Source organism: Ciona robusta, chromosome 6 (genome assembly GCF_009617815.1).
Source record: "Ciona robusta chromosome 6, ASM961781v2".
Lineage (NCBI taxonomy): Eukaryota > Metazoa > Chordata > Ascidiacea > Phlebobranchia > Cionidae > Ciona > Ciona robusta.
In genome coordinates, this window is record NC_143240.1 from 2,157,755 (window position 1) to 2,227,172 (window position 69,418).

Sequence of the window (69,418 nt, forward strand, 5' to 3'; positions counted from 1 at the left end):
TACCATGTGCCTACCGTTTTTCTTAGTGTGATGAAGGCAATTTACCATGTGCCTTCCGTTTTTCTTAGTGTGATGAAGGCAATTTACCATGTGCCTTCCGTTTTTTTTCGTGTGATAAAGGCAATTTACCATGTGCCTGCCGTTTTTCTTAGATAGGATGAAGGCAATTTACCATGTGCCTTCCGTTTTTTTTTAGTGTGATGAAGGCAATTTACCATGTGCCTTCCGTTTTTTTTTGTGTGATGAAAGCAATTTACCATGTGCCTACCGTTTTGTTCGTGTGATGAAGGCAATTTACCATGTGCCTGCCGTTTTTTTTGTGTGATGAAAGCAATTTACCATGTGCCTACCGTTTTGTTCGTGTGATGAAGGCAATTTACCATGTGCCTTCCGTTTTTTTTGTGTGATGAAAGCAATTTACCATGTGCCTGCCGTTTTTTTGTGTGATGAAGGCAATTTACCATGTGCCTTCCGTTTTTTTTGTGTGATGAAAGCAATTTACCATGTGCCTACCGTTTTGTTCGTGTGATGAAGGCAATTTACCATGTGCCTGCCGTTTTTTTTGTGTGATGAAAGCAATTTACCATGTGCCTGCCGTTTTTTTGTGTGATGAAGGCAATTTACCATGTGCCTTCCGTTTTTTGTGTGTGATGAAAGCAATTTACCATGTGCCTACCGTTTTGTTCGTGTGATGAAGGCAATTTACCATGTGCCTGCCGTTTTTTTTCGTGTGATAAAGGCAATTTACCATGTGCCTACCGTTTTTCTTAGTGTGATGAAGGCAATTTACCATGTGCCTTCCGTTTTTTTTCGTGTGATGAAGGCAATTTACCATGTGCCTGCCGTTTTTTTTCGTGTGATAAAGGCAATTTACCATGTGCCTGCCGTTTTTTTTTCGTGTGATAAAGGCAATTTACCATGTGCCTACCGTTTTTCTTAGTGTGATGAAGGCAATTTACCATGTGCCTTCCGTTTTTTTTTCGTGTGATGAAGGCAATTTACCATGTGCCTTCCGTTTTTCTTAGTGTGATGAAGGCAATTTACCATGTGCCTGCCGTTTTTTTTCGTGTGATAAAGGCAATTTACCATGTGCCTGCCGTTTTTTTTTCGTGTGATAAAGGCAATTTACCATGTGCCTACCGTTTTTCTTAGTGTGATGAAGGCAATTTACCATGTGCCTTCCGTTTTTTTGTGTGATGAAAGCAATTTACCATGTGCCTACCGTTTTTTTCGTGTGATGAAGGCAATTTACCATGTGCCTACCGTTTTTTTCGTGTGATGAAGGCAACTTACCATGTGCCTACCGTTTTTTTCGTGTGATGAAGGCAATTTACCATGTGCCTGCCGTTTTTTTTCGTGTGATACAGGCAATTTACCATGTGCCTACCGTTTTTCTTAGTGTGATGAAGGCAATTTACCATGTGCCTACCGTTTTTCTTAGTGTGATGAAGGCAATTTACCATGTGCCTACCGTTTTTCTTAGTGTGATGAAGGCAATTTACCATGTGCCTTCCGTTTTTTTGTGTGATGAAGGCAATTTACAATGTGCCTACCGTTTTTCTTAGTGTGATGAAGGCAATTTACCATGTGCCTTCCGTTTTTTTGTGTGATGAAGGCAATTTACAATGTGCCTACCGTTTTTCTTAGTGTGATGAAGGCAATTTACCATGTGCCTACCGTTTTTTTCGTGTGATGAAGGCAATTTACCATGTGCCTGCCGTTTTTTTTCGTGTGATACAGGCAATTTACAATGTGCCTACCGTTTTTCTTAGTGTGATGAAGGCAATTTACCATGTGCCTTCCGTTTTTTTGTGTGATGAAGGCAATTTACAATGTGCCTACCGTTTTTCTTAGTGTGATGAAGGCAATTTACCATGTGCCTACCGTTTTTCTTAGTGTGATGAAGGCAATTTACCATGTGCCTGCCGTTTTTTTTCGTGTGATAAAGGCAATTTACCATGTGCCTACCGTTTTGTTCGTGTGATGAAGGCAATTTACCATGTGCCTGCCGTTTTTTTTCGTGTGATAAAGGCAATTTACCATGTGCCTACCGTTTTTCTTAGTGTGATGAAGGCAATTTACCATGTGCCTTCCGTTTTTTTTCGTGTGATGAAGGCAATTTACCATGTGCCTGCCGTTTTTTTTTCGTGTGATAAAGGCAATTTACCATGTGCCTACCGTTTTTCTTAGTGTGATGAAGGCAATTTACCATGTGCCTTCCGTTTTTTTTCGTGTGATAAAGGCAATTTACCATGTGCCTGCCGTTTTTTTTCATGTGATAAAGGCAATTTACCATGTGCCTACCGTTTTTCTTAGTGTGATGAAGGCAATTTACCATGTGCCTTCCGTTTTTTTTCGTGTGATAAAGGCAATTTACCATGTGCCTGCCGTTTTTTTTCATGTGATAAAGGCAATTTACCATGTGCCTACCGTTTTTCTTAGTGTGATGAAGGCAATTTACCATGTGCCTACCGTTTTTCTTAGTGTGATGAATGCAATTTACCATGTGCCTACCGTTTTTCTTAGTGTGATGAAGGCAATTTACCATGTGCCTTCCGTTTTTTTGTGTGATGAAAGCAATTTACCATGTGCCTACCGTTTTTTTCGTGTGATGAAGGCAATTTACCATGTGCCTGCCGTTTTTTTTTTCGTGTGATAAAGGCAATTTACCATGTGCCTGCCGTTTTTTTTTCGTGTGATAAAGACAATTTACCATGTGCCTACCGTTTTTCTTAGTGTGATGAAGGCAATTTACCATGTGCCTACCGTTTTTTTTCCTGTGATAAAGGCAATTTACCATGTGCCTACCGTTTTTCTTAGTGTGATGAAGGCAATTTACCATGTGCCTACCGTTTTTCTTAGTGTGATGAAGGCAATTTACCATGTGCCTACCGTTTTTCTTAGTGTGATGAAGGCAATTTACCATGTGCCTTCCGTTTTTTTGTGTGATGAAGGCAATTTACCATGTGCCTACCGTTTTTTTCGTGTGATGAAGGCAATTTACCATGTGCCTGCCGTTTTTTTTTCGTGTGATAAAGGCAATTTACCATGTGCCTGCCGTTTTTTTTCGTGTGATAAAGGCAATTTACCATGTGCCTACCGTTTTTCTTAGTGTGATGAAGGCAATTTACCATGTGCCTGCCGTTTTTTTTCGTGTGATGAAGGCAATTTACCATGTGCCTACCGTTTTTCTTAGTGTGATGAAGGCAATTTACCATGTGCCTACCGTTTTTCTTAGTGTGATGAAGGCAATTTACCATGTGCCTACCGTTTTTCTTAGTGTGATGAAGGCAATTTACCATGTGCCTTCCGTTTTTTTTGTGTGATGAAAGCAATTTACCATGTGCCTACCGTTTTTTTCGTGTGATGAAGGCAATTTACCATGTGCCTGCCGTTTTTTTTCGTGTGATAAAGGCAATTTACCATGTGCCTGCCGTTTTTTTTCGTGTGATGAAGGCAATTTACCATGTGCCTACCGTTTTTCTTAGTGTGATGAAGGCAATTTACCATGTGCCTGCCGTTTTTCTTAGTGTGATGAAGGCAATTTACCATGTGCCAACCGTTTTTTCTTAGTGTGATGAAGGCAATTACCATGTGCCTACCGTTTTTCTTAGTGTGATGAAGGCAATTTAACATGTGCCTACCGTTTTTCTTAGTGTGATGAAGGCAATTTACCATGTGCCTACCGTTTTTTCTTAGTGTTATGAAGGCAATTTACCATGTGCCTTCCGTTTTTTTGTGTGATGAAAGCAATTTACCATGTGCCTACCGTTTTTTTTCGTGTGATGAAGGCAATTTACCATGTGCCTACCGTTTTTTTTTCGTGTGATAAAGGCAATTTACCATGTGCCTGCCGTTTTTTTTTGTGTGATGAAGGCAATTTACCATGTGCCTACCGTTTTTAGTGTGATGAAGGCAATTTACCATGTGCCTGCCGTTTTTTTTCGTGTGATAAAGGCAATTTACCATGTGCCTGCCGTTTTTTTTTCGTGTGATAAAGGCAATTTACCATGTGCCTACCGTTTTTCTTAGTGTGATGAAGGCAATTTACCATGTGCCTACCGTTTTTCTTAGTGTGATGAAGGCAATTTACCATGTGCCTTCCGTTTTTCTTAGTGTGATGAAGGCAATTTACCATGTGCCTACCGTTTTTTTCGTGTAATAAAAGCAATTTACCATGTGCCTTCCGTTTTTCTTAGTGTGATGAAGGCAATTTACCATGTGCCTACCGTTTTCTTAGCGTGATGAAGGCAATTTACCATGTGCCTTCCGTTTTTCTTAGTGTGATGAAGGCAATTTACCATGTGCCTACCGTTTTTTTTCGTGTAATAAAAGCAATTTACCATGTGCCTACCGTTTTTTTCGTGTGATGAAGGCAATTTACCATGTGCCTGCCGTTTTTTTTTTCGTGTGATAAAGGCAATTTACCATGTGCCTGCCGTTTTTTTTCGTGTGATAAAGGCAATTTACCATGTGCCTACCGTTTTTCTTAGTGTGATGAAGGCAATTTACCATGTGCCTGCCGTTTTTTTTCGTGTGATGAAGGCAATTTACCATGTGCCTACCGTTTTTCTTAGTGTGATGAAGGCAATTTACCATGTGCCTACCGTTTTTCTTAGTGTGATGAAGGCAATTTACCATGTGCCTACCGTTTTTCTTAGTGTGATGAAGGCAATTTACCATGTGCCTTCCGTTTTTTTTGTGTGATGAAAGCAATTTACCATGTGCCTACCGTTTTTTTCGTGTGATGACGGCAATTTACCATGTGCCTACCGTTTTTCTTAGTGTGATGAAGGCAATTTACCATGTGCCTTCCGTTTTTCTTAGTGTGATGAAGGCAATTTACCATGTGCCTACCGTTTTTTTTCGTGTAATAAAAGCAATTTACCATGTGCCTTCCGTTTTTCTTAGTGTGATGAAGGCAATTTACCATGTGCCTACCGTTTTTCTTAGCGTGATGAAGGCAATTTACCATGTGCCTTCCGTTTTTTCTTAGTGTGATGAAGGCAATTTACCATGTGCCTACCGTTTTTTTCGTGTAATAAAAGCAATTTACCATGTGCCTACCGTTTTTCTTAGTGTGATGAAGGAAATTTACCATGTGCCTACCGTTTTTTTCGTGTAATAAAAGCAATTTACCATGTGCCTTCCGTTTTTCTTAATGTGATGAAGGCAATTTACCATGTGCCTACCGTTTTTCTTAGTGTGATGAAGGCAATTTACCATGTGCCTTCCGTTTTTCTTAGTGTGATGAAGGCAATTTACCATGTGCCTACCGTTTTTTTCGCGTGATGAAGGCAATTTACCATGTGCCTACCGTTTTTTTCGTGTAATAAAAGCAATTTACCATGTGCCTTCCGTTTTTCTTAGTGTGATGAAGGTAATTTACCATGTGCCTACCGTTTTTCTTAGTGTGATGAAGGCAATTTACCATGTGCCTTCCGTTTTCTTAGTGTGATGAAGGCAATTTACCATGTGCCTTCCGTTTTTTTTTCGTGTGATCAAGGCAATTTACCATGTGCCTACCGTTTTTCTTAGTGTGATGAAGGCAATTTACCATTGATGTGATGAAGGCAATTTACCACGTGCCTACCGTTTTTTCGTTCGGTGGAGGCAATTTTCTGAGTTTCTTGTGTTTTTAATCGGTTTATCGCTTAGTGGTAATTGGTGGTTGATGGTAATTGGTATTAATTAGTGGTTGGTCGTAATTGGTGGTAATTAATGGTTGGTCGTAATTAGTGGTTGGTGGTAATTAGTGGTTGGTGGTAATTGGTGGTTGGTCGTAATTGGTGGTAATTAATGGTTGGTCGTAATTAGTGGTTGGTGGTAATTAGAGGCTGGTCGTAATTGGTGGTAATTAGTGGTTGGTAGTAATTAGTGGTTGGTGGAAATTAGTGGTTGGTAGTAATTGGTGGTAATTAGTGGTTGGTGGTAATTAGTGGTTGGTGGTAATTAGTGGTTGGTGGTAATTAGTGGTTGGTGGTAATTAGTGGTTGGTGGTATTTAGTGGTTGGTGGTAATTGGTGGTAATTAGTGGTTGGTGGTATTTAGTGGTTGGTGGTAATTGGTGGTAATTAGTGGTTGGTGGTATTTAGTGGTTGGTGATAATTGGTGGTAATTAGTGGTTGGTGGTAATTTGTGGTAATTGGTTGTAATTAGTGGTTGGTGGTAATAAGTTGGTGATATTTTCACTTACAGGTTTTACCATTATATTGTTAAAAGTTTAGTTTTTATTACACAGATTTTGGGTAATGTTAAAAATTGATGTTTATCATAGGATGTTAAATCACAAATTATGTTTTAAATACGATTAATGATAATCAGGTAGGAGAGTAGTGGTTTCGACCCTATTAAAATAGTAATAGCAAAATTTATTTCAGGCATCAATCGTGGTGTAGATTTCTCATCTCAGTTGCATTTCTGCTTCGAACTCCTAGAGAGCATAAGAGCTGATTCTCTTGTAGCAGTGGAAACGGTGGAGCAACTTACTTGATTGGGCACAGACTACAATCTAGTACGATGCTCGCCAGCGAACAGTTGTATTGTATTTGCGAAACACCAATTTTACTATGTGTACACATGCAATTACAAAGTGCTGCATTTTAAAAATGAATAAAAACGAAATGTTTAATTTATTGTCCCATCCAGGATCGTGTTGAATTGTTTCTTTATTCGCAGTGCTGACTTTCACGCTGACTTTCATCTAATATATAAAAAATATTTACTAATAAAATTATAACATTGTACATATATTATGTATATCTTATGGTAAGTAGAAGTAGTTGTATATGCAAAAAACCTACTATATTGGATCATATATATAAAAAAACTTACTATATTAGATCATATATATGTAAAAAACCTACTATATTGGAACAAATATATAAAAAAGCTTACTATATTCGATCATATATATGCAAAAACCTACTATATTAGATCATATATATAAAAAAACTTACTATATTAGATCATATATATGTAAAAAACCTACTATATTGGAACAAATATATAAAAAAGCTTACTATATTCGATCATATATATGCAAAAACCTACTATATTAGATCATATATATGCAAAAAACCTACTTTATTAGAACAAATATATGAAAAAACCTACTATATTAGATGATATATATGCAAAAAATCTACTATATTAGATCATATATATGCAAAAAACCTACTTTATTAGAACAAATATATGAAAAAACCTACTATATTAGATCATATATATGCGAAAAACCTACTTTATTAGAACAAATATATGAAAAAAACCTACTATATTAGATGATATATATGCAAAAAATCTACTATATTGGAACAAATATATAAAAAAAACTTACTATATTAGATCATATATATGCAAAAAACCTACTATATTAGAACAAATATATGAAAAAACCTACTATATTAGATGATATATATGCAAAAAATCTACTATATTAGATGATATATATGCAAAAAAACTACTATATTAGAAAAAATATACAAAAAAACTTACCATATTAGATCATATATATGCGAAAAATCTACTATATTAGATGATATATATGCAAAAAAACTACTATATTAGAAAAAATATACAAAAAAACCTACCATATTAGAACATATATATGCGAAAAATCTACTATATTGGAACAAATATATAAAAAAACTTACTATATTAGATCATATATATGCGAAAAATCTACTATATTAGATCATATATATGCAAAAAAACTACTATATCAGAAAAAAATATACAAAAAAACTTACCATATTAGATCATATATATGCGAAAAATCTACTATATTGGAACAAATATATAAAAAAACTTACTATATTAGATCATATATATGCGAAAAACCTACTATATTGGAACATATATACAAAAAAACTTACTATATTAGATCATACATATGCGAAAAACCTACTATATTAGAACATACATATGCGAAAAATATACTATATTAGATCATATATATGCAAAAAACCTACTATATTAGATGATATATATGCAAAAAATCTACTATATTGGAGCAAATATATAAAAAAAACTTACTATATTAGATCATATATATGCAAAAAAACTACTATATTAGAAAAAATATACAAAAAAACTTACTATATTAGATCATATATATGCGAAAAACCTACTATATTAGAACATACATATGCGAAAAATATACTATATTAGATCATATATATGCAAAAAATCTACTATATTAGATGATATATATGCAAAAAATCTACTATATTGGAACAAATATATAAAAAAAACTTACTATATTAGATCATATATATGCAAAAAATCTACTATATTAGAAAAAATATACAAAAAAGCTTACTATATTAGATCATATATATGCGAAAAACCTACTATATTAGATGATATATATGCAAAAAATCTACTATATTGGAACAAATATATAAAAAAACTTACTATATTAGATCATATATATGCGATAAACCTACTATATTAGATCATATATATGCGAAAATTCGAAAAATCTACTATATTGGAACAAATAAATAAAAAAACTTACTATATTTGATCATATATATGCAAAAAACCTACTATATTAGATCATATATATGCAAAAAACCTACTATATTAGAACAAATATATGCGAAAAATCTACTATATTAGAACAAATATACAAAAAAAATTACTATATTAGATCATATATATGCAAAAAACCTACTATATTAGAACAAATATACAAAAAAACTTACTATATTAGAACAAATATACAAAAAAACCTACTATATTAGATCATATATATGCGAAAAACCTACTATATTAGAACATACATATGCGAAAAATATACTATATTAGATCAAATATATGCGAAAAATCTACTATATTAGATCATATATATGCAAAAAACCTACTATATTAGAACAAATATACAAAAAAACTTACTATATTAGAACAAATATACAAAAAAACTTACTATATTAGATGATATATATGCAAAAAACCTACTATATTAGAACAAATATACAAAAAACCTACTATATTAGAACAAATAAATAAAAAAACTTACTATATTAGATCATATATATGCGAAAAACCTACTATATTGGAACAAATAAATAAAAAATCTACTATATTAGAATAAATATACAAAAAAACGTACTATATTAGATCATATATATGCGAAAAACCTACTATATTAGAACAAATATACAAAAAAACGTACTATATTAGATCATATATATGCGAAAAACCTACTATATTGGAACAAATAAATAAAAAATCTACTATATTAGAATAAATATACAAAAAAACGTACTATATTAGATCATATATATGCGAAAAACCTACTATATTAGAACAAATATACAAAAAAACTTACTATATTAGAACATATATATGCGAAAAATCTACTATATTGGAACAAATATATAAAAAAAACTTACTATATTAGATCATATATATGCGAAAAATCTACTATATTAGATCATATATATGCAAAAAACCTACTATATTAGAACAAATATATGCGAAAAATCTACTATATTAGAACAAATATACAAAAAAAATTACTATATTTGATCATATATATGCGAAAAACCTACCATATTAGATCAAATATATGCGAAAAACCTACTATATTAGATCATATATATGCAAAAAACCTACTATATTAGATCATATATATGCGAAAAATCTACTATATTAGATCATATATATGAAAAAACCTACTATATTAGAACAAATATACAAAAAACCTACTATATTAGAACAAATATACAAAAAAACTTACTATATTAGATCATATATATGCGAAAAATCTACTATATTGGAACAAATATATAAAAAAAACTTACTATATTAGATCATATATATGCGAAAAATCTACTATATTAGATCATATATATGCGAAAAATCTACTATATTAGAACAAATATACAAAAAAACTTACTATATTAGATCATATATATGCGAAAAACCTACTATATTAGATCAAATATATGCGAAAAACCTACTATATTAGATCATATATATGCGAAAAACCTACTATATTAGATCAAATATATGCGAAAAACCTACTATATTAGATCATATATATGCAAAAAACCTACTATATTAGATCATATATATGCGAAAAATCTACTATATTAGATCAAATATATGAAAAAACCTACTATATTAGATCATATATATGCAAAAAACCTACTATATTAGATCATATATATGCAAAAAACCTACTATATTAGATCATATATATGCAAAAAACCTACTATATTAGAACAAATATACAAAAAAACTTACTATATTAGATCATATATATGCAAAAAACCAACTATATTAGAACAAATATACAAAAAACCTACTATATTAGATCAAATATATGCAAAAAACCTACTATATTAGAACAAATAAATAAAAAAACTTACTATATTAGATCATATATATGCAAAAAACCAACTATATTAGAACAAATATACAAAAAACCTACTATATTAGATCATATATATGCGAAAAACCTACTATATTAGAACAAATATACAAAAAAACTTACTATATTAGATCATATATATGCAAAAAACCTACTATATTAGATCATATATATGCAAAAAACCTACTATATTAGAACAAATATACAAAAAAACTTACTATATTAGATCATATATATGCAAAAAACTTACTATATTTGATCATATATATGCAAAAAACCTACTATATTAGAACATATATATGCAAAAAACCTACTATATTAGAACAAATATACAAAAAAACTTACTATATTTGATCATATATATGCAAAAAATCTACTATATTAGAACAAATATACAAAAAAAACTTACTATATTAGATCATATATATGCAAAAAATCTACTATATTAGAACAAATATACAAAAAAACTTACTATATTAGATCATATATATGCAAAAAACCTGCTATATTAGATCATTTATATGCAAAAAACCTACTATATTAGAACATATATATGCGAAAAACCTACTTTATTAGAACAAATATATGAAAAAACTTACTATATTTGATCATATGTATGTGAAAAACCGTCAATATTGGATCATATAAATAAAAAAACTTACTATATTAGATCATATATATGCAAAAAACCTACTATATTAGATCATATATATGCAAAAAACCTACTATATTAGATCATATATATACAAAAAACCTACTATATTAGAACAAATATATAAAAAAAACTTACTATATTTGATCATATATATGCAAAAAACCTACTATATTAGATCATATATATGCAAAAAACCTACTATATAAGAACAAATATACAAAAAAACTTACTATATTAGATCATATATATGCAAAAAACCTACTATATTAGATCATATATATGCAAAAAACCTACTATATTAGAACAAATATATAAAAAAAACCTACTATATTAGATCATATATATGCAAAAAACCTACTATATTAGAACAAATATACAAAAAAAACTTACTATATTTGATCATTTATATGCAAAAAACTTACTATATTAGATCATATATATGCGAAAAACCTACTATATTAGAAAAAATATACAAAAAAGCTTACTATATTAGATCTTATATATGCGAAAAACCTACTATATTAGATCATATATATGCGAAAAACCTACTATTTTACAACAAATATATGAAAAAAACTACTATATTAGAACATATATATGCGAAAAACCTACTTTATTAGAACAAATATATGAAAAAACTTACTATATTTGATCATATGTATGTGAAAAACCCTCTATATTTGATCATATAAATAAAAAAACTTACTATATTAGATCATATATATGCAAAAAACCTACTATATTAGATCATATATATGCGAAAAATGTACTATATTAGAAAAAATATACAAAAAAACCTACTATATTAGATCATATATATGCGAAAAACCTACTATATTAGATCATATATATGCAAAAAACCTACTATATTAGAAAAAATATACAAAAAAAATTACTATATTAGATCATATATATGCGAAAAACCTACTATATTAGAAAAAATATACAAAAAAACTTACTATATTAGATCATATATATGCAAAAATCCTACTATATTAGAAAAAATATACAAAAAAAACTACTATATTAGATCATATATATGCGAAAAACCTACTATATTAGAAAAAATATACAAAAAAGCTTACTATATTAGATCTTATATATGCGAAAAACCTACTATATTAGATCATATATATGCGAAAAACCTACTATATTACAACATATATATGAAAAAACCTACTATATTAGATCATATATATGCGAAAAACCTACTATATTAGAACAAACATATGAAAAAACTTACTATATTAGATCATATATATCCAAAAAACCTACTTTATTAGAAAAAAAATATAAAAAACCTACTATATTAGATCATATATATGCGAAAAACCTACTATATTAGAACATATATATGCGAAAAATCTACTATATTGGAACAAATATATAAAAAAACTTATCATATAAGATCACATATATGCAAAAACCTACTATATTAGATCATATATATGCGAAAAACCTACTATATTAGATCATATATATGCGAAAAATCTACTATATTAGATCATATATACGAAAAAACCTACTATATTAGAACAAATATACAAAAAACCTACTATATTAGAACAAATATACAAAAAAACTTACTATATTAGATCATATATATGCGAAAAATCTACTATATTGGAACAAATATATAAAAAAAACTTACTATATTTGATCATATATATGCGAAAAATCTACTATATTAGATCATATATATGCGAAAAATCTACTATATTAGAACAAATATACAAAAAAACTTACTATATTAGATCATATATATGCGAAAAACCTACTATATTAGATCAAATATATGCGAAAAACCTACTATATTAGATCAAATATATGCGAAAAACCTACTATATTAGATCATATATATGCGAAAAACCTACTATATTAGATCAAATATATGCGAAAAATCTACTATATTAGATCATATATATGCGAAAAATCTACTATATTAGATCATATATATGCAAAAAACCTACTATATTAGAACAAATATATGCGAAAAATCTACTATATTAGAACAATAATACAAAAAAAATTACTATATTAGATCATATATATGCAAAAAACCTACTATATTAGAACAAATATACAAAAAAACTTACTATATTAGAACAAATATACAAAAAAACCTACTATATTAGATCATATATATGCGAAAAACCTACTATATTAGAACAAATATACAAAAAAACCTACTATATTAGATCATATATATGCGAAAAACCTACTATATTAGAAAAAATATACAAAAAAACCTACTATATTAGAACATATATATGCGAAAAACCTACTATATTAGAACAAATATACAAAAAAACTTACTATATTAGATCATATATATGCGAAAAATCTACTATATTAGATCATATATATGCGAAAAACCTACTATATTAGAACAAATATACAAAAAAAATTACTATATTAGATCATATATATGCAAAAAACCTACTATATTAGAACAAATATACAAAAAACCTACTATATTAGAACAAATAAATAAAAAAACTTACTATATTAGATCATATATATGCAAAAAACCTACTACATTAGATCATATATATGCGAAAAACCTACTATATTAGAACAAATATACAAAAAAACTTACTATATTAGATCATATATATGCGAAAAATCTACTATATTAGATCATATATATGCGAAAAACTTACTATATTAGAACAAATATACAAAAAAACCTACTATATTAGATCATATATATGCGAAAAACCTACTATATTAGAACAAATATACAAAAAAACCTACTATATTAGATCATATATATGCGAAAAACCTACTATATTAGAATAAATATACAAAAAAACTTACTATATTAGATCATATATATGCGAAAAACCTACTATATTAGAACAAATATACAAAAAAACTTACTATATTAGATCATATATATGCGAAAAATCTACTATATTGGAACAAATATATAAAAAAAACTTACTATATTAGATCATATATATGCGAAAAATCTACTATATTAGATCATATATATGCAAAAAACCTACTATATTAGAACAAATATATGCGAAAAATCTACTATATTAGAACAAATATACAAAAAAAATCTACTATATTAGATCATATATATGAAAAAACCTACTATATTAGAACAAACATACAAAAAACCTACTATATTAGAACAAATATACAAAAAAACTTACTATATTAGATCATATATATGCGAAAAATCTACTATATTGGAACAAATATATAAAAAAAACTTACTATATTAGATCATATATATGCGAAAAATCTACTATATTAGATCATATATATGCGAAAAATCTACTATATTAGAACAAATATACAAAAAAACTTACTATATTAGATCATATATATGCGAAAAACCTACTATATTAGATCAAATATATTCGAAAAACCTACTATATTAGATCATATATATGCGAAAAACCTACTATATTAGATCATATATATGCAAAAAACCTACTATATTAGAACAAATATACAAAAAAACCTACTATATTAGAACAAATATACAAAAAAACTTACTATATTAGATCATATATATGCAAAAAACCTACTATATTTGATCATATATATGCAAAAAACCTACTATATTAGAACATATATATGCAAAAAACTTACTATATTAGAACAAATATACAAAAAAACTTACTATATTTGATCATATATATGCAAAAAATCTACTATATTAGAACAAATATACAAAAAAACTTACTATATTAGATCATATATATGCAAAAAACCTACTATATTTGATCATATATATGCAAAAAACCTACTATATTAGAACATATATATGCAAAAAACTTACTATATTAGAACAAATATACAAAAAAACTTACTATATTTGATCATATATATGCAAAAAATCTACTATATTAGAACAAATAAATAAAAAAACTTACTATATTTGATCATTTATATGCAAAAAACCTACTATATTAGATCATATATATGCAAAAAACCTACCATATTAGAAAAAATATACAAAAAAACCTACTATATTAGATCATATATATGCGAAAAACCTACTATATTAGATCATATATATGCAAAAAACCTACTATATTAGAAAAAATATACAAAAAAACTTACTATATTAGATCATATATATGCGAAAAACCTACTATATTAGAAAAAATATACAAAAAAACTTACTATATTAGATCATATATATGAAAAAATCCTACTATATTAGAAAAAATATACAAAAAAAACTACTATATTAGATCATATATATGCGAAAAACCTACTATATTAGAACAAATATACAAAAAAACTTACTATATTAGATCATATATATGCAAAAAACCTACTATATTAGAACAAATATACAAAAAACCTACTATATTAGAACAAATATATGCAAAAAACCTACCATATTAGAACATATATATGCGAAAAATCTACTATATTGGAACAAATAAATAAAAAAACTTACTATATTAGATCATATATATGCGAAAAACCTACCATATTAGAACATATATATGCGAAAAATCTACTATATTGGAACAAATATATAAAAAAACTTATCATATAAGATCATATATATGCAAAAACCTACTATATTAGATCATATATATGCAAAAAACCTACTATATTAGAAAAAATATACAAAAAAACTTACTATATTAGATCATATATATGCGAAAAACCTACTATATTAGAAAAAATATACAAAAAAACTTACTATATTAGATCATATATATGAAAAAATCCTACTATATTAGAAAAAATATACAAAAAAAACTACTATATTAGATCATATATATGCGAAAAACCTACTATATTAGAACAAATATACAAAAAAACTTACTATATTAGATCATATATATGCAAAAAACCTACTATATTAGAACAAATATACAAAAAACCTACTATATTAGAACAAATATACAAAAAAAACTACTATATTAGATCATATATATGCGAAAAACCTACTATATTAGATCATATATATGCAAAAAACCTACCATATTAGAACATATATATGCGAAAAATCTACTATATTGGAACAAATAAATAAAAAAACTTACTATATTAGATCATATATATGCGAAAAACCTACCATATTAGAACATATATATGCGAAAAATCTACTATATTGGAACAAATATATAAAAAAACTTATCATATAAGATCATATATATGCAAAAACCTACTATATTAGATCATATATATGCGAAAAACCTTCTATATTACAACAAATATATGAAATACCGAAAATATGGGTACCTTAATATTACTAAAGTTTTAGGAAAATTGTAAAAGTTGGTCCACAGTTGGTCTATGTTTTGGGTTTCTTTTTAAACATTTTTGAACAATTTTTACAAAATTTTCATCTTTAAACGGGGGAAATTCAATTCTGTAAGAATAAAGTGAAAACTTTTTAGAATTCTTTATCCTATTTAACAAATTTTGGTAATTTTGAAACTTTTTTGTTTCTAAACTGTTGTAGCACCCTTGTTGTCGGGGTAATGAACCAATCCAGAGATATGTGATGTCATGCATTAAAAGTGACTAGAAAATCCATGTTGTTTGCACTGTAACTGTATAATTATTGCAAAATATGATTTAAAACAAAATGTAACCTAATTAACGGTCAGGATCTTGTGCTACGAAATATGTAACAGACAAAAATCGAGTCTAACAGATTGTATAATATATATAAAAGATATATATGTATTTCGCCTAAATGGCGCTTTCAGTCTTTTTTTTAAAAAAAGGAATTTATTTTATTAAAAGACTGACGGTGCTATTTAGGCAAAATATATATCTAATATATTATAGAATTGGTTAGACTTGATTTTTGTCTGTTACTATTTTGTAGCACCAGATTCTTACTCCATTTCTTCACACATAAATCGTCCTACTATATAAGCACCAGATCAGGGTCAGATTCACGAAATTAATTAAAGTAACTTAATTATTCTTACCTATGTTGGTCATTGGTTATTGCATTTAATTTTAAAAGTTGATGTTTAATGTGTTGAAACGGCGTGCATCCATACAGCATAGAATATAAGATGCAGCCCAATGACCAAACGTCAGCCATTGGGCTAATCTGAAATCAAATTTAGTAAAAACATGTAAAAAAAAATAAATAAAAACATATATGTATATATAGTAGGGTGGGGAAAGATGGGAAATCTTTAGCATATAATTTGTAAACATGTATTCTGATCGTGTTTTAAACAATTAACAACGGTCTATGGGAGTCGTGAGGATACGGTTTTACAATCCTTTAAATTTTCTTTGTGTGGTACCAAATGGGACAAGAAAATGGAATGAAAAGGTGTCCTATCTTCCCCCACCCTAATCTATATAAAAATTTTAAAAAATAAAGAAAAAAAGGATGAAAATGATTAAAACATAAAGAAAAATTGTTTTAATTTTTTTTTTAGCAATTAATCAACATATAATATACAGGCAGTGGCACAGCTAGAAAAAATAAGGGGGGGGGGGTTATTTAAGAATATTTTTTTAATTGATTTTTTTGGTTTTAAAGGGGGGGGGGCGACACCCTAAACCCCCCATTTAGCTGCGCCACTGTATACAGGTATACCTTAAACTTAGGTGAGTCAGGGTTATATCCGCCAGACATATCCAGTATTGCTTCTGGTGCCATGTAATTTAATGTTCCACACTGTAAAATGAATGAAAGGAACTAATTTATTCTCGCGTGACGGGCAATGATAGTCGTTATAACACGGGTGTTCTGTTTCATACACCTCGTGTCAGCTTACGAGTTACCATGTAATCAACTTTGTAAGGTATTTTTTAGGGAAGTTTAATTTTTTACTGTATGTTAGGCTGACAATTTGGAAAACCCATTGGTGACCAATGTGGTTGGAGCAATGGCCACTAGACATAAAAGGTTTAAAAATAATATAAACATCACTATTTAGTCTCTTTTAAAGGGTCACACTTTCACAAATTAAATAACTGTACAATGTGTGGCATAATAGTTAGGGCCTAAAAAACTGTGACGCATTTAAAAGTTTTTTTTAGCTTTTTAACTGTTAAGGTGGCTGTACACAGTATCCGCATGCGAATTCGCTTGCATAGTCAAATGCAAACCCATTACCGAGTTCCGGATGCGGCAGCAAAATCCGGACAAAACAGACAAAATGGACGAATTCGGAAACTGTGTAGTGTGTACAGCCACCTTTAGTGTTTTTATAGAAAAAAAATATAAAAAAATTAGACATTTTTTTCATACCAACCTGTGTCTCTTTAATCACACTTGTAGCATCAGCATTTATCGCATTTGAAATTCCAAAATCGATAAGTTTTAGATTTCCTTTTACCAATAAAAAGTTGGCTGGCTTTAAATCCCTGTGTATGACTCCTATAGAAAAAAACAAATTTAATTTAAAAAATTAAAATATCACATTTTGTGGTACTATAGGCGTAATATTAAGGGTGCCTGGGGTTAAAAGTTACCCCAACTTTTAAAATATGGGTGATATATAGTTTAGTTTTACACCTAAAAACCGTTGCTTTTGTTAGGTGTATCTACAAACAAGCAGAGCCTAAGTATATTGCATTCGCCACATTAATTGATGAGGTTCCCTATGTTTGAAGACTATGAATGTAACTGTATTTTAACAATGTCACCCCAGATTTTACCCTGCTGTTAGGTGTTTATACAAACAATTTTAACAATGTCACCCCAGATTTTACCCTGCTGTTAGGTGTTTATACAAACAAGCAGAGTCAATATATATTCCATTCACCACATTAATTGATGAGGTTCCCTATGTTTGACAACTATGAGTGTAACTGCATTTTAACAATGTTACCCCAGATTTTGTTTAGGATTAAAAAATTGTGACACCAGTAAAAAGGAAAATATAAAACTTTAATCTATGTTTTAAAAAAATCCCAAATTATTCCCTCAAAATTAAAATCATTACTTTTCGGATTTTAAAATTAAAAAATATGATTAAAAATATGTTTCAGAAAAAAGAACCCCTAAAAAAATATATTTTTTACCATGTTTATGTATAGTTTGTACAGCGAGTAGCATTTTCTTCCAGAAATATATAATTTCGTAAACTTCTAGCCGGCTGTTTTGTGTTTTATGTGAATGCAGTAATTTCGCCAAGTCTGTAGATCCACACTCCATGACTAAGTGAATGAAATCTGGTGTCAGTTCGCTGAAATGAAAAAGAAAATTTTAAAAATTACATGCAAGGGCATGTCCAGGGGGGGTATAGGAGACCGAACCCCCCTTTTTTTAATCTTAATCCAAAAAAATTAGGAAAATTCATTAAGATGTAAAAAGCTATGTTATTACATATAAATATGGTTTATTTAAAAAAATGTAAAAATACATTTATTGGATAAAACACGACAGTTGCAATGACTAGTTCTTTATTTTATGGGAATTTCGTCAATTTTTATTCTCTAAGGTACGTTAAATACACATATGTTATAACTTCAACAGTGAGCATAGGGTGTATAAATACACCATGTGTGTCTGGTGTATAAGAAGACACTTATGTTATATCTCGTCAGTGAGCATGAGGTGTATGAATACACCATGTGTGTTTGGTGTATAGGAAGACACCCTTGTTATAACTTGACAGTGAGCATAAGTTGAATAAATACACCATGTGTGTCTGGTGTATAAGAAGACACTCATGTGACAGTGAAAAAAAAGAAGCACAGTAAAAAAGTAAAAAAATAATAAAAAGGAGTGAAAAATCCACCCATGTTAGTCGCGTAAAATCACTTACAAGTCGTATAAATGAACAATATGGGGATTATTTCTCAACTTGAGAAGAAATTCAATCTCGTTGGTAAACTCATTTTTTGTCGACTCATCGCAATCTTTCAATGAAACCTTGACTCAGCAAAAAAAGAGAAATATATAAATAAATATAGAATATTTGTATATTTTTTTAACGAATATAATTAAAAAGCTAATAATTAAAAATAAAACATTACTAATTTGTTTTTTCAGACTAAACAACTAGAATTTTCTCTTAAAAACACCTTGAATGTTCAAAGTAAAATAAGTCGCCCCAAATTTTTTTGATAAAATTTACCTTTTTAAGTGCAAGTATGGCTTTGGTTTCAGCGCAGAAAACTTGAAGGACTTTACTTGAACCACCTTCCCCTAATTCCCTTATCACCAAATAATGTTTATTGTTGACACAGATAGCACTGTTTGGGTTAAACCATGTATGCAAACCATTATGTGGCTCTGTATGGAAATTTGTATTGAATAAACAAAGAAAAAGTTGCTGTTTTTATAAGGGCGAGGTCTTCAGTGTCACACACCTGAGAGCTTATTGGTCCCAGTGTATTCTATTCTATGAGGGTGAGGTCTTCAGTGAGGCATACCTGAGACCTGGGATGTAGGCTTATTGGTCCCAGTATATTCTATTCTATGAGGTTGAGGTCTCAGTGAAGCACACCTGAGACCTGAGATGTAGGCTTATTGGTCCCAGTCTATTCTTTTCTATAAGGGTGAGGTGTTTGAGGTCTTCAGTGAGGTACACCTGAGACCTGGGATGTAGGCTTGCAATTGTACCATGAGACTGTAATTGTCAAGTTACAAAATACAAATACCGTATCATTAAAAACAGATAAATTACCTGCTGGTTTGGAACACGGTACTCTTTGTGGTGGAAACTTTTTGGGTGGTGGCATACTGTTATGATTCAAATTTGAAGTATCTGTTTTCATGGGTGTAGATTTGGATGGATTTTGTCTGATTTCTGGATTGAGTGTTCCGAGATTTTTTGGGGGGTTAGGGGTTAATTTTGGTTGAGGGGTTTGTTTTGAGGGGTGGGGGAAAATTTCTTTTTTTAGGGGTATAATAGGGGTAGGGGTGTTTATGGGTGATGGGTCAATTATAACTGGGGGTTTGGGGCTGTCCGGGATTTGGGGTTCAACTGAAAAAAATATAAAATTTTAGGTTGCATATTTTTTTGTTTTAAATGAGTTTTAAATAAAAGACTAAAAAAAAATCTAACTAATACTCTAATAAAAACTTCTATAACTTTTTTTTATATATAATTTGTTTTAAATAAAAAATACAAAGAATGAAAAAAATAAAATTATAACATTTACTAGTACTATAGAAACTTTTTCAAAAAGTAAGTAAAATTTTTAACATTATTATTTTACCATTGGAAACCAGTGGATGATGTTTCAGTGAATAAGGTGTTTGTTGTGTTCCAATATCTGTAAAAACAAAATATTAATCAGTTATGCATGTATATGTATGCATATATAAATATGATATCCTATGAAAATAGTCTGGGCACCTACAGTAACAGGCCAGTCTGCAGAGTATTACAGGTGCACATGCGTTTTTAATTACAAACTTTTTTATGTGCGCAATTATTTCTCCTACACACGCTAATTAATTAAACAATGAACCAAATCTATATCAAATTAACCAAATTTTTCTAATGTGGCTTGAAAACGTATATGCTTTACACGCCGATTTTTAATGATAGCATGTGTGTATGTGAAAAATAAGTCTCTTACACACAAGATCCCCTCAGGAATTGCCATATTCAGCAGACTGGTATTACATATAGTAGTTTGAGTAGTAAGACAGAAAAACTCACCATGCTCTTTATCACTATCCGCATTCTCCAGGGAACTGTGAACAAAAAAACACAATAAAATTTTACACAATATTTTGTAGGAATTTCAAAATGAAAAATTTATCCGAGTTTAAATAATGTAACTGTATCACATTTCATCATTTGGTTAAAACGCTCCCGATTGTACATTTTAAATTTTTTTTAAAAATATTTATCAAGTTATATTATAGCCTATACATATAATTATATATATACTTATATATACAAATAATTACTATTTTATATATTTTAGATCAGCATTAGTTAGTTATATTAATTACGTAAGACATACCTCTTTAAAGAGCGTAAAACTCTTTGAGGACCTTTCGTAAGACCTGGAAAACACTGGCTAAATATCCGGTCTATTTTTTTTAAATTGGGATTTAAACTGTCATAGAACATATTCAGTTTATATATTTATTTTCACATCCGTTCAGCGCAACATACCTGTTGTTTTGGTAGCAGAAGCAGGGGTAGGTGTGAAATTAGTTACAGAAGATTTGCTGATAGAAGTTGGCATGTTGAAGGTAAAACGGTTGGGAAAAGTGTTCGTAGGTGACATTTTTAACCTGAAATCAATTTTACACTTTACGATATGCTTAAATGGGTGTTGGGGTAATGGGGCAAATCTGGCCCAAACCCCAGGTCCTTGATAAGGACCTCACCCTCATAGAATAAAAGAAAATATAAACGGAACTCACATTGGTGGAGAAGGTGTCTTTATATCATAATATTTGGTGTCTAAAGCACGAAATCTGAAAAATATGTACATTACCAATAAATTACAATTCAATTCTGTTGGGAAAAAAAGACTGACAATGCCAGTTTGTGCAATATATATATATATCTTTTACTATGCAATTTGTTGAGCTTGATTTTGCTCAGTTATGTTTCCGTTGCACCAGATTTTGACTGTAATTCTTTACACAAGAATTGTTCAACTCTATGAGCACCAGATCAGGGTCATATTGGTGGAATTTATTAGGAGTTACTTTTTTATCACAAATAAGTAAACATACTAAATAGTAGAGATCACCTGTAGGATGGAGGTGTTTTAAGTGCGGTATCAGTATAAGATCGTTTTTGACATTCTGTAACTTTTTCATTGCACTCTGTATTGGTTATGTTTTCTAGAAACATAAATTAAATCGTCACATTTACTGAGGAGGGTGTGGTTTGAACTCAATACCCATAAAAGAGACATGCACAAATTGACAAACTTATATTTTTTAGCATTTTTTGCAGTGCAACTGTAGACATAGAAGTGACGGTCATGCATAACATGTAGATAATTATGTTGATATGTTCTATCTTCTATTCTATGTAGTGAAGTCTTTAAAACATGCTATGGATAAAAAGTGGGCGAAAGAGTGTCGGTTTAAAAGCGTGGCTGTTGTACCAAATACAGTAATAATACAAACTACTCACTTAAAGGTGTAGCTTGATTTAAATCCATAGATAAAGTTGAATTAAACTTGACATATCCACTTTCCAGCTTAGAAATCGCTTGTTCGAATAATAATTTACATCCAGTGACCATTTTTCCGAACTCAAGAATATGAAGTGCTTTGTCAAAGTGACCTGTTCAAAAACAACGGAATGTAAACAACTAGAAAAACTTCATATTTATACTTAAGATGTCTATATAGAAAATAACTAGATTGTGCCATTAAAAATAATCCACTTAAATTTACTTGATTTTGGAAACTGACAACATAACTTATCACGAAACATAACTTATAAATAATATAAACAAATATATATATCTTCTTATTTAAGCCATTTTTTAAGGAATTTTATAATTTGACTTACCATTTCGCACTTCAAACTGAGCGTACGTAAGGTGTATGATTGGAATCGTACGACAGACATATACAGCATGTTTAAACATGTTTCTTCCTTTATTTACATTTGTTGAACTGAAATGAGATAAATAACATAATATAACACAAAGAGATCCGTTTATTTCCTGTCCCATTTGGTTGTAAATAAAAAAAAGTTTTTTTACTAGGACATGCCACGGTTTTACTAGGACATGCCACGGTGCAAACATAGCCATCGCCTACTGTACGTTTAAATATACACACGTTAAAAGACACCGTTTTACGTGAAACATAATCTTACCCAACAAAAGCTGCTTCTTCTGCTAATATTTTAGCATAAATTTCAGATGTTTTATGTTTTTCTGCAGTAAGAGAACGATTTGCTGTCACAAAGATCCTAAAAAAAGTTCAAACATAAGAACATTTAAAAGTGTTAAGTGTCAGCATATTACTACAACTGCAAAGCCTATATAAGTTATTGCATGACTTCATTCAAATTCATGTTTATAAACTAAACTAATAAAACTTTGTAATTTTTCGTTGCAGTTAAACAGTACATGTAAACGTAAATAATTATTTTCCTGTTTATTGCACATACATGGAAATGTAAACTTAGTTTTTCGAGGGAAAGATTTTTTAACATTTCTTTGGAAAAGTTTTGCGAAAAAAACGCAAAACTTTGGCCATTTCTTTTAATCTGTTACAAGTATACAGGTATTAAACCTGAATTTAAATTCCACCATTTTTATTTTTTAACTATATAGACCTATACTTACTGCTTTAACAAGTTGTTTTTCTCTTCTCCGTTCTGTAGGTTTAAGCAACTTTGAAGCATACCGAACCATTTGTCCGGGTTATCTCCAAGACCTTCTGTAGTAAACTGGCTTGCCATTATAAAACAACACGTATACGACTTACCTATATTCTAATACTGTATATATATTTACTTTCGCTGCATAAAAAAAAACACTGTAAATCCTGGTTTACAATAAAATCTGTGTGATTTTATTACATATTTAGTTAACATTGTCTGATAAATGCTATAGTGCGCATAGAACACAAAACACAACAAAGTTTCGGCAATAACCCATTCTATACTATACTCTTATTCAGTAAAAAAACAGCTGTAGTAAAAAAAATTAAAAGTCCCGCTATTTTTCAGTGTTTTCGGCCACTAGCTACATTCCGGTCGTTTCGCCACGCCGAACAGCTGAAATATTTTTACATTTCATGACTTAATAGTCAAAGACACGATAGTTCTATATTGTATACATGCAATTTTGCCCTGCAGCTAAAAATATACAATCACCATAAACGTAATACACACAAAACATTATACCTTGACAATTAGCAAACCAAAGAGATTGATGTTAATCTATTTGAGCAAACTATTCTATTAAGAAAAGTGCTTTTCCGACATCATTGACCACCATACAAATAATCAGTCATGTAAAATAGGATCCAATGCCCTACAAATGCTCTGAAACCAATTTTGAGAAAGGAATCCCTGAACAGTACCCGATGTACTGGAGCTATAAATAAACCTTTTGAGTTTTTTTAAAAAAACTAGTTCTATTCTTTGATTAAAAACCCTTTTTTTAAACTAGTTCTATTCTTTGATTACAACAATTCTATTCTTTGGTTTCTTACTATTGTCCTGCATGCCTTTCAAATTGTACAGTTTCCACAATTCATGTTTCTTAATACTCAGGTTTTATTACACATTGTTACAATAACAAAGTAATCTACATTTAGAGGTACATAAAAATGAAATAATAATTGTGTCTATTTTTATACAAGCGTTAGCACAATTTTATATTTAGAACTCACATTTATAAGCTGTGAAATATTGGGTATTTGCAATGTACATTCTTTGTATGGAAATAATTTTTGCAATAGGCACGAACGATTTAAATTCAACTGCAACAAAACTATACTTTAGTACGGACTGTGTAGTTAATTGGGGTATAATGGTTTTGGGTAAAATATAGAGGTGTTATGTTATATTAGTGAACAATAAAATCTCAGTAAACTAATTATAAGCAAAAGTAACTAAAATTTCATTATATTTAACAAGTTGGAAAATATTGCCTGTTAGTGTTAATGCACCAAATCCTACAACAAAACAACAAAAATATTGCTTGAATGACAGAAGTTTTTATAACAAGTTCGGTATGATTAAAATAGGTTATAAAAATATTAACATGCTAACAATTAAGTAAATGAAAACATATATTTTATGAGAAGGTGCGAGTAATGCATTGAGTTACTGCCAGACTCCAACTCTTTGGTTGTCTTGGTTACCAGTCTCTTCAAAAAACATGAAATCCTGAAAAATAAAACATTTAATTTTTTACAAAGCAGGGCTTTCCAAACGTAACAAACTTTAGAAGTTTTTGAGAGTATACTAATTTAACACAAAGTACTGCATATATTAGACTATTAACTGTGAAGGGTTGCGAGCAAAAAGGTTTGGAAAGCTCTGTACTGTTGCACAGTATGCTATATATAAACAGTTTTGTCAAAAGTAAGTTTTAATATATAAGCTTAGATACAGAATTTGTAGAATTTGCCAATTTCAAATGTAGAGCAATTATATATAATTAATTATATGTATGGTAAAATGTATAGGATTACCTATTTGAGCAACATTTCATTTAAAACCCGAAGCCACATAAAGCTACATTTAAAAAACGAAAAATACTATTAGCTTTTAAGCCAAAAAACTGCAATCAAGTTAAAAATGGTATGAGGACTAAAGCATGATTATTTAACTGCACTTAGTCTTTATAAAACTGGGAACTTAGAAGCCTATGATATGACAATGCCACCACATAGACATATGCCACTGGAAAAATCTTTAATGTATTTAACAACCACAAATATTGATTTACTTTCCACAAATGGGCATTACAGCAAATGAATAGGAATAAGTGGACTAATACAAAAAGAGCATATACATGTATTATGTTCTGTATATATTAATACAGTGGTAATATGAACACATGAGTCATTTGTGTATTCAAATAGAAGTGGGAACAGTATATTGGATTACTAACGGTGTATTTGCATTGGGCTATTTCTACCTTGCTTAAAGTACTGTTAAATTATACATAGGCTTGGTTTTGTTAAATCAACATGGAATAATGAATGGTAGTGTTTCTGGCATGTTTTTAAAAGGGAATTCAGAACTCATATAGACTTTGATCGAAACAGTTATACATATTTTAACAATATAATAAGTCATAGGATATAATAAAACATATGGGATAATGAGCCAATCTTGGCCTAAACCTTAAGACCTATGGTGTACCACACTGCGGGCCCTCACCCACATAGAATAGAATAACATAAAATATGAGACACCTTTAGCACATCATAAATGGAATAAAAGGATGTTTCATTCTTCATACTTTACTATATATACTAAGCTTAGCAAAAAAACTAAACTGAAACTTACAATTAAAAAGACAGCTCCAAGCAGAGTAGCTTTTGCTTTTACATCCAAATCCATTGGAAATTGGACACCAAAGTTATCGGCATCAGTAAATGCTTCTTTGATCAACCCAGTCCATTGCTTTGATATTTTACCAACAGATACGTCATCCTTTGTCATAACCTGAATGGGAAATTGTTTTTTAAGATGTGTCAATTTTTTACTTTTTTTTGTCGAAATTTTAACGTTTAAAAAAAGTTGGGTTCTATTCTACTTGGAAATTGCTTTTATTCTATTGCAAAATTGGTTATAATAAAAAACAACTTCACTTTTTTTCGGTAGCGAATTTTTTTTCTGTTCAATTTCGGTAGCATAGATTGAAAAATGTTATAACCAAAAGACATATATAGTGACAAAAGAACCGTTGTTAAAACCGCTTACAGTTAAAAACATATTAACATTGAACCCATAACCTCTACGTAAAGGCAGACAAGGTAATAACTATAAAAAAAAAAATAAAATAAGTAATAAAGAGCATAAAAATACCTTGAATTCTACATCTCCACAACCATTACATGTAAAACACGGGCCTTCTATTTTTAATACCACTTCATGATTTTCATTAAGAATGTTAAACTTTGGTAAAAATAAATCCCAAGTTTGCTCCACGTGCCCAATAACTGTTCCAGGTGGTGAAGAGACTGTCATCTGTAAAGAGATGATTTTAGCTATTAATATATAGTAGGGTGCAGGAAGGACACATTTTAATTCTATTTTTTCTCGTCCCATTTGGTAGTAAACAGAGAACATTCAAGGAATTATTAAACCGTTTTCTCACGAAGTGACTACTTTCATAGACTGAAACCTTTTTAGGAAATAAAAATTTAACAAAACAAAATTTCAATATTTTAAATAAAATTAGCTAACAAAAAATCATTGTTGTAAAATGAGAAATAATTAGAACTTCCGCTGACTGTTCCAATGCAAGGACTAATGTAACATGATGCATAAACAGGAAATAACGCTCTCTGTTGTATTACACAGATGCCGCCTAATTAGTTGGTGCATGTAATATGCCCATGCAAAACTAAGCTGTATTCTCCTATGTATTCTACATAAAATTTATTCTTACAAAAATTAAGTAGAAATTTCCATGCTTACTGAAAAATTTTTATTCAAATACCACTAAAAGTAATTAAATGAATGTAACTTGCTTTATCCTTGTGTGGTGGGAAAGGACAGTCATTATAACACAAGTTCTGTTTTACACACCTTATGCCAGCTTAAGCATTAGCAAGTTACATACACCCAAAAAGTTACATACGCTAACTTATAAACTAGGTGTATGAAAAAGTGTATGAAACAGAACACCTGTGTTGTAACGAATTTCGTTTTTCAGCTCTGCTAGGATAAATTAAGATACATTTATCGATTCATTTAGTTCCTTACCTGTTGCTGGCAACATGGGGTCCAGCAAGAAGCACATCTAAGTGGGCGTTCCAAATGGACAATTTCCCTCTGTGAGTTATCCATTATTTTCATATCAAAACTTCTGCATGGACCACAGCATTGTCTATAAAAGAAACATGTTTACAGTTACATGAATGTAATTACTTTATGTTCATGTGGTTGGAAAATGACAGTAGTTACAAAACAGGTTTTCTGTTTCATAAAAAGCACTTACAAAGTTACCTACGTAGCAACGTAAGTGGGCAAAAGGCGTATAAAACACAACAGCCACTGTTGACCGCCATATGAGGATAAAGCAAGTTACATTTAATATGACATTGACAAAACAGAGTGTTCGTCATAAAGTAATAAAATAAACTAATAAATGAATTAATAAACCAGTTACCTTGTACAGCAATCATTATCTTCAACAGCAAAATAAACTTTTTGTCCAAGAGTGTTTTTCACCTCGTACTTGTTGTTTGTCTCAAAACCAGTAAAAGCTGAGAATTTGTAAAATTAAAACTGATTATTGGACACTTGTATAAGGTTAGCTTTCAGGAGTCGTGTTCTGACACCGCATTTTAAAAAAAAATATTAAAAAAATAAAAATCCCTTTTTTTCCAATATAATGTAACTATGTTTAAACCATTAACATGTTTTAAAAACTTCTTTTTATCACAATATATCCTATTTTTTCGTTTTTAACTTTTTTTAATCTTTGTTACCATGATTGCAGAGACAAATAAAAGTTATTATTATTATAGAAAAAGCTTAGTGACTTTGTTGACCTCAAAAAAACACTACTAAGCACTTATGAAGTGGTATAAGTGCCCGAAGCACTATTGTAGTGTTGTCAGTACCTCATTTGAAAAAGCTAATTAAATTTGTTCATCTGATATAAGACATTTCTTACCTTCGAGGAGTTCTACTTTTTGGTGAACTAAAAGCTGGTCAACCTATAAAGTTAAGTTAATATTTAAATGATAAACATAATTTCCTATACTGCTATAATAAAAAGGTGCAAAAGTATATTTTATTTATTTTTGTCATGACTTTTTGGGGCCACAAGCTAGTCTTATACACACTCAAAATTTGCTGAATATGTTACAAATAAATTTGGATAGCTTCTTAAATAACATTTAAAAGTGTATAAATATATATATATATTCCATACCCGACAGTTTTATTAGAGACAGACAGTAAACAATTTAAGCATTTTTTGATGTTGATGGTAAAAATTGGTATTCAAATGTGTTTTTATAAAAATCTAAAAATGTGCAGGATATTTTAGAATAACCCAAAAGAATTGCATTATCGATTCGCAATTTTTCATTTGTGACCTGGTAATTTAAAACTTAATACAGGGTTATTTACCTGGGTAAGATACTCAAGCCCCGGGGGGCATCCCGCCGCAGCTTGGGGTGCAGCCATCCACTGTTGGGGTGGGGGTCCTCCAGGTGGGGCTCCATAACCCCCTTGTTGGGGGGGTGGGTAACCCCCTTGTTGGGGCGGGGGGTAGCCTCCTTGAGGTGGAGGGTAACCCCCTTGCTGAGGTGGTGGGTAACCCCCTTGTGGAGGCGGGTAACCCCCTTGTGGAGGCGGGTAACCCCCTTGTTGTGGGGGTGGGTAACCCCCTTGTGGGGGCGGGTACCCCTGTTGGCCAGGGGGGTAAGGTTGGGGTGGACCTCCATATGCTGTGAACAAAATTGGTTATTTAAATAAAATTAAAAATCATAATGAATGAATGTAACTTTTTTATGGTTATTTAATATATGCGAGGATACATTCATAATTTCCCAATTGGCCATTAAGAAACTAATAAACTTCGTTAAATGAATTATACTTTGCATGTTACAATACAGCATACAATTTAACCAAGCAAATATACCACACAGCCCATCGTATAGGTAAATAGGTAATACCGCGCTTTGACCATTTATTCTGTCTTCTAATACTATATATTGCACAATTTAAAAATTAACTCATTCAGTTCATACTTACATGGATTCTCCGCCATCTTCTTTCTAAAGTTTTCTAAAACAAAGCCAGTAAACGTAACTTACACGGCTACGTTCTAATTTACTATCATGTGATTTTACAGGGAAACTCCTTTACGTCATAATACTACAGACAATACCGGTTGTTTGCGTAATATTCAGCAGTGCTGCCGGGTATATTTCGGAATTTATGATTTTGTGATAATAATTTTGGAGTATAAAACGCCAAAGTTAAAATATATGAATTACTTTTAAATTTAACTGTTAAAATAACGCCACACAAGTTTTAAATTAAATATGCACCTAAACCTCAAACAAATTAAATTTGCATAAATATGGAGATTTCTTAAAACAAAAGATTGCATATTTGATGTATTGCAAATTTAACTGCCTAAAGCCCTAAACAAATGCATTTTCATAGCAAACCAAATTATTTGGATAAGGATAACCGCAAAGCATTCGTATGATAGCGGAATACTCTTTTTATATATTTTAATTTAAACACCGCGATGTTGACAGCAAAAAGTGTTTGAATGCATGATTGTAGGATAAAATGCATTCTATATATTTATTTTATTATTTAAAGTGTAGCATTGTATTGGTGGTATATTTTTTTGATAAGAAATCAGTGACCAAACATATTCGCAGCAATAAAAAATTACAAATCCGCTTGAAAAAAATCAAATGCATGTTTGTTTTTTTTAATGTAACATGTTTATCTTTGAGTGACTGATCAAGTACTCTCGTTCTTACAAAATATTTCACATTAACTTCTTTAATTCTGTCACGTCAACATTATAAATTCACATAATTCCCATCACATGAATCTCAATCATATGAAAACTAAAGCCTACATTTGTTATTTTGTCTTCATTGATTTAATATCTCTTTTTGAAAGTTTCAAAACACCACCAGTATATTTCCCAACTTGTCCGAAAGTCTGTACTTTGTTGGATTCTTGCCAAAATATTGCGTTATTCGATTTCTTTTCTTTTTTCTTGCCGCGTTTTACAGTTTCACCACTTTCAGTGAGTTTTGTTTCTTTTTCTATTTTCTGTTTTTTCTTTTCTTCCATTAAAACCTAAAAAACATTACGATCAAGTTATACAACCGTGATTTGGATTCAAGGCTACCACTGTGGCAATATGTGTCCTTGGGTCACTAATATAAGTGTCCTTGGGTCAATAATGAATTGTCTAAATCATCAGCTATAGCTATAAATAAAGACAAAAAAATGTATATAAATAAAAGCCATCACCCACAAAATTACATACGTGATTGTGGTAACTCGTAAGCGGGAACGAAGTGTATAAAACAGAACACCTGTGTTATAACATAACAACCGTCGTTTTCAGGGCATTGGAAGATAAAACGAGTCACATTTAAACCTTTCAAAAACGCCAACTCACTTTATAATTAACATATTCGCGTTTCTTTGGTTTGGCACCGAGCTCTACTGCCCTCTTCTGTTCCAGTTTCCGCTTGTCTTCTTTAGAGAATCCTTTTAATCCATAAGAAGAAACATCAAACTGCAGTTTTTTGAGCAATTTTCTGGATTTTAACCGCCCATCTGTCTCTGGTGCCGCGCTTAGAACTTGTCCTGCTTTTTGTATTGTCTTTGGCTGTGTTGTTTTCCTCTTTTTAAACACAACAACTTCAACGTCTCTTTTCTTTGTTTGTTCTTTTTTAATCTGTTTTATGTCATTTTTGTCTGCATATTCATCATTATATTTTTCAGGTTTATTCACTTTATTGGATGTTTTCGTTTTAGCTTTATTTTCATTTTTTACTTGATCAGTATTTTCATTTTTTCGAATTTCTTCCAAATAGTAACTATTCAAATCTTCAACACTTAACATAATGAAAAAAAACCTAAAATTTATAAAGTTATTAGTTAATTTTAGGAAATTTATTAATTCCACAATGTAATACAGATGTATAAGTAGAGTACTGTGGGGTAAGACGGTATATCTTTAGCACCCAATTCCCGTATTTTCTGAACATGTTTTACCCCATTAACACCAGTCTTCTAGAGTCCTGAGGACACCGTTATTATATAATTGGGTATATAAATATTCTTTGTTTACCTCCGAATGGGATGAGCAAAAATGGGAGCATGTCTCATCTTACCCCACCTTCCCAAAAATAAAGATGATAAAAATAATTTGTATTGAATCAATGTAACACAGTATATACATAGCATTTTAGTGATTTTATCATAAAAAAAAGCTTTAAAAGAGAATTGGTCAGTACGAACATAGGCGTAACAATTATCAGTTCTATATTTATACATAAGTTGTAATAGTAACTGGCAGCACATTTTTAAATGACAACAGTGCTAAACTTGCATTGAAGTAACTCAGTAAGGTTTTGCATATTTGGGTAGAGCAATGGATTAATTGTGCCCGGTTTGAAGAAAATAACAGAGAATTAAGCCTGATTACTACAGTAGTATTGGCACCTCAAGATGGGAATAATAAACAAATAATAATAATAAAAAAAGATAAATGTCAAAAAAACACATGGAGCACAAATAAGAATTTCAAACAAATAGGAAATGTCAAAAAAATAAGTAAGACAAGAGGCATAACGTTTTTTTTTGTGCCTGAAATCTTAAATAACATTGCTAAATTGCAGTGACACTCTTAGTCGTAGCCATTAAACATAGGAAACTTCATTGATTAATGTGGTGAATACTTTAGCTCTGCTTGTTTTTATAGATACCAACAGTGTAAAAGTTGTTTTAAGGATTAAAACAAGATTCCTAAACATATATAACCTCTGTTTTAAAGGACCCATATCACTACACCTATGAATCAGTTATACATTATCTATTATGCTTTTTATTAATACACAGTTTATGGTGCCTGTTTAAATTATCCCTCTGAGTAAAAGTCTTTTTGCAAATCTCGCATTCAAATCTTTCTCCTGTATGAATTCTCTGATGTCGTTTTAAGTGTCCAGAGTGCAGAAATGCTTTGTCACATACATTACATATATATGGCCTTTCACCTGTATGGCTTCTCTCATGTTTTCGCAAATTTCCACAGTGGTTAAATGTCTTTTGACATATGTCACATTTGTATGGTCTTTCGCCAGTATGTATTCTCATATGCACAACCAAATTGCTTCGTAACATAACAATTCTATCGCATATTTTGCAAATAAATTTCCCGTTTTTAGTTACTTCTGAAAACTCGCATAAAAGCTTGGCTTTGTCCCCAACCTTATAAATGCTCATGCTCCACTTTTTCTAAGTAAAACCTTACAAATGATCACTATTCGTTGCTCTAAAATTAAAACGTCTAAAATAAAACGTTTGATATATATATATTATACAATAAGTATATATAGCACTAGTGAAAAATCCTACGGTACGTTACAGATTAGGCTAGTGGAAAGTGTTAGAGATTGGTAGTTTGGGGTTAGGGTTTAGGTTTTTTATGGGTTATAGTAGTTAGGGTTAGCTGATAACGTAGATCGTAGAGAAAGAAAGGATTTTTCACTAGCACCGTAATTAATTTTATATATATACCAGATAGCTTTTCAAAAACTTTCAGTAAAACGAAACCTTAATACTATATACACACAAACAGCTAAAATAGCAATTAAATGTGTGAAAATTTATAAAATGTCGCTATCATGCCAGGAACACATTGTTTTAGAACGCAACATGTTTTCAAGGGAATTCCCCCTTTTTCTGGTTAAACTGTGTTGCCAAAAAATGTTCAATTATCATATAGTGTTCCAAATTAATACGTGCCAGCGGAGCTACATCTATATTATGCAAGTTCTTCCCAATATAAACACCCAAACAATTGTATTTGTGGCAACTTGTGAGCGTGCACGAAATGCATGAAACGGAACAAATGTGTTATACAGAAGGGTATGGGAAGATGGGACACCTTTTTATTCTATTTTATCGTTCCATTTGGTAGTAAACAAAGAATATTCAAAGAAGGATAAAACCGTATTTTTACAACTCCACAGAACGTTGTTGGTTGTTTAAAACACGATCCGAATATTTGGATGTGTTGATGTGCTAAATGTGTCCCATCTTTCCCCGCAGTTCGTGAGCAAAATATAATTATTGATAATGACCATCACGGCCTTCTATCACGACATGTTAAATAACCACTACGTTGCACAACAAACAGGTTAATCATTTCTGAACTAATTAAACCTTAATTTGGTAAACACATTCGAAAGCTTTGAGTTTACAAAGTGGCTGCAAATATAAATGTTTGCAGTGCATTAGAGTAACAGCATACATACATATACAAGTAATAATTCTCTGACAGGTATTTTTCAAGAAAGCGTTATAAAGTTAAAGAAATGTCAAAATTTGTTCTTCTGGTGGTTTTCCTTGGCATGCTATGTATTGCAGGTATGATTTGATAAACAAAATGTAAAATATTAAAAATTACAAAGTATATATACAGTAGGATGGGGGAAGATAGGACACTTTTTAACTCTATTTTCTCGTCCCATTTAGTAGTAAACAAAGAACATTTAAAGAATTATAAAACTAAATCCTCATGACTTCCATAAACCGTTATTAATTGTTTAAAACACGTTTAAGATATCTGGATATTATGTGCTAAAGGTGTCCCATCTTCCCCCCCCTACTATATATATATATATATATATATATATAGGTAGACCTGAATGAATAAAATTATTTATCCTCCTATGGCTTTAGCAACTGTCTTGTCCAAGAACACATATGCCGACAAGCCTTGAACCCATAACCTCTTGGTTAGAGGCATGCGCGCTAACCAACCTTGCTACGGAATCGGTCTTAACATTTAACCATTAAACAGAAACAGCAGCTAGAGACTGTGATAATGGCAATCCTCAGCAGAGAAAAAATTGTGGATGGGGTGGTATTAGCAAGAGGGAGTGTGAACATCATCAAGGTTAGTTATTCTCAAACTTTTACAATGACGACCCAAAACAAGTGCCTAACATGGGTATGCAGGGTATGCGTCTTTGCTCTGGAATAGATTATAATGCCAATGTAAAAATCTGTGAAAACATAGTAACAGGTAAATTGGTCAAGGCACCAATTGAAAGTAATAACTTGAGCATATACCTTAAAAGAGCGAGCATATAGCTTAAACGATGGTTTTCTAAAGTTCCACTATAGTTATATGATCCAATAATACACACTTATTAAGATTGTTAAATAGGTTATTTTGTTGGCAACTATATTTACATACCTTCTTCATACAGGTTAAAAGTAATTTAAAACTGCTCAAAAAACAAATAATATTATAATTTTTAATAACTACAAGCATACTACACCAAGAAAATATTTATTTACTCTTAATTCCAATGCGCTAATTATTTAAATATGTGCTTACTCATTAGAGCTTTGCTTTCTTGTATTTTCAGACTGTTGTTTTGATGAATCTGTACCAGGAGTAATATGGTGTTTCTATAATAAAGGTGAGATTATATAGAAACCTAATGATATATTTAAATACTAAATGAACGCTTCTTTCTTATTTATCCTTGCATGACGGGGCAATGACAGTCTTTATAACACGGGTATTCTGTTTCATACACCTCGTGACCGCTAACAAGTTACCACATATGTGACTTTGTAGCTAATTATTTTGGTAGTGAATGCCTGTACATTTAGACAACCCATAAGGGACCACTGGGTTAGACAAATTGCAGTTAAGCGTCTTGGTCAAGAACACACACCCACAATGGTAGCAACGCCAAGCTTCGAACCTGTAACCTCTTAGCTAGAGGCAGGTGCGCCAACCACTGTGCCATAGCGCCAGGTAATAAATTCTGTTTCCTTTTAGTTCGTTGTGACCGTGGGTACCCGCACCAAAGAGTCAACTGCGGTTGGGTAGGCATCTCAAGAGCAATGTGTGAAAGAAACTGGGGTAAAATATTAAAATTAATTAATGTAAAATATTTTTAGGTTGCTAAAATAAGTTAATGGTTTCGCTTTCCTCTTTTACTTAGTAGTTTAACCTGTTTTTAACATCTTTGCTTTGCTACTAATTTTTTTTTACATAACATAAATATTGTTTATCTCTTAGCAAAGATAAAATTGTTAATTAAAATGGCAACAAAACGAAAGTTGTTAAAAACACGTTTAAGAGTTAAAAACTACTTGAGCAAACGTTTTTTAAAAATTCCAAAATTTCCTACTTTTTTAACAAAACAACAGTCAATAAAAACATGCTAAAAACTACTAAATGTACTATTCTTACTTTAATCAGATTGCTGCTTTGATGATAGTGTTTCAGGAGTACCATTTTGCTACAAGCATGACCGGGCTAGGCAAGAAGAATAGTCATTAACCTGAAATTGCTGTAATAAAATTAATTGTGAATAGTTTAACCATGTTATACTGTAGCTTTATTAGAGTGATATTTAAGTTTAATTTAATTAAAGAAATTATGAATAAAGTCTTCATTATCACGACCATAGAGACGAAAGAAATTCATTAAATATCACTCCAATAAAAATTCATTTATTCATCCAAAATAAAAAAAAAAATTATCATTTTAAACCCAGATTGCAATAAAATAAGTTCGGACGTTGTGGCAAAGCGGTGAGCACACCCATATTATAACAACTGCGATTGTCCCACCACATAAAGATAAATAAGTCACATTTTTTCTCAAGTCCTAAAATTCCACTTTTGGTTACATTATAAAAAAAAAACAAGTATAAATGAGAAGTACTCACAGTTGTGGTTTCAATGTTCTATGCCAGCAATTCTAAAGGTGTTTTAATTATTATAATGTCATAGTTCTTCAAATGTACTACATATATAAAATTTGAAACTGCAGATGTAATTTAAATGTAACTAGTTACATTCATTAAAATTTCTAGTATTTTATGAAACCGAAAAAAAATTAAATTGAAACATTCAAAAAATACAAGAACTTTCTTGTTGTGTTTTTAATGTTGTAGCTGTAATATACACTTGTCACAATAATTTAATTTCACCCCGACATAATAAAGCTAACACCATGCACATAGTACACTAGACATTCCAAACCATAAAAAAGTCATATGCAACCCTTGGTGCCAGTAGCGCAGCCAGGGGGTGTACTGGGGTCAAAACTTTCCATTTTAAAATAAATTAAAAATCCAGGCAAATAAAAAAAAATTCACTTTGAAACCCTTTTCACATTGTTTTTTTTCTGGTAGCACTACTGCTCAGAGCCATAATCAGCAAATAAATACATCCCACATAGTTAAACTGTTTGTACAAGCAAATTTTACACCAACTTTAACAATTTGCCAATGGAAAAAAACATAGATTAAAAGAAATAAATAAGACACATTTTGCACACAGTACTGTAAAGAATACAACTACAATATAACCCTGCATTATTAATTACTTAGTAAACATTTTAAAAAGATTGTTAAACAACGAAAAAGGTTTTGGATTGTACAAGTCATTGCTGTGTTCTTGTCCACCAAAACTTTGGCCTAAAAATAAAAAAAAATAAAAAAAATATCAAAGCAGTATATCTCTTTCAGACTTATAACAAAAACAAACAATACTTTATTTATTGATAAATAAACAAAACTAATTTGTTAAGTTTCAACATACTGTTTTCTTGAGTTGACCCATCAGAATTTTTACGTTCAGTTACTGTGTGTCTACTGCCATCTGGTGTTTCCGTAATCACAGTTATTTCCTCATTGCCGTAAAAATCTTTTTTTGTTATTCTTGTCTCAGAGGACTGCAAGATAAAATTGGGGGCACTTTTTTAATTGGGATAAATAAGTATAAAACAGCTTACTTAGAAGGGTTAAGTAATATTATGCTAATTAGTTTAATACGTGCTCACTCATTATAGCTTTTCTCTCATGTGTTTCATGTATTTTCGAATTTTGTCCATGATTTAGAACGCACCATTTTTAGAAAAAAAATGATAAAAAAACATTCAAAACAAAAGAATAAAATATATTTTATTTGGAAAATTGATTTAAAAAGTTAAAATTGACTTCTAAACATAAACAATATTAAGAAAAAATTACCCCGTCACTTCTTCTTATTGTTGACCGTGTTTCTTGCCGACCGTGAAATTGGGGCATGGGTGAAAAGGTAGATCCCCTCCCCACCCCATTATCTTTATCCAATATCGATTCTAACCCCTTTTCCCCCACATCTGCGTCCAAATCTTAACATAAAAATAACATTAAAGAGAAAATATCATAATAATGTTGAGTTACAATCAGAACAAAAATATTTTAAATAAAATGTTTTAAAGTTTTTTGATTAGTTAACATTTTTTTAAAAGATTTTACATTTTAAAGAGTTTTATGGTATGTTTATTACATCTACTGTCTTCATAAGCTGTGTATTTAACAGTTTCTTATGTCTTACCAGTGTCTTCTTGTATTGCTGGTGGACCATTTTGAAAGAAAGGGGAAAATGATTGGGCAGAAAAGAAGTCAGAAAACTGCAAATAAAATAAAGATATTTAATTTTTATTTATCTAATTCTTATTTATAGAGTTTTTTGTTGTTGTATTGAATGGGTGACAATTTGAACAACCCATAAAGAACCACTGGCTAAATTTTTACCAGACCAAGACAAACAGTTTACCAGAGAATCCAAATCTCTAGAAGTTCCTGGATGACTTGGTATCTGAGAGTTTTCTCTTCTTAGAGATGGAGTATGATTCTCATGGCTGGGATTTTTTAATATTTGGTCTCTGAGAGATCGCTTTGGTTTTCCAGTTGAATTATTTTCATGCTGGTAATTTCCTGTGATATTGCAGATAATTTAGACAAGTCTGCCCTATTACCCTTTACCAGTGTTTTAGAGGTTTTTGATTGGGATAAAAAGTTGTTGTCAAAGATTTTAAAATGCAGGAAAAACTGGCACGGGGTGTATGAAACAAAACATCCATGGTATAACGACTCTCGTTGCCCGCCACGCGAGGATAAATAAGTAACATATGTTGCAACTTGTGAGCAGGCACGAGGTGTATAGAACAGAACACAATTTTTTGTGCACCCAAGATAAAGCAAGTTACTTTCATTCCTTCATACCAGGCAACACAAAAAAACATTACATTTTAAAAGACTTAATTAAAAACTGCAATACAGCTAATACCTTCATCTTGATATGGCAGTGCTGGAAAACTGTTCATATTCCGATTAAAACTTCCCATCATTTTTTCCATTGTGGTAAAGAGGTTGTCAAAACCATCGCGGTTATATGGATCGGAGAAGAAGAAATGAGATCCTTCTTGATCAAAATCATCATTTTCGTCATTATGTATTGGAGACCATTGGTCTTCTCTAAATGCAATGATTGAATTGTATTTTTTATTCTCGCATAGAGTTACCACAGTTAACATGAGTGTTTTGTTTCTTACCCCAGTGTTTTCTACTACCTTAATTAAATAAAAAAAACACAAAGTAACATACATGGTAACTCGTAAAATGGCACGAGCTGCACGCCCGTGTTATAACGACTGTCGTTTTCTGGCCACGCTAGGATAAAGGAAGTTACATTTATTCATTTAACTTTTAGCACAAAGTGCAATGGTAGTGGATGTACTTTCATATTATATATGGTTCAGTACTTCAATGAATGGTCACTGCAACTAATTTAACTTACATTTTTAGGTAAAGAATAGTGGGCAATACACTTATAAAAGCACCATTCATGAGTTCTGCCGAATTCGTGGTGTAAATACACATTAAATACAGTTTAAACTGTGAAATACTTGTAAACAACATACAATATGTTTTGCCGCCAAAAAAAGTTGTTGTAAAAACATCATACCTATTGTAATTTCGATCTGTGCTTTCGTCGTTAAATCTCGAGTTGAAAACGCTATCAAAAAAGTCTTTAAATTTCATTTTGTTTACTGTGCAATCTTCTGCAGTATTTCACTTTTGGGAACTACAGGGACAGTTACTTTAAAAGCTGACTAAAACAATGATGCAAGAAAAACGTAACATAAATTGTTGTTGACAAAATAAGGGTATTTCCCTTCATCAGGACTTCTAAATTTTATAACAGGGGTAAATCGTTCAAATACTTTTTAATGGTCCTAAACCAAATAAAACTAACTAAACGTCTTGTCATTGCTTAATACAACACAACAGTTTTGATACTATAGCTTTACAGAAATGACTTCTTTTTGGTTTTTACCCCCAATTTATACCCAAATTTTTTAACCTGACTGTGTTGTAGAGTGTAGACTCTGAGTAATGTAACAATAACATATATAATTACTTTTCAAACCAAAAAAAGTTATATAAGGCGTGGCTTACACATCATAAAAACTCTTTTCTTTTATGTTATCTTTATTTCATAAGTGGGAACATAAAAAGTTCTGATAAAATCATACAAATAACAATCGAATACTACAAATAATCTAGTAACATCTTTAATTGGTTCCTGGAGTCCACACAGTGTCAGGATGTCCACACGTATTTCCAGTGATTGTCCGAATCCAGGAACTGAATGAGGTAACTCGTGTATAAACCCCAGGTTCTCCAACAACACCACATCTTCTACCATAACTTGTAATGCCATCAACATACCATCGGTCACCATGCTTACACATTAAAGGTCCTCCACTATCGCCCTGTAGTGTAAGAATTTGTGTTATAAACAAATTAATGTAACTTATTTATCCTCTTATGGCCGGGCAATGACAGAAGGCATAACATGGGTGTTCTGTTCCATACACCTCACGCCAGCTTACGAGTTACTGCATATGTAACTTTATGGGTAGCTATACTGCTGGAAAGGTTATTTCAGTAATATCCTTCTCTTGTTTTCTAATTAATCGGATTTTAGTGACTCCACTCAAAGAGATACATAAAAGGTTATAATCAAAGATATACATAAAAAATTGTAATATTGAAAAAACAATAAAAACGACTCACCCTACAAGTATCATCTCCATCACCCCCTACACACATGTTGATATTTGGTCGGTAATACATGTAGAGTCTTTGACAAACATTGTTTAGTTTCACTTGTAGCCTGGCTTGCTTCAAATATTCATTTGTAGGCCCACGGTCTAAGTAAAAAATATTAGAATAAATAAGTTTCATCATTCTCTAGTCTTACATCATCTTATTAAACAGCAGCTGTTAAGAACGAAATGGATAAAACAAAACACCTAAGGTTTATTAATTGTCATTAAAAGTGTACACAAGCATAAAACAAGATTTATTTGATCATACACTTACTGCGTGTTGACCCCCACCCCACAACATAACAGTGTGAACCAAAAGGTGGGCCCCATATTGAAGTCCCCATAGAGGGTAGATAGGTTGATGGCCGAGGCAAGCATGCTGGTCGTATAGTGTTTGACATTTCAACTGGAGTTCTAAGCTTTATTAACGCGATGTCATGAATGTTTCTTGTTACGTCATAAGAATCGTGTACAACAATACGTTCAGGTACTTGGCTCTGAAAAGAAAGTGGAATTGACAAAATATGTACAGAAAAAACTTGTCACTCAAAGTTACATACTCGGTAACTCGTAATTGTGCACAAGTGTATAAACAGAACGCCCATGTCTTAACAACTGTTTTAAGTAACAATAGTTTATTCATTCATTTAAAATTAATGACTTCTTTTTACTATTAAATACAGTTTTAGATTTCTAAAAAAATAAATAAGTTTGTATTAAATTACTACAGATTGTGAAAAATAACAAATAATTACAGTAAATTAATGCAAACCAATACATTTCACACTATATTCATATGTATTCTACTAATATCAGGATAGGTTTATTAAGTCTGTCTTACCACTGTTTGTCTGTCTGGTTCATTGGATCTTCTAAATTTTCCTATTTTCACTAAATATACATTCATGTGTTGTAAACTGCAATAAAAAGTAAAATACATATTTCTGTTATAAACATGATGTACTAGCTTATTTTTATCCAAATAACTTTGTACATTTTTAACCATTAGAGTATTTTTAGAACTGTCATTTTGTCACTTTATCAAGAATTGTTATTTTTTGCATTGTTTTATTCTTTCGCTTATCGTCGAAGACATTTCTCCAATTTAGTGGTTACTAATGGATAGGCTACATTGTCAGCCATACAATATAAAAAAGTAATTACCTACAAAGTTACATATGTAGTAACTCGTAAGCTGGCATGAGGTGTTATAATGACTAAAGTTTTCGGCCACATTAGATAAAGCAATCACATTCATTCATAATCAAGAGATAAACAGTTATGTAACTAAGTCCAAGCTCTTACTCTAAAGAATATCCCTGTTCCGATAAAAAGCAGTGAGCTGCAGTAAGAACCCATCCAGAGCATATAAGCGTGCCACCACATTGAAAAGTCCTTGGTATTCCTTTATGAACTTGTGTTGCCCACGGCCATGAGCCTTCATTTGCAGTCTCACCACCTATACAATAAAGATAAATAAAATTTATTTTGTTTTTAAGTCACGATAACTAAGACTGGAAAGTTCAGAAGAGCAAAAGGTGTGTAGTAACGGTAAAATAACAGTTGTTAAAGTACCTTTCTGGATAAAACAGTAAAAAGAAATAACATTTTAAATAAAATGATTTTACAACCAAAACGATAAAGATATTGTTAACACCTGTGAATGAAAAAATAAAACTTATTTACACCTGCATGGTGGGGCAGCAACAGTCGTTACAACGCAAGTGTTTTGTTTCATACACCTCATATTTGGTTTCCAGTTACCACATACGTAACTTTAAAGGAAATAATTTTTCTCTTTTTTGGGGTTTATTTTTAAGTATAACTTACATCGTGTAAAGGCGCTAGAAAAATGTTGTAATTTATAAACTAGATACAGTAGATAGAAAACAAATGCTTAGTACTTGCCAACAATCCTGACTTGGTGAAGTAAATATTGCTTTCCACATTGAATAGGTTCAACTAAAAATAAATAAAAAACTGTTAGCATAAACTTACTCATTTTTACGAAAACAACAGTAAAAATTAGGTTATTTATGGAACAAAGAGGAGGATATCAACAGAAAACAACAGTTGCTAAAACACACAATGGATAAGAGTGTAAGAAAGAGTTCCAGTTAATGTGTATTGCACCCAATAGTCAAGGACAATCAAGGTGCTTAGTGACCACTGGGTTAAAGGACACATAGGCCTTACAGTATAGGTATCAGTGCTGGGCATTGAACCTGGCACCTTTTAGTTACAATGCAAGCACTTAACCACTGAGCCATATAACCAGAAATGCACAAAACCAAACACATTTACAGTAGAAATGAAAGACACATAAAATTTACCAGTTGGTGTTGGGCATAGAGCTCTTGGTATACATAAACCATCATTTAGTATTGGTAAGTTGTCTGGACACTTGCAGCCTGCTATACACTGGTCAGGTTGGGTTTGGCATGTAGTAGGCAAGTTGTCTGCATTTGCACAAGTTGCTGTACAGCGAGGCATGCATGTTGTGTAAACCATACCACCATCGCAGTACTCTGTAATGTTAAAACTAGAATTATAGTGTTTTTCATTATTTCTTAAGAGTAATTTATACATTGGGGGTGTATATATATCCTTTATGGTCACTGTCAAATATAACAATTGTTTCTTCTTATTGACAAATATACCTAACACATATGGTGTATTTATACACCTTGTGCTCGCTGTTGAATAGGAACGATGTGTTCTTATAGACTAGGCATGCATGGTGTATTCATATACCTCATGATAGAATTCATTTAGTTTCTTACACACAAGATGTGTGAAACAGAACACCCATGTTATAACAACTTTCGTTTTTCCGGTCACATAAGGACAAAGCAAGTTACAATTATTCAAAACAAATTCTTACGTGCTCTACACTGTTCCCTGGTTAAACATCTAGTGTTTTGATAAACTGGTCTCTCTGCAGGGCAGCCACACCCAGGGAGACATACACTAAGTTCTTGGCATGCAGGATTCACAACCCGACCACCAACACATTGTTCATTGCAGAAGGTGGTGCAGTTTTTTGGGACATGCTCCCCAAAGCAGAACCCCGAAAGAGAAAGAGCTAGAAAAATTAATAAGTACCTTTATGGATAAAACAGAAAAAAGAAATAAAATTTTAAATAAAATGGTTTTACACCCAAAACAATAAAGATGTTGTTAACACCTGTAAATGAAAAAATATAACTTATTTATGCTCGCATAGCGAGCAGCGTTAAAAATGTCAATTTAAATGTCAAAAAATGTTAAAGCAGTAAAAATGTCAAAAAATGTTAAAAACTTTTTTATGCTCGCATAGCGAGTGATTGTTAAAAATGTCAATAAGAAAATAAAGTAGGTTGGGGTAAAATGATCCATAATTTTTCCCTTTTTTTAAAGGAATTTTTTAACAGATTTTTTGGGGTTATTAAAAATGTCAAAAAAGAAAATAGTAGGTTGGGATAAGATGATCCAGATTTTCATTCTTTTTTTGTTGATATATTTCTACAGCGAGCATGTCAGAGTTGGCCCATTGGCTCAATGTTATGCATGCTTAAAAATATTTTACTTATTCTATCTGAGTTGTATAAGCATACCTCTTGTTACACCTTCTTCAGTTGTTACAGCTGTTGTTGTAGCTGTTGTTGCTGTTGTTGCTGTTGTTGCTGTTGTTGCTGTTGTTGCTGTTGTTGCTGTTGTTGCTGTTGTTGCTGTTGTTGTTGTAGGAATTGCTGTTGTTGCTGTTGTTGCTGTTGTTGTAGGAATTGCTGTTGTTGCGATACCACCAACGTTATTATAAGAGATTGAAAAACCACCAAAACCTCCCACACTGTCACTTACAAAACGGACATACACCTGTCCTACATATGACACATAGGTGGGTACGTTGTATTCAGTGCCACAGTACGATCTTGTCATGGTAGGGTTACCACTCAAGTCAAATAATGTAACTTTGTCAATACAACTTAGTACACATCCTAAGCAGAGGCTCCTGTATGAAGAAATGAAAGAATGTAACTTTATTCTTGTAGGGTGGGGAAAAGTCGGTTGATTTTTCACGGGTGTTCTGTTTCATATGTCTCGTGCTAGCTTATAGGTTATCATGCATGTTACTTAGTGAGTGATTATTTTTTCTGTATGTTTGACCAGTTAGACAACCCATTAGTGACCACTGGTTTGGAGCAATTGTCGTTAAGTGCCCTGCCAAAAGACACATACATCCAACAACGCCAGCAGCGACGAGCCAATAGCCTTTAGCTTATAGGCAAGCGCTAGCTGATGTGCTACGGCGCCAGACTGAAAAACTTGTAATTTGTGCAACTATATAAAGATACTAACGTGGTAAAGAGTTTAGATTTATAAACTATACCTTGGGGGTTCGAGTCGTAGGTTCCAGATTCGGACTTCTATTCTAAAACCTCTTTGCCCATTTATTTGCCAAATGCAGTCCTGGTTAGGGGGATACCCGTTAGGGTAATTTGGCGAAACAATAGTCCCGACACGTGACCATAAAATGTGTTGCCCCGTGCACACGGCCGAGCTTTTGCGAACCACGGCTGAAGTGAAAAAAAATGTATTAGATCGAGCCACGAGGTAATAGAGATACAGGAATGTGTAAAATACAAACCCCTAGTTTCCCAATCGAGTTTTGAACAATTACCAACGCTCTTTTAGAGTCGTGAGGCTACGGTTATAGAATTTGGTAAATATTCTTTGTTTACAACCAAATAAGAAGAAAAAAAGGATAAAAATGTCAAACTTCTTTTACCCTACTATATCTCTATATTTGATTAAAAAATACTTTTACTTACATGCACGAACGCATTGCCGTCCTTGTAGAACGAAGCCAGAACAACAAGTTTCTACAGAACGAGTGCAATTGCCCGGTATTTGACGTTCACTGTGGGGTAAAAATAAATTAACATATGTAACTGTTTCATATGTATCGTTTTGATCAATGAAAAAGAAAGACCGTTTTAATTAAAACATCAGAAAAAAAAGTAATTTACAGAAAGACGGCCATCGACAATACGTGTTATAAACAATAAGTAGGCAAGCCTATTTATCGAAAAGTATTGTGTAAAAGGTATTGCCCATTAAACCAAACATCGAAGACTTATATACCGATAAGTTGTACTAAATGATAAAGCGTTTTAATTAATTTTATTTTAGTAGATTTTTAATTTTTTTACGTATGCACATGCAGAAGTGTCCTACCTTGTACATAAAGACGGAAAAAATACGCAAAATGGATTTTGGCTTGGCGCTTGCATCATACAGGGAACTTGTATGTTTTCATAACACAATCCGGCCGTGTGTCGCTTCTCCCTACTATGTTAAACATATACGGTAAAGTCGGTACAAACACATATTTTTAACATATGGTAGGTTGGGGTAAAATGGGATGTTTTCATTCAACTTTCCCCCTTAAATTTAGTAGTAAATAAAACTATTTACATAATGATATAGCCTTATCATCACGAAGAGCGTTGAAATTTTATGGATAAAGGTTTCACTGAACCTAAAACACTATAAAGAAAGTAACTTAAATACATGCGCTGCAAACGCTATAATATAGCATATACTATATAGCATTCTACGCCGCAAAAACAAAGTCCTGTATCTATATCTATTACTGCAAAGGCGTTCATGCATTTTAAATCAAGTTCTTTATCTAGGCATTATAGCAAAATCGTGCATGCATTTAAAACTATAATCATACAATTGATAGACATGTATTAAAATGTGTATATACCTCTTTGCTTGTAAAAATACAGGTAAAACTATCAACAGAAAACTGAAACATTTTGCATGCATATCCTATAGCTGCTGTTTTAACGTATAAATGCCAAACTTGCCTGTTCCTGCTTATAGGATGAATTGAAATTCAATCCAGTGCAAAACAATTCTCGGTCGCGACTCCTGTATGACGTCACAGAGCAGTGACATCGCTACAGCTTCGCCGCGGGGCTGGTGTCAGAAATAACCAGCAAGAAATAACGAGTAATTTAAACCGGCAAGTATAATTATTGGCTTATGATAACCAAATGTTCAAAGAGAAAAGGTCATCATTTTAATTCCCGACGCAAAAGACGCTGCTAATTTAAGTAATTTACTATACTGTTGCGTTAAATGACCGTAAATTATAAAACTGAGGCTCACATTATGGAAAATTCGACGAGGGCTTTACACAAATGATATTTAACAATACATTTTACTTATAACACTGGAAAAAAAAACATACAAATATTAAGTGTATGCAAATGTTTTAATTTAGGGTAAATGCGATACTTGGAAATAGGCAAATCAAAATATCCCAGAAATTACCAACTGTATTATGACGTCAGAAACAAGCGGTTTGACGTATGAGGTTACGGCTTCGTAAAAATAGACATTCTGCCCTTGCAGCGTGTTGTAAATAGGAGATTAGGTTTACTTTGCTTTGACATTATACAGATTAAAAAGCTCATGTTTTACGAAATACATAACCGACAAATGTCAAGTTTAACGAATGCTGTTAGTTAAATATAGTAGAGCGGGAAAGATGGGACAAATTTAGCATTTAATATCCAAATATCCTGAACGTGCTTTAAACAATTAACAAAAGTTTATGGGAGTCGTGAAGATACGGATTTATAATTATTTTAAATTTCTTTGTTTACTACGAAATGGGACGAGAAAATAGAATAAAAAGGTGTTCCATCTTCCCCCACCCTAGTTTATCCAACAGAATACAATTAGTTGGACTTGTAGTTTTAGTCTGTTTAATATTTCGTAGTACTTGATCCGGACTGTTTTTTGTTACGAGAATCGTCCAATTGCATGAGTGCTAGATCAGGACTAGATTACAGCGTGTTGAAGTGACTTGACTTGACTTGACTCTGACATACAATACAAATAACAAAGCTTTTACTAGTATTATGTTTAAATACAAATAGACACTTAAGCCCTTATTGCAGAAAACGTAATTGCTTTGGTACCGAAATTACCTTATAGATTCAAAAATCGAAATTAACTTGTTCGAAATTAACGTGTACCAGTTCTAGAGTCTGCAAACTATAGTTTTCGTTAATTTAGTTTACGGAAAAATATTTGCCGATTTTCTAAGCGGTTATACTGACCGTGATGTCTAAAACCAATGCGACCCCAAGGTATAATTTTTTCTGCTATGTACGCTAGGTGGAGCTATAATGCCACGTTTAGGCAGAAAGTTTAAATAGGCCACGTCAATAATGTTTTGCTGCAACCTTTGCAAACACTGCTGATAGGTGTACTTATAGTACAATGCCTGGAACTTTTATAAATGTGGTATAATACTGTAGGATAAGATATACCGCTATAACACATAATGTTCCACATTTCCTAATCATGTTTTAACGATTATATATATTTCCTTGATATAATTCCTTGAATGTTTTTCTTGACTACCAAATGAGACAGTACAATTTGAAAACATGGACCATCTTACCCCAACCTATTATATGCGCAAATGTGTTGGCGAAATATTGGGCGTTTCTTTTCTTGAGGTTAAGGATTCGTTTAAGCGAAGTTTGCTGGGATGTCAAACAAAAGCGAGCGAGTCGAGTAAGTTGCTCTGCCAATACAACTTGAGAGAAAGGCAGTTGTGTGCTTAGAGTGACATGCTATTAGGCCAGCGCACAAAACAAGGGAATTTTGTTTTTAGAGTTTCCCGTCAGAGCAGGTGGATCCACAACACTGGATAAACTTTGTAAGCTACAAGCAAAACGTGATCTTTTACAATGTGTAAGTACTGTGTTAAGTTTTGTTGGTTTTTGTGTTTAATATATATTACCAAATTTAATTTTTAATCCTTTTTTGCGTTTTAAGTGTAGCGTTTAATGAAAATTAGGTTGTGTTTTAAACGCGGCGTTTTTACAGTAAGCGAAATTCACAACTTTAAAAACGTTTTGGTTACTTTCATATTTGGAAAATATCGTCAATACTTTCTTGCAATTGTCGGTACTAAAGCAAAAGCGGTTCAAAATACGTAAATATACATTGGATGCATATAGGGTACTAAAAATACCCCACGACAGCATGACGTTGCATTTTTGGCAGCTGGGCCTGTTGTTACAGCAATGTAACTCGAACTGTATTAAAGTTTCTAAGAATTAGGGAGTCTATTTTCCGTCTGCAGTAGTTCGACCATAGAAAAAAGTTCACGTTATATTAACACACATATGCTATATAGTAGGTTTGGGTATGATGTTCAACGTTTTCGTTCTCTTTTCTCGCCCAATTTAGTAGCGAACAAAGAATTTTTATACACAAAACTATATAACCGTATCCTCACGACTCTGAAAGAGCGTTTTTGATTGTTCAAAACACGATCAGGAAATATGGAATTTAAGTGCCACCGGTATCTACCTTACACCACAGTTAAAATCTCTATTGGCATTTCCATTTACGTATGGCAATTCGCGAAACACAGCTCGAATATATTTGCCCACGGGCACAGAAACGTTTTCAAATAGCTAATCCATTCATTTTCCAACTGAAGTATTGAAACGTATTAAACTGCTGACCTTATACCTATATGTATTTTCCATGTTGCGTGAAATTTAAACCATCTTTATCGCAAATATTTGCTAACGTTGGCTCTTATTGTATGTACCTTGGCCATGAAAACAATTTGATTGGCACAGGCCGGAAATTAGTAATCTGTATAATTGCCGACGTAGTTCAGAGCTAAAAGAGAAATAAAACACTCACGCAAACAAAATTTTCCTAATGCGCTTCTTATCAAATTCATGCGGTCTGAAGTGTGGACAACTTGATTGAAAGTATTCGGTTTCCAAAAGTGCGATACATATAGTAGGATGGGGGAAGATGGGACACCTTTAACACATAATATCCAAATAACCTGATCTTGTTTTTAACATTTAACAACGGTCTATGGTAGTCGTGAGGATACGGTTTTATAATTTTTTGGGTGTTCTTTGTTTACTACCAAATGGAACGAAAAAATAGAATAAAAAGATGTCCCGTCTTCCCCCACCCTACTATATGTCAATCCTAATTGACAATTCAAACACTTGACTATTTGGCTTTGAATTCAATAGATGGACGAATTACCCACCTTGTGTTTGCGTACGTTTCAAATTGGGTGGCAAAAGTTATTTTTAATCCTATAGTCATACCCACACGACGTTACCACAAACAAGTTTGTTTTGTACATAAGTTATGTTCGATATAACACCTAGTATGATACAGTGCAATTAATCAACGTCTTCAAGGTACGCGAAATAGAAAAGTATGCGAAAACTTATTCTTTATGAAGCAGAAGAGTTTAACAATAATTCTAAGACAGCTTTACCGTTTGTGGCCTAAAAACCTAACATGTCAAGTCTTCTGGGTTAAATTAATGCGGGAAATAGTTGTGGTGGTTTGCATCTTAAATCAAACACAGGTTATCGTCGTGTATTATTTTATGCTCAATACAACAAAACGTGCTGATCAAATAAGATGTGAATACTTAATGTACAACATGCATATATTTAAGTTTCATTGCCAAATTTACAGCAGTTTTTAAGCGCATCGCGTGAGTGTCCGTTTCCGGCTGGTGATTTACTGCGTTTCGTCGCCTTGTGTCTTTAAATAACATTTCTTTTATAAATTCCTCGTACCTGCGTACTGTTGCACTCAACGATGTAGAACCGTTATGGTTCCTCGGTTGGGGCTATTGCGTTCAAGTTACACTTTAAGGTGTGCCCAAGCGTCTTTAAGAAATATATTACTCAAAAATGTTATGCATTTTTTAAAAAGAGTGTATAGATTATGCCTCATGTTATACCGTTGCGCCTTTCAACTTTGCCCTTTTAGTAACACACATTTGCACGGTCAGTGGTTCTTGCAAACGTGCATCTGCTGGCCGTTTTTAACTAGACCAGCCTGTCTGAAACGTGCAAACGTCCCAAAGTTTTTGAAAACCTTATCTTGTATTGATACTTTCTATCAGCGATCCGCGTAATTTAATTTTTTTAAAAAAGTTCAAAAATATAACCACCTATAACAAAGTTACACGCGTGGTAACTCGTAAGCAGGTAGGAGGTGTATGAGACAGAACAATCTTATTAGAACTAACTATCGTTGCCTATCCAGCCCGTGAGGATAAACAAGTAACATTTATTCATTATTTTGTTAATTCTTAAAGCAAACTGTTTTAAATAAAGTAGGACGTGTATGAAACAGAGCGCCCGTGCTATAACAACTGTCAATGCCCGAAAAGGGGGGATTTAAGTTATATTCATTCATTCATTAAGTTTATTCATTTTTACAGCGACCAGAGTCGAAGCAATATCTAAACATCTCGAGTCATCATGCTGCAAATCTGCTACAGGACCAGGTTACAGGTCTCCATTAGATGCAATGAAAGCGCCCAAGGAGAAACTGCTTTACATACCATGTATTTATCGCAATACACCAATTTCCCAGCCAGACTATCTAGCTACTATTGATATGGATGAAAGCTCGCCCACATTCTGTCAGGCATGTATTTTTTTTATGTTTTTTTTAGATATAGTAGGGTGGGGAAAGACGGGTACATTTAGCACGTAATATAAAAATATCCTGATCGTGTTTTAAACAATTAACAGCAGTCTATAGGGGTCGGGAGGAAAATATTGTATAAAAAGGTGTCCCATCTTCTCCCATCCTACTATATGAACTTTAATGTTGTAAAATTCCATATCCTCACGACCACTTTTTATGTCCGTACGCTCATGACTCTCATAGGCTATTGTTAATTGTTTAAAACACGATCAGTAAGTATAGATTTAAGTGCCAATGGTATTGGATCTTAACCTAATATATGGTATATTACATTATGTCATTTGGGGTGTAACGGTCGCGCCTTTTATCAAAGAAATTATGTACTTCTGTTTTATTAATAAGCGTGCTATATAAATTTTTCGATCTTTGTTACCGTGACTAAAGAGACAAAATAAAGTCATTCATTGACTCACTTTAGTGTATACGCTGCGGCTTTTAGTTCTGGTTTCACAAAGCGTGGCGGTTTATTCAATGTTAAAACAGCCTAAGGCCTATGCTGAGTTTTGGGTATTGTATTGCACAGACTTGTTCTTAAATCACATGTCGTTTAGCGTGCTTTGCCACAATAAGACTTGAAACGGATACACTTTTGGGTTGCTGGACCGTAATTACATATATAGTATATAGGTCAGAGTAAAATCGTCTATGTTTCTCTTTACCGTCTCACTCAGTAGTAAACAACGAATACTTAAACAATTATTTAACTGTATCCTCACCACTCCTAAAGGGCTTTGTTAATTGGTAAAACACGAAGTTGAAATACGAAACACCCTATTCTAACACTTATATACCGCGCAAAACAATACAACATAACATCGATAACAAACTATAAAACTAAAACAGACTTACCTTTAGGTCATAGATCGTTTAGATCTTCCAAATATGAACGATGAGATCCATCACACGGGTTGGAACTCTTGCAGCAGTTGCTTTCATGATCCTTCGAAGAAACGACGTCTGTTTATCCTGCCAGGATTGGTGTCCAGCAGATTGTACGCAGTAGATGTTGATACTGATCCAAAGAAACCAAGAATTGAGAAGGTAATAAGAAAATACTTTGGTTCAAATGAATAAATGAATGAATGTAACTGCTTTATCCTCGCGTGGCAGGAAACGAAAGTCGTTATACCACGGTTTTGTTCTGTTTCATACACCTCGTGGCAGCTTTCGAGTTACCACGTATTTCAATGCGTTGGTGTTTATTGTGTATGCGGTTGACATTTTGGAACAAAGAACATTCCAATAACCGCATATCCCAACGACTCTAATAAAGCGTTGTTATAAAAACGATTAGAAATATGGGTTAACAGACTAAATTACTGTTGTACAGTACTATACGTACAGAAACAAATTTAAATATACGGCGTATATTTGCATAACTTCGTTCTGTACTTCTAGGTAGTCGAACCGACCGAAATATTCCACCGCACAGGATTGGCGAACCCTCATACTGTACATTGTATTCCTGGTGGTCAGATTATGATAAGTACCATTGGTGACCCATCTGGTAACGGAAAAGGTAAAAACTTGTGCATGAACATATTTAAGAATTTTTTAAGCGAGGAGTCAAATTTTTTTCGTTAAAAACAAAATAACCTGCGTCCTACTTTATTGCGTAGTTATAAGTTATATTCGATTCTACGTGGGTGAAGTTGACGTACAGTATGGCTTGACGTTAACTTATTACCAAAATAAAAATTACTTGAAAAGCAATTTATTTAAAAGCAGCAAATACCTATATTCATATTTTTCATAACTTTCGCACGTACATTTTTTCAAGTGACTACACCAATAGGCCAAACTATACCAAAGCAGTAAAACACAACGAATTTTTTTAGGCGGATTTCTTATCCTTGATTCTGAAACCTTTGAACTAATTGGAAACTGGGAAGCACCTGGACACAATACGCCGTTCGGGTACGATTTCTGGTACCAGCCTCGTCATAATGTAATGATAAGCACGGAATGGGGACATCCTAAGAAACTACTGAAGGAGTTTAACCCTGATGATGCAGCAGCAGGTAAAACTTGTCTTAGAATGTAATGCTAACCTTTTTAACCAGAGAAAACATTTTACAGAATTTATCTTAATTTGTTAACGATTTTTTTCAAAATTATTAAGTTTTAGTGAATGAATATAACTTATTTATGCTCGCGTGGCGAGGAAAAACGACAGTTGTTATAACACGGGTGTTCTGTTTCAAACACTTCATGCTCGCTTACGAGTTACCAGCACGTATAACGTTGTCGTTTTTTTTTTGTAGTGTATACCTGGCATATTAAAAAACCATTTAAGGAACCGCTGGGTAATACAGAATTTTGTTTGACCGTCATAGATTTCCAATTGATGATGCCAGTTCTTTCAGCTGTTTTTGACATATATACTTTAAACTGGTTAAAACCGTTTTCTATCGTATTTGTTTTTTTCTAGGACATTATGGGCACTCTTTACACGTATGGGACTGGGAAAAACATGAACTGATTCAGGTATCACATAGGTTGCATCAAAATTATGTGCTGTTATTCAAGACTTCTCGGTCACATTAATAACTCCTGCTTTTAAAAAGTTGCCCTGACTGAACATAAACTGCATTAACTTGTCTGGATAAATACTGTTACAACGTATAGTCGGCCGGGGTAATATGATAACTGGGTTTATTCTCTTTCCGGTCCCATTTGATAGTAAACAAAGAACAGTCAAAGAACTATATAACCGTATAGCCTCTAAACGATCGTTGTTAATTGTTAAAACACGTTTATAGGAAACACGGGATATTATCCGCTAGCATTTTCCCATCTTACCCCACAGTGCAATATATGTTAACACTACAATCAATCACCATATACAGACAATGTTAATTACCATATATTTATCCCAGGATATAGATTTGGGGCCAAATGGAATGATTCCGTTGGAGATACGGTTTTTGCATGACCCGTCGGCAACTGAAGGATTCGTCGGCTGTGCACTAAGCAGTACAGTGTTCAGGTTCTTTAAAACCAAGGTAAAGTATGAGCTTTTAAAGCTACTCTAATGTATAGTAGGGTAGGGAAAGATGGGACAGCTGAGACAGTGTTGTTTAAAAAACAATCAGGATATTTGGATATTATATGCCAAAGGTGTCCCATCTCCCCCCACCCTACTATATTGTAAAACCCTATAGGCTAACCATTTTTTGCATAGCAGGAAAAAAACTTTATAAAATTTTACACATTTTTGGGCTTTTAAAATTTACAACACGGGGGTAATTTTCTAAGTGACAACTGTTCATTTATCAACTGTATTCCTAAAATAATTCACCAATTTTCGACTTACGGGCGTTTGTTACGTCACTATCATCACTGTGATGTCAACAAAGTAAACATTAAAATGGGAACTCCGTTTGTTTTCATAAAGTATTACTAGCTATCGTACAGTTGGTAAACGCTGGACGTTTATGAACCTGGTAATTTTACGTGACGCGTTAATTTTCTATGTAGTTAAATGCCCTTTATTAAAGTTAACTTTGAACGTTTTTGTTCGTGAAGATACGATTTTATAATGTTCTTGTTTACTACCAAATGGTACGAGAAAACGGAACGACAAAGTATCCCATCGCTCCCACTCTACTATAGGCTACTTTGTTTAAGTTTTGCAGAGTATTATGTATTACCCATAGAGACTGCACCCTCTAGCCACTGCTGAAGGTCGTGGGAGTATATTTATACACGTAGCAAATATTTGCTTAAGAATGTGCATGATAACGAATACCTGGAGCACTGGATCAGCATTTTTATACGCTATAGGATATTTTTACCATGTATAGCAATTTACTAATTAACTTAAACGCAAATATTAGAATAGTTTTAGTTGCATAAATGATTCAATATCCTTACATAATTTGACATGCTCTACAGACTGCACACGTGCTACTGGTTACCATGCTTTAATAATATGATTCTGTAAGATATAAGTTACGATACTGTTAGCACATAATATCCCATATTTCCTGATCGTGTTTATTACAATTAACCACTCTATTTTAAAGTCTCGTGGCTACGGTTATATAATTTTATAAATATTCTTTGTTTACTACCAATTGGGGTGAGAACAGACACACTTTTAAACTGACCCTTTTATTCATTGCCCGTTTTAACAACTGTTGTTTTGCTGTTGAGTTCCTTCTTTTTGTTCTTTAAATAACATGATATTCGTTATTCAAAAAAATAAATAAAAAATATGTTATATTTACATACAGAAAGGAGATTGGGACGCTGAACAAGTCATTGCGATTCCACCTAAAAAGGTGGAGGGGTGGGCTTTACCAGAAATGCCAGGTTTGTTTACCATTTATAGTAGAAAAGTTACAATATAATAAGGTGGGGGAGATGGGACACCTTTAGCGCATAATATCCAAATAATCTGATCGTGTTTCATATAATTAACAAGGGTCTATGGGAGTCGTGAGGATGCGGTTTTATAATTCTTTGAAAGATAGAACAAGGAAATAGAAAGAAAACGTATCCCATCTTCCCCAATCCTACTATATATATATTACTTTAAAATATCCCAAAGTCTATTCTGTATTGGTTAGATGGCGTTGCAGATATATATTGACAAATGGTTTTCTTAAGAAGTTAACTACAAGGTTAAATTTGCTTTGCCCTAATGTTTAACCATACTCCTATGCCTCTAATAGTGTTTCCTAATACAACAAACCGCAAAGCACAGATTACAATGGATTCTATATTAGAAATAAAAACCTCAACCCTGCTTTAATACAGACACAAATATTTAATCATTTAAAGTTTGCTTTTGCCGCCATTAATGGGCCCTATTTCTCAGGTCTTATAACTGACATTATACTTTCAATGGACGACCGTTTCTTGTATTTTTCTAACTGGCTGCACGGGGATATTCGCCAATACGATGTTACGGATACAAAGAACCCAAAATTGGTTGGTCAGATTTTCTTGGGCGGAAGCATTTGTACTGATGGAGGCGTTAAGGTAACTAAACCTCATGCTCGCTGTCAGGTTATAATATGGGCGCCTTTATATACACCCAACACACATGGTGTATTCACACACCTCATGCTCACTGTCGAGTTATAACATGGGTGTCTTCTTATACACCAGACACACATAGTGCATTCATATGTTCACTGTCGGGTTTTATAGCGTGGGTTTATATCTTATAGACAGTATACATGGTATATTCATACACCTCATGCTCACTGTCGACGTATGTAATCTGACATATAGCTTATACACATAATTAGCACAAGATACTGGTTTTATTGTCACATTTTTTTAAATACCTGTCAGTATTAGTGGTGTTAATTGTCATTCAACCTGAGGAAGACAACTTTTACAGAACATCGGTACGCACTTAAATGTCAAAAGTGCCGTTATACAAGTGTAATATGCCCTGTAGCTGCAATTAATACACAACATTAATTTCTACATTACATCGAATTCTTAAGGGTTTACAACAAATTCCAAAATAGTCCGACGTTTTAACAAATTCTTAAACATTTTACAAATTCCTAATAAAAACCACATTTACAACAAATTCTTAAACATTTACAACATTTTTTTATCCAGGTAACCAAAGACACCGAGCTAAAGTCACAGCCTGCCCCTGCGTTTATTGGCGGGAAGAAAATACAAGGAGGCCCCCAGATGTTACAATTAAGTTTGGACGGGAAACGACTTTATGTTACCTCTTCTCTGTACAGTGGATGGGATAAGCAATTTTACCCGGACATGATGAAGTAAGGCGATATAGTTGTATATAAAGTAGGATAGGAAAGATGGGACACCTTTTTATTCTATTTTTTCGTCCCATTTGGTAGTCAACAAAGCACATTCAAAGAATTATAAAACCGTATCCTCACGACTCCTATAGGCCGTTGTTAGTTGTTTAAAACACGAACATAATATTTGGATAATATGTGCTAAAGATGTCCCATCCCCCCCCCCATCCTACTATATATAACCGTGGCACAGTAGTTAGCGTGCCTGCTTCCAACCCATAGGTTATGGTTTCAAGGCTCGTCGCTGCCACCATAGTGGGCGTGTTAAGACATTTAACAGCAATTGAACACGTATTTTCGCTAGGCGTTTTTATACGGGCGAGGCAAGACAAGGAAATTAGGATATAGGGCAGAGTTGGCCCTCGCATTACATCTGCATACTAGAGTAAAATAAAAACGGTCACTTAGAAAATATGTTTGCTTTTACCAACAACGTATGCTAATCGTATTAGAATAATAAGAGTCACAAATTTACTGAAATGTAGGCCAGATTTGGACATTAGCAAATATACATATGTAGGATAAATGAAAAACAACATAACGTCATTCACAATATACGATTGCTACGACTATATATTGCAACGCATGTTATCCCGTGCGTTTGAAAAGTGTCACAAACGCTGCAATGAAATGCAGCGAGTAAATGTCTACATTAACATACGTGATTGCCAGAAGCTAATATTTGAATTTCTGACTCGACAAAACTCAACGTTGTATGGAATTTCTACAAAATAAATCTTAACTGTGTAATTGCGAAACCGCTGAGTTAAACTGTAACTGTAAAAACCGCAGCGTCGGTTCTTTAATGAATTTATACCGCATATGGCACTTAGTATTGGAAAAAGTAATGTATGCCTTTTATTTTAAATACTGTCCCAACACGTTTCATATATTTGGCTGCCCAAGTTACTTTATACACTTTTGGTCCTGTACACAGTTTGCAAAGTATGCCTTTCGTTTTAATACTGCCCAGCAAAGGTATTACATTTCTTTCTAAAAATAATTTACATTTCATATAAGTTCTTAATACCGTGCTCGGCTTATACATAGTTTACAACTTGGTTCAACTCTATCTAAAACACAACTAACCAGCTCTCGCGTCTACACGAAACGTTAGAAAAGCGAGACTTGCAAAATGCCCAGTGCGGTTTGCCTGATAAAAAGGAACAGAAAGCGTAGAAGCGATAATGACTAAAACGACGCGACTACATTTGGTAGTAAACAAAGAACATTTGAGAATTGTTAAACTGTATCCTCACGACTCCCATAGAACCTTTTGATATTACGTGCTAAAGGTGTCCCGTTTTACCTCACCTTACTGTTTCATTCGTTGGTATCTAAATATAAATATGTTGAGTTAATGCGCCAACGTGGCCGAAATCCTACGCCTTCTGACAGGGATCATATCATACAGAATACAACATAAGTCTCAGTGTTTCCTAAATATTAATTCTTTCCTATTTTAAAGCTCTGGGTCACATCTGCTACAAATCGACGTTAACACTGAAACTGGGGGATTGAGCTTGAACAGAAACGTATTCGTTGACTTTGGAAACGAACCAAAAGGGCCAGTTCTCGCTCACGAGATACGTTACCCTGGAGGCGACTGCACGTCTGATATCTGGATCTAAAGCTAAATCCAAACTTCATTTAAAATTTAAATCTCGTTTTTTAATAACTTTAACGTTTTCAGTAGGTTGGGGTAAAATGGCTCAAGTTTCATTCGTTTGGTCGTCCCATTTGGTTGAAATTGTATAGTATTTACAAAGTCATATAATTGTATTCTCACGACTTTAAAAAGGTGTTATTATAATTGTTAAAAAAAAAACAATTATGAAATATGGGATATTATGTGCTAACGGTGTTATCCATCTTACCCCACAGTACTATAATCTCGTTTAACTATAACGTTACAAATTGTGTACATATCTAATTCAGTGCTGTAACTTTTTCATCTAATAATTCGAGCGTTCTGGTTTCGTTTTGTTTGCTATTTGAGTGTCAACTAAACTATGCTGCAATTGTAAAACGCATTCTCTGCGAATGTTGCTGAATAAAATCATCTGTATAAATGAACATTAAGATATCTATGTTGGTATTACGTGCTCAATGGGTGGCGCTAGAAGTTCAGTCGAACAACTGGGTTACGATTCGATAGACGAGAAATATACAAAGTAATATGAAACAACCACAAGCTACATATATGTGGTAACTTGTAAGCGGGCACGAGGCGTATATGAAACAGAACGATCGTGTCCTAACGACAATGGCTTTGTTGCTATATAGCCTACTGTTTTTTTTTAATCTTCGCTACCGTAATCAAAGAGACAAACAACACTTAAAATCATTTTTATTATAATCCAAGATATTTTGTTAAAAATCTTTGCCAAAAGTCCGTCATTTGACCGCAACATAAATCCTTATACATTCCTACATCCCACCGATATATTTTTCGCATAAGACACCGTTGTTGGCTCCTTGGCATGGTACGTCATCCCACTTGTATCCCATGTACCTCGCAACCACGCCACAGAAAACATTATTCTGGCCATCTGGCTGGTTTTGGGCCCAATCTGTATTAGTGGCAGTAGCTGGCACACCGTCATTCCAAATCCATGATGTGCCGAACTTTTTTAGACCGATCCAAAACCCGTGAGTGTCCGAGCAACGTCGTAGGATATTGTCTACTATAAAACTAAAGAAAAAAAGTGTTATAAGAAAGCAATTGGACAAAAAAAAGAATTTATGATAGCTTCATATAACTTGATCAAACTACCCTGTAGCAGCTACATGGTATTTACACTGTTATAAATAATGTGTGCCCATTAAAGGCGATGCCGTGTATGACAAGACACGCTTAGAAATTTGAAATTTAGGCAAGCGCTAGCACATTATACAACACCTAGTCAGCGTGCTGGTACGTGCATGTACTTCTAGTCATTGATGCAGGTATATGGGGAGTGAAAGTGAGATAAAAAAAGCTGCGATAAAAAAGGTTTAAAAATGGATTAGGTAAAAATTGTTATTCTAGCTGCACCACTACTAATAATGCATCATAAATTTACGTTCTAGCTGTAGCATTTCTCATTCCAAATGTTGCAAGACTAGCTCCCCTGCCTTGGCAAAGAGTCACGGCGTCTGTATTCTTTACTGATGTACCACTAGAGGATACATAGTACTGGTAGCCATATAAACCGTTCATCCATCCAGGTGAACTGAGGACTAAAGAGACATTGATGGTATAAGATCGTTATGTATAAATTCAAAGATAGTCCGCATGTTTTTATGTTGTTGTATAGTTTGTAGTCTTGTTAAAGGAGACATAGTAGTATAAAAAAACGTTTTTTTTTAGATTTTAGGCGAATGGTAATAATGAAACTGTTCTTGAAATGTAATGAACTTGAAATATTTTTACATGTAAACTAGGAAACAGTAAGACATTTTAATTTTTTATAATAAGATAATACTTTTGTTACAACACTTACGTGCAATTGTGTTTCTCAACTGGGCAATAGTTTCTGTACAAATAGGAAGAAAATTTAACAATGCTTTTCGCAAACATTACATAAAATAGGCAATTATAAGATTATCACTCTATAGGGACTAACCGATTACGAGTTGCATATATATTCTTGTCGCGTGTTATTTTACTAATAAATTTCAATACGATTTTTAAATATCTGAACTAGAAATACAGTACCTAGTACTATGGGGTAAGATGGGACACCTTTAGCAGATAATATCCAAATATCTTTATCGTGTTTTAAACAATTTAACAACAGTCTGTGGGAGTCGTAAGGATACGGTTTTATAATTCCTTGAACGTACTTTGTTTACTACTGAATGAAACGAGAAAATAAAACGAAAATGTGTCCCATCTTCTTCTACAATACTATAGTAAAAGCTTTCATAACTTACGTCCTTCCAGAGTATTTGAAACACCTGGATCAGGAGATGAAACCGGCGGAAGGGTAGGGTTAGTAGCAACCGGCTGTGAAAATGTTGCCATAAGATTTATTACAAACAGTGTATGTACTTTATTTATAGTAATTCATCTTTTTAACTAAAATATGAATCGTTTTAAACGTGTTTCGTCGCTTTATTCCAAAAAAATACTGGCGCTTATTTACTAATGGCAAAGTTAGATAAAAAATTATTATTCTGTTACATATTTTCTATAGAATTACACTTTCAGACTTCTATAATTACCGTGAAAAGCCATGCATGGCAACTTTGTTTCGGTTACAAAAATTTTATAATTAATTTCCTACAACTTACATCAGCAGACGAGGAGGCAGGGGGCCAGTTTTGCCATTCGAATGTCGTCGAACCCCCTGAACCACACACAACAGGTACTTTACATGAGGCAGTCTGTGCAGACACGCTTAACGCCAAACTAGCGAAAACTAAAACTACGAAAATCTTCATTGTTGTAGCTGTAGTTAGAAATTGCATGTTAGTCGTAACCCAGGAACTATAATAGACCGCTATATGACTAAAAAGCCTACATCCGAGGTCTCAGATAGGTCTTACTGAAGAGCTTACCCTCGTGGAAAATAATAGACTGGGACCAATAAGCCTACATCCCAGGTCTCAGGTGTGCCTCACTGAAGACCTCACCCTTACAGTATAAAAAACCCGCGTTATCTATATACCACATACTGTGTCGAACTATAATCCAGAATGTAGAAAAGATTCCGAAACGCAAGTTATAAAGACCAAATGCACTTGAAACAAAGTGAACTTAATGTCAAACCATTCTCCGAACAGAGCCGTAAGGCAGGTTTAAAATAAATCTGGATTAATCCGGTTCTGACACGAAACCTGTCTGCGGATTTTTGATATTTTGAAGTTAACGGAATAATTTAATTTTGGCACGAGCAGAGAAATACGTGCACCAATAACGTAAAACCAACAGAATAACTAACCGGTTTGTTGAGTTACACAGCAACTTTCGAGCGACACAAAACTAAAAAAAATTTAGTGACACATTTTTTAAACTTTTATACAATATTGTGCAATAAATATATAAATGCCAATGCATGTATTATATAGCAACGACAACCATTAAACCGTAGCCTATTTATATAAAGATGGTTATGAGTTCCTAAATGCTAAGATCCGTATTGAAATGTATTCTAATTTTTACAGTTTAAATGCTTAAGTAACACGTGACATTTAATAATAATTACAGCTTGAAACAAGTTTTATCAAATTTCTAGGAATAAATAATTGCTATGACATTTCTTGCTGACATTTAATCTTGAAATGTCGTACATAAAACAGCTTAGTACGTCCTAAACCCAAAATTAGTCCTAAGGCAAGCGTCTTTGTGCGTCATAACGCCATTACTTAATTTAAAACGTTGTTCTGTTTTTACCAAAGTAGCAGTACAAGATATTCACATCATAAATATGCATAAGGTTTACGAATCTGACACCCACAGTGCGGTCGGCATGGTTAAATTAATAATTCATATTTCCGAAAACTAAACCAGTTTTAAAGCGCTAAATTTTTATCAAGATACAATTGCAAAAAATTAAAACATTAGGGGAAGATGGGACACCTTTTCATTTTATTTTTTTCGTGCCACTCGGTAGGAACGACTTTCAAAGGCCGTTGTTAATTGTTTAAATCACAACCCGGAAAATATGCGCTAAAGGTGTCCTGTCTTACCCCACCCTACTATATAAATTTGACTTTCAGGAGTAGATATATATAGACAATTTCTAAAACCATACAACGACGTTTCACTAACAGTAAGTCATTTTAGTACCAATATTAAAGAGAAACACTATATTTAGTACATAAGCGCGACTAAAAAGTGATAACACAAATTAAACACAGTGCGGTAATAAAGTGTACCAATAAACCAATATTTCCAAAGCGTATTTTGACACGGTTATCAACTATATGAAAGCAAGTTAAAACATCTAAATAAAGCTCGTACGGCCCGAATTTTTTTTGCATCAACAAAATGCAAAACAAGATATATATCTAAAAAGCCATTTTTCTAAACTTGTAAGTGTGAGAATCTGAAAACGAAAAGCAACCCTGTATTAAACAATAGGATGGGGTATTGTCCGGAGAAAAATTGTTTTGTGTGCCATGGCCTGCACCACATTAAACAGAAAGTTATCTTGCATGCAATGACCATCAAAGACCTAAAGAGAATAAGAGAAAAGAATTTTGAAGATTTTTCATGAATCGAATCATAAGAAGTATTAAGCAAAAAGACTCCTTTCAGCAGAATATTCACCCATAGGACATTAAAACCGTTTTTTTCAGAAAATCTGCTAAGAAAATTAGAGAAAAATTATTTCTTCTCTTTCTCAAGTTTGCAACGGATGTCAAATGTAGCAGTTACATCAACTCGCACTGTAACACTCTGTTCCTTCATGCGCCGTTGGACATTTATAGGACCTGAAATTACATCTTCTACCGTAGGTAAAGGGCCTTCTACACCACCAGGGGGGTCACTTTGTTCAGGAGAACCACACCCCCGCCATTCCCGGACCACGTTTTCAGTTATAAATACAGGCCTGCCTAGGGTTTGGCCCATGAGCCGACACACTTCAACAGCTTTTTGCCTCGCGTTTGCCAGAGCTGTCAGACAAGTCTGTTTTCTGTGTAAAAAGTGTTTAAATTTATTAACGCATAGATACAAGGTGTATGAAACAAAGCACCTGTTCTTTAATTTATTTTTTGCTATGGTGTTTGATGAGATTAATTAAAAATTATATTAAATTGTATATATTATGTTACTACTATATAAATATAACTTGCCTGGTGGCTTCAAGCCTCTGCGTGTCGTGTTTAAGTACAGGTGACAACACTTTAACACTTCTGTCTAACTTTTCAACAAACAAATTGCTTAGTCGAAGACATTTTTGAAGATCACTGAAAAGAAAAAAAAAATTTAAAAGTCAACATTCTATTGATTCAGACTTTAACAATATGTAGTTGTATTGAAGCTGTAGAATGACTAAACAAAAGTAAGACGAACTTGTGAAATGTTGCATCAACCTGCGCCTCCATGTGAAAAAATCCACGACCACCGATGCGCGACAAGTTTTCTGTTACTTCAATGTCGTGATTCTGACAAAATTGAAAAAATTCTAGTAGGGTATTTGGGGAAAAGGGTATTGGGAAAAAAAAGAGATATTATCTAACAATAAAAGGTAACGACTAACTAATATATATATAATGTATGTCTGACTGTCTGCAGTGTAAGAAGTCACCCATGTTACTGGTTTGTAACAGTATTCGTAACGTTAGGTCACTTAACTTAAGTGTCTTGGACAATGAATAATACACCTATCCCTATCAGTATTATTTGACATTGAACCCAAATTGAGATAAAAATCTAATTTACATAAACCTATGTTAAATACCTGCACCCCATGGCTTATTAAGGTCTGTGTGATATATTCCGATCTTCTGGCAACGCTTGCTTTCGCTTCTTCAGCTTTTTCCTTCTTATTTTCTATCACCACAGTTAAAATACACAGATCTGGTGGAATGGTGAACTCAGCAGTGCCGGAAACCTGGGATATAAAAAAATAAACTCATTTATTTATATATTTAGCATATTGGAGCATTGAAAGTCGTTGGTACATGATAGTACTATTTCATACACCTCATGTTCACTTGTGTGTTGCCACATAGATACTTAATAATTTAACTTTGTTGTTTTTTTTGACAAACCTATAGTGACCACTGACCACATTGTTGAAACAATAAAAGAGTTAAGTGTCTCGCTTAATATTAAGCATATGCTGGTGTTACCAGATATTAATGTTGTAATGCATTAATTTTGAAGGATATTTCTGTAACTTCTTTTACTCTTGTATATTTCTGAATCATTGGGCTACTTTACAAAAAAAATGTTCTTCTTAAAATATTAATTATAAAATTGCCGCACAACTTACATTTTTGTGAAAATAATTAATTATAACATGAATTACCTCCACTCTTCTGTGCTGATTTTCGTTTTTATTTTCATTTTCCGGCGAAAAAACCCGCGGAGATAAATTGGCAAAAACATGCGTCGGCTCAAATACGTGTTTACTATTACCCTTCATTTCTCTGTTTAAAATACGCTTTTGTAAATGCTAAAGCTAACTTACACGATGCTTTGACGTAAACAGGTAATGGTTTAACAGCAACAATGCATGTGCGAACTAGAAAGTTCGTATAGACCAAAAGTAATCACCGCATTTGCCAACTATAACAGAAATGGCCCATAAGCCCAATTTGCTATATAAACAAAGTTTCCCTATTACGTTAAACTTGTGGTAGCTTTTCATATACCTGCCAATAGCCTTATAGACTTAATGCACTTGTTTAGCCCTGAACTGCATCGAAGTATACGTCTTAAAAAATCAAAATAAACCGTGAGAATTTTATTTATCGCATTTCTATGAATTTTGTTTTGATTCAATCGGTGTTAAAATAACATAGAAAACTTTAACTGCAATAATTTAATTGTCCCGAAACTTTTCTGCTTCTGACTGTACATCTAAATCGGGTTGCTGAAGCAGAATACCAAACGTTAGCCATGATTGCAAATTTGCAATGTACCGTGAACTTTTAATGTAGCGGGCATTAATTATTAATGACCCAGTCTCTTTAAAAATGCAGAGTTATGCATAATTAATACTGATAATTTGAGTAGTATATCGGGATTCTAAATTTGAAAAGTTACAATAAAACAGTCTTCTCGGAGCCTACGTTTACCGAAACTGTATTTCTCGTGTCGCAACATAAGCTACCAGCTTCTAATAATCTATATATTTCCTGTTCAAACATTTTACATCCGCCTGCACGCCTGTCTGCAGCACAGTCAGTGTATAAACACATTCGCCTGCAAGGACAAGGGAGAGACCGAGAGACGATAAGAAAAACGAAAGTTTACCATAGGTTTACTGCAGCGTCACTAATGTTGATCTGCTTCAGTGTAATCTAGCATAGCGAGAAAGTAAAATTTGATGGCAGTTTGCTATCAACAGTACTGTAGAAATTAGGTGCCTTGTTAAGGAGAAAATGAAGAATCAGCAGACTGTACAAACAAAACAAAAAAACTGCCCAAGACTCAGTAGACTTACAGGCCTACTATATGCTACCGTTGCTGCCATATTCGCAGCAGTGGCTTCGTTATTGACGAAGTATACCACGACTGCAGAAGCATCTCAGTTCGTACTGTTTCGTTGTATTGTCCAATACCTGTTTCTTCTGCCTGTTATAACCTACCGACGAACTAGTGTAATTGGAGACAAGAGTTCTCTCTTAAAGTTCATTCTTATGCGAGGCGCATGTGGTAGTTTTGCTCTTACACTGTTGTTTGTCGCTATACAAAGATTGCCTCTCGGAGATGCCGTAGCAATAAGCTACACATATTCTGTACTGGTTGGATTCTTCGCCTGTTTATGTCTAAAAGGTACGTCATTTGAAATAGTTTAGATGTAACGTAGACATGTCTGCCTGGGTGTTGGGACAATGGGCCCACTGTAGCATAAACCACGCTGCGGAACCCCACATCTAAAGGAAAGAACGTATACAGCCCTGCTATCTAAACGTGCCATATAACGGCGTTTCTATAATGTTCAGGCTAAGATGACAACCAATGTTGTCTACTTTATATTTTCCTTTTTTAAAAGGGCGTTGTTATTAAATTAATTTAACCTTTTAAAATTAACCTTTAGAATGAGTAAAGAATTGTAAATTGATTTAACCCCGTGTGGCGGGACCACGATAGTCATTTTAACACAGGTGTTGGGTTTCACACATTTGTTAGTTACCACGTGCGTGTCACTGCGGCACGACACTGGGCTTGTACTACCACAAGCAAGAGGTGACTGTACGCATACTATTTGTTTAACTAAATTTTTACTTTTCAGAGACATGCAGTGTTTTCCAGATTATTTTCACATTGCTAACTGCAGTGGGAGTTCTTTTCATTGCGCAACCACCCGCAATATTTGGAAACACTGATGCGGCGTTACAAGACAACATGAAATACCCTGAACGAGTAATTGGAATTATAGCTGCAATTTGCTCAGCGATTTTGAACTCTGTAACTTATGTCATCGTTCGTAAAATGGGCAGCGAAGTTCATTTTACCATATCTATGTTCTACTACGCGTGGGAAGGCGCCGTTATATCGTTAATCTATCTAGCCGCAGCCGGAAATTTGGAGATACCGACGCTATCGGATTTCCCATACATCACCGGTGTTGCAGTCTTTGGATTAATTGCCCAAATTTTCATGACTATTGCACTGCAGGTAATTTAAAACGATTGCTTTGAAAGAAAATGTTTTCATACTATAGTAGTTTAGGGTAAAATAGGACAAGTTTTCATTCTATTTTGTCGTTCCAATTTGGTTGTAAACTACCAACATTCGAACAGTTATATATAGTAGGATAGGGGAAGATGGGACACCTTTGGCACCTAATATCCAAACATCCTGGTAGTGTTTTTATCAATTAAAAACGGTCTATGGGAGTCGTAAGGATACGGTTTTATAATTCTTTGAGTGTTTTTTGTTTGCTATCATACAGGACGGGAAAATAGAATGAAAAGGTGTTCCATCTTACCCCATCATACTATAACTATAAGCAATCGACTCTGAAAGAGCGTTGTTAAATGTTTTGTGTGCTATATGTGTCCCATTTTACCCCACAGTACTATATATTACATAATTCTAATCGAGGCCTATACTTTGCAGAAAGAAAAAGCTGGACCTGTTACTTTAGTCCAAACAACGCAAATTATCTTCGCCTTCCTTTTTCAATGGGCTTTTCTAGGAAACACTCCGTCTCTATACAGTGGTATTGGAGGTATTATGATTTTCTGCAGCTCGTTTGGAGTAACGTTATATAAATTCTGGACTGCGGCGCCGAAAAGTGGAGATACAGCAAGCGATTTGTTGACAGTTATTAAACAAGAAAGGACAACTTAAGTTTAAAAACTGGTAAATTGATACACGCATATAATTCACCAAAAATGTGGTCATTTATAGCAATGCTATGTTACACCACGTGTGCCTGCTGTTGTATAGAAAGATACCTATATATAATAAGGCGAGGGAAGATGAGACACTTTTTCATCCCATTTTCTCGTCCCACTTGGTAGTAAACAAAGAACATTTAAAGAATTATAAAACCGTAACCCCACGACCCCCATAGACCGTTGTTAATTGTTCAAAACACAATCAGGATACTTGGATATTATGTGCTAAAGGTGTCCCGTCTTTCCCAACCCTACTATACTATACTTTGCCAGTGAGCATAAGGTGTATGAATGCACCATATGTGTCTGATGTATAAGAAGACACCTGTGTTATAACTTGACCATAAGCATGAAGTGTATGAATATACTATGATGTTTGAATACAAGAATACACCCGTGTTATAACTCTACAGTTTGCATAATGTGTATAAAAACGCTATGCAAACCTCTTATATATATATATATATATCCCTTCACATTTTGTTATTGACGTAAGTCGTAAAACGTAAACGATGCGCAATAGAAAAGTGTTCTAACTTTGTATTTTTCTTTAATTATATTTATTTTAATATTTTGTTCAAATCTTTCAAGTTTCAAAAACAGAGATTTTCAGTTCTTGGGTAAATCGTTAGTATTCACCGTTAATATATTATTGTTGTTTTTATGCTATTAATATATTGAATGTATATAGTTACAACAAACTTTAAAATGTGTGATTGTACTGTACATTCATTACTTTTCTTTAAA

At 32.6% G+C, this 69,418-nt stretch overlaps 11 protein-coding genes and 1 long non-coding RNA gene across 13 annotated transcripts in view; 4 read left to right on the forward strand and 8 right to left on the reverse strand.

Annotated features, from left to right (window-relative positions):
• The first annotated feature begins 6,184 nt into the window (after window positions 1-6,184).
• On the forward strand, window positions 6,185-6,631 carry LOC149734843 (uncharacterized). Its single transcript, XR_016385168.1, has 2 exons — window positions 6,185-6,324; window positions 6,381-6,631. It is a non-coding gene; the product is annotated as an uncharacterized LOC149734843 (long non-coding RNA).
• Window positions 6,516-24,439, reverse strand: LOC149734844 (uncharacterized). Its single transcript, XM_089879709.1, has 19 exons — window positions 24,243-24,439; window positions 23,768-23,863; window positions 23,456-23,562; window positions 23,072-23,224; window positions 22,680-22,773; window positions 22,345-22,398; window positions 22,091-22,212; window positions 21,936-21,978; window positions 21,626-21,660; window positions 21,177-21,233; window positions 20,642-20,941; window positions 20,090-20,247; window positions 19,778-19,884; window positions 19,032-19,195; window positions 18,260-18,384; window positions 17,599-17,679; window positions 16,970-17,097; window positions 16,269-16,398; window positions 6,516-6,703 (listed from the first exon to the last, which is right to left on the reverse strand). Exons 1-18 carry the CDS (start codon window positions 24,356-24,358, stop codon window positions 16,287-16,289), a joined length of 2,052 nt encoding a protein of 683 aa, XP_089735835.1. The 5' UTR covers window positions 24,359-24,439; the 3' UTR covers window positions 6,516-6,703; window positions 16,269-16,286.
• Window positions 24,440-25,162: 723 nt separating this feature from the next.
• Window positions 25,163-30,520, reverse strand: LOC149734845 (phospholipid scramblase 2-like). The gene is made up of 8 exons (XM_089879726.1): window positions 30,356-30,520; window positions 29,729-30,048; window positions 29,268-29,310; window positions 28,758-28,854; window positions 28,352-28,475; window positions 27,449-27,610; window positions 26,927-27,085; window positions 25,163-25,795 (listed from the first exon to the last, which is right to left on the reverse strand). Exons 1-8 carry the CDS (start codon window positions 30,369-30,371, stop codon window positions 25,733-25,735), a joined length of 984 nt encoding a protein of 327 aa, XP_089735852.1. The 5' UTR covers window positions 30,372-30,520; the 3' UTR covers window positions 25,163-25,732.
• A 298-nt stretch (window positions 30,521-30,818) lies between these two features.
• LOC149734846 (40S small subunit processome assembly factor 1-like) lies at window positions 30,819-33,677 on the reverse strand. Its single transcript, XM_089879731.1, has 2 exons — window positions 31,761-33,677; window positions 30,819-31,432 (listed from the first exon to the last, which is right to left on the reverse strand). The coding sequence occupies exons 1-2, from the start codon at window positions 32,208-32,210 to the stop codon at window positions 31,211-31,213; spliced, it is 672 nt and encodes a 223-aa protein (XP_089735857.1). The 5' UTR covers window positions 32,211-33,677; the 3' UTR covers window positions 30,819-31,210.
• A 643-nt stretch (window positions 33,678-34,320) lies between these two features.
• LOC149734847 (trefoil factor 1-like) lies at window positions 34,321-36,798 on the forward strand. Its single transcript, XM_089879732.1, has 5 exons — window positions 34,321-34,738; window positions 35,175-35,270; window positions 35,749-35,802; window positions 36,171-36,254; window positions 36,597-36,798. The coding sequence occupies exons 1-5, from the start codon at window positions 34,687-34,689 to the stop codon at window positions 36,668-36,670; spliced, it is 360 nt and encodes a 119-aa protein (XP_089735858.1). The 5' UTR covers window positions 34,321-34,686; the 3' UTR covers window positions 36,671-36,798.
• A 471-nt stretch (window positions 36,799-37,269) lies between these two features.
• On the reverse strand, window positions 37,270-40,326 carry LOC149734848 (uncharacterized). Its single transcript, XM_089879727.1, has 7 exons — window positions 40,139-40,326; window positions 39,461-39,648; window positions 38,948-39,108; window positions 38,726-38,801; window positions 38,377-38,519; window positions 37,946-38,078; window positions 37,270-37,821 (listed from the first exon to the last, which is right to left on the reverse strand). Exons 1-7 carry the CDS (start codon window positions 40,213-40,215, stop codon window positions 37,727-37,729), a joined length of 873 nt encoding a protein of 290 aa, XP_089735853.1. The 5' UTR covers window positions 40,216-40,326; the 3' UTR covers window positions 37,270-37,726.
• Window positions 40,327-40,647: 321 nt separating this feature from the next.
• Window positions 40,648-47,221, reverse strand: LOC149734849 (enteropeptidase-like). 2 transcript variants are annotated; one of them, XM_089879708.1, is made up of 13 exons: window positions 47,044-47,221; window positions 46,506-46,616; window positions 46,100-46,188; window positions 45,658-45,844; window positions 44,885-45,279; window positions 44,173-44,373; window positions 43,622-43,816; window positions 43,197-43,250; window positions 42,594-42,747; window positions 42,130-42,205; window positions 41,563-41,785; window positions 41,254-41,390; window positions 40,648-40,949 (listed from the first exon to the last, which is right to left on the reverse strand). In XM_089879708.1, the coding sequence occupies exons 1-13, from the start codon at window positions 47,103-47,105 to the stop codon at window positions 40,749-40,751; spliced, it is 2,085 nt and encodes a 694-aa protein (XP_089735834.1). In that variant the 5' UTR covers window positions 47,106-47,221; the 3' UTR covers window positions 40,648-40,748. The 2 variants fall into 2 exon arrangements, with proteins under 2 accessions (XP_089735834.1, XP_089735833.1); XM_089879707.1 differs by having other exon boundaries at window positions 46,506-46,619; window positions 47,044-47,220.
• Window positions 47,222-48,893: 1,672 nt separating this feature from the next.
• On the forward strand, window positions 48,894-59,734 carry LOC149734850 (methanethiol oxidase-like). Its single transcript, XM_089879718.1, has 11 exons — window positions 48,894-49,052; window positions 51,589-51,797; window positions 52,716-52,901; window positions 53,259-53,379; window positions 53,699-53,881; window positions 54,292-54,347; window positions 54,740-54,865; window positions 56,099-56,177; window positions 56,686-56,849; window positions 57,447-57,616; window positions 59,127-59,734. The coding sequence occupies exons 1-11, from the start codon at window positions 49,049-49,051 to the stop codon at window positions 59,287-59,289; spliced, it is 1,461 nt and encodes a 486-aa protein (XP_089735844.1). The 5' UTR covers window positions 48,894-49,048; the 3' UTR covers window positions 59,290-59,734.
• Window positions 59,735-59,991: 257 nt separating this feature from the next.
• LOC149734851 (uncharacterized) lies at window positions 59,992-62,366 on the reverse strand. The gene is made up of 5 exons (XM_089879730.1): window positions 61,937-62,366; window positions 61,577-61,649; window positions 61,144-61,176; window positions 60,724-60,880; window positions 59,992-60,353 (listed from the first exon to the last, which is right to left on the reverse strand). Exons 1-5 carry the CDS (start codon window positions 62,111-62,113, stop codon window positions 60,089-60,091), a joined length of 705 nt encoding a protein of 234 aa, XP_089735856.1. The 5' UTR covers window positions 62,114-62,366; the 3' UTR covers window positions 59,992-60,088.
• Window positions 62,367-63,439: 1,073 nt separating this feature from the next.
• On the reverse strand, window positions 63,440-65,909 carry LOC149734852 (interleukin-1 receptor-associated kinase 1-binding protein 1-like). The gene is made up of 5 exons (XM_089879729.1): window positions 65,626-65,909; window positions 65,053-65,205; window positions 64,665-64,756; window positions 64,445-64,558; window positions 63,440-64,284 (listed from the first exon to the last, which is right to left on the reverse strand). Exons 1-5 carry the CDS (start codon window positions 65,740-65,742, stop codon window positions 63,975-63,977), a joined length of 786 nt encoding a protein of 261 aa, XP_089735855.1. The 5' UTR covers window positions 65,743-65,909; the 3' UTR covers window positions 63,440-63,974.
• Window positions 65,910-66,287: 378 nt separating this feature from the next.
• The window catches only part of LOC149734853 (solute carrier family 35 member G1-like), a 3,184-nt gene continuing 53 nt past the window's right edge, over window positions 66,288-69,418 (forward strand). Inside the window, exons 1-3 of the mRNA XM_089879723.1 lie at window positions 66,288-67,097; window positions 67,558-67,943; window positions 68,388-69,418. The exon at window positions 68,388-69,418 is cut by the window's right edge and continues 53 nt beyond it. Coding sequence (XP_089735849.1) covers window positions 66,704-67,097; window positions 67,558-67,943; window positions 68,388-68,621 — 1,014 coding nt within the window. The 5' untranslated portion in view covers window positions 66,288-66,703 and the 3' untranslated portion in view covers window positions 68,622-69,418. The remainder of the gene's footprint in view (window positions 67,098-67,557; window positions 67,944-68,387) is intronic.
• LOC149734854 (polypeptide N-acetylgalactosaminyltransferase 4-like) overlaps window positions 69,221-69,418 on the reverse strand; it is a 9,778-nt gene continuing 9,580 nt past the window's right edge. The window contains exon 13 of the mRNA XM_089879711.1: window positions 69,221-69,418. This exon is cut by the window's right edge and continues 179 nt beyond it. The gene's annotated coding sequence lies outside the window, so the exon portion shown is untranslated.

What these genes read in the sequence shown, in the direction of transcription:
- LOC149734844 (XM_089879709.1), bottom strand. Translation starts at nt 24,358, where the DNA reads ATGGCAAGCCAGTTTACTACAGAAGGTCTTGGAGATAACCCGGACAAA. An exon ending in GAAGAAGCAGCTTTTGTTGG is followed by an intron (nt 23,563 to 23,767) that starts GTAAGATTATGT and finishes ATCTCATTTCAG; the next exon opens with TTCAACAAATGTAAATAAAG. An exon ending in GTTTTACGCTCTTTAAAGAG is followed by an intron (nt 21,661 to 21,935) that starts GTATGTCTTACG and finishes TTTTGTTCACAG; the next exon opens with TTCCCTGGAGAATGCGGATA.
- LOC149734845 (XM_089879726.1), bottom strand. An exon ending in GGCTTGAGTATCTTACCCAG is followed by an intron (nt 29,311 to 29,728) that starts GTAAATAACCCT and finishes TTAACTTTATAG; the next exon opens with GTTGACCAGCTTTTAGTTCA. An exon ending in GTGGAGATGTAGAATTCAAG is followed by an intron (nt 27,086 to 27,448) that starts GTATTTTTATGC and finishes TTTCCCATTCAG; the next exon opens with GTTATGACAAAGGATGACGT.
- LOC149734846 (XM_089879731.1), bottom strand. Translation starts at nt 32,210, where the DNA reads ATGTTAAGTGTTGAAGATTTGAATAGTTACTATTTGGAAGAAATTCGA. An exon ending in GCGAATATGTTAATTATAAA is followed by an intron (nt 31,433 to 31,760) that starts GTGAGTTGGCGT and finishes AATGTTTTTTAG; the next exon opens with GTTTTAATGGAAGAAAAGAA.
- LOC149734847 (XM_089879732.1), top strand. Translation starts at nt 34,687, where the DNA reads ATGTCAAAATTTGTTCTTCTGGTGGTTTTCCTTGGCATGCTATGTATT. An exon ending in TGGCATGCTATGTATTGCAG is followed by an intron (nt 34,739 to 35,174) that starts GTATGATTTGAT and finishes ACCATTAAACAG; the next exon opens with AAACAGCAGCTAGAGACTGT. An exon ending in ATGGTGTTTCTATAATAAAG is followed by an intron (nt 35,803 to 36,170) that starts GTGAGATTATAT and finishes GTTTCCTTTTAG; the next exon opens with TTCGTTGTGACCGTGGGTAC.
- LOC149734848 (XM_089879727.1), bottom strand. Translation starts at nt 40,215, where the DNA reads ATGAAATTTAAAGACTTTTTTGATAGCGTTTTCAACTCGAGATTTAAC. An exon ending in CTAGAGATTTGGATTCTCTG is followed by an intron (nt 38,802 to 38,947) that starts GTAAACTGTTTG and finishes TTTTATTTGCAG; the next exon opens with TTTTCTGACTTCTTTTCTGC. An exon ending in AGCAATACAAGAAGACACTG is followed by an intron (nt 38,520 to 38,725) that starts GTAAGACATAAG and finishes TTTTATGTTAAG; the next exon opens with ATTTGGACGCAGATGTGGGG.
- LOC149734849 (XM_089879707.1), bottom strand. Translation starts at nt 47,105, where the DNA reads ATGCATGCAAAATGTTTCAGTTTTCTGTTGATAGTTTTACCTGTATTT. An exon ending in TTTCCGTCTTTATGTACAAG is followed by an intron (nt 46,189 to 46,505) that starts GTAGGACACTTC and finishes TTTACCCCACAG; the next exon opens with TGAACGTCAAATACCGGGCA. An exon ending in CAGGGAACAGTGTAGAGCAC is followed by an intron (nt 43,817 to 44,172) that starts GTAAGAATTTGT and finishes TTAACATTACAG; the next exon opens with AGTACTGCGATGGTGGTATG.
- LOC149734850 (XM_089879718.1), top strand. An exon ending in CCCATCTGGTAACGGAAAAG is followed by an intron (nt 53,380 to 53,698) that starts GTAAAAACTTGT and finishes GAATTTTTTTAG; the next exon opens with GCGGATTTCTTATCCTTGAT. An exon ending in GGCTTTACCAGAAATGCCAG is followed by an intron (nt 56,178 to 56,685) that starts GTTTGTTTACCA and finishes CCTATTTCTCAG; the next exon opens with GTCTTATAACTGACATTATA.
- LOC149734851 (XM_089879730.1), bottom strand. Translation starts at nt 62,113, where the DNA reads ATGCAATTTCTAACTACAGCTACAACAATGAAGATTTTCGTAGTTTTA. An exon ending in CTGCCTCCTCGTCTGCTGAT is followed by an intron (nt 61,650 to 61,936) that starts GTAAGTTGTAGG and finishes ACATTTTCACAG; the next exon opens with CCGGTTGCTACTAACCCTAC. An exon ending in TTCAAATACTCTGGAAGGAC is followed by an intron (nt 61,177 to 61,576) that starts GTAAGTTATGAA and finishes CTATTTGTACAG; the next exon opens with AAACTATTGCCCAGTTGAGA.
- LOC149734852 (XM_089879729.1), bottom strand. Translation starts at nt 65,742, where the DNA reads ATGAAGGGTAATAGTAAACACGTATTTGAGCCGACGCATGTTTTTGCC. An exon ending in ATCAGCACAGAAGAGTGGAG is followed by an intron (nt 65,206 to 65,625) that starts GTAATTCATGTT and finishes TTTATATCCCAG; the next exon opens with GTTTCCGGCACTGCTGAGTT. An exon ending in CAGAGGCTTGAAGCCACCAG is followed by an intron (nt 64,285 to 64,444) that starts GCAAGTTATATT and finishes CTTTTTACACAG; the next exon opens with AAAACAGACTTGTCTGACAG.